The sequence below is a fragment of the Tasmannia lanceolata genome, unplaced genomic scaffold (assembly GCF_043159265.1).
Source record: "Tasmannia lanceolata isolate RefF3 unplaced genomic scaffold, GAP_Taslan_0.1 ptg000019l, whole genome shotgun sequence".
NCBI classification, from domain to species: Eukaryota; Viridiplantae; Streptophyta; class Magnoliopsida; order Canellales; family Winteraceae; genus Tasmannia; species Tasmannia lanceolata.
Genome location: NW_027518696.1, coordinates 11,139,413 through 11,211,501, shown reverse-complemented (window position 1 = coordinate 11,211,501; position 72,089 = coordinate 11,139,413). Strand labels below are relative to the sequence as shown.

Below are 72,089 nucleotides of genomic sequence, written 5' to 3'. Positions count from 1 at the left end.
TCTTTTGGTACTGATTTTGCTCCAACCAACTTTACTGACGAATTCAAACATTTTTTGACGGGTAAGCTGGGGTTAGGGCGGACCCCTACAAGTAAGTTAGATAAAGAAAGATGATACAATAGTAGGAACAAGACCACTGTCCAATCCTTCAAGTGGTTTAGCTCGACGCTGCTCCTCCTGAGTAATCATGTGTTTAATCTCAGGGGGAGTTTCGTCGGCATCCTCATAAGAGGGGGAGTCTTGATCATTGTTATTAGTTTTATCAATTTCAGAAGCAGAAACAGAGACAGAGACAGGAAGATACTGAAACGAGTCTTTCATTTCATTCATAGAATCAAAATTTACATCATTGATCAATTGGCCCACAGCAGGCTTTACAGTATGCTCAAAAAGAAAGTTTGTATCGTCAACTGAAATGTTGACACCTGACTGAACTGGACTATGTATGGACTTTGCAGTATATTCTATGACGGACTCATCTTCATAGACAGCATCTATACCGGAGGACTCGCCACCCACACCAGGAATGTCTAAGCTTCCTAAGGTACCTGCATCCAAAGAATTGTTAGAAATAACAGACTTTATATTTGACTCGGAAACAGACACATACTCAGAAACTTTAGACTCTTTTGGAGAAACATGACCACACTGAAGAACTAATTGAGGAATGACCTGAGAAGTCCAGTTATCGAGGGGTACCTCAGCTGGGGTAATTCGGCCCTTAGGGTTCAGGAAGCGCGCATCTTCTCCGATCATAGCAATGACCGGCGCCTCAACTTCGAAGTGGGAGTCTAGAAGCTGCGGCTCTAAGTTCTCAGCCCAATCAGATTCCTGCTTTTCGACAGCTACAATCTGTCCATGGAAGTACTCATCTGGCAATTCATCAGCGGAGAAGATTTCAAAACCTGGTAACTCTTTCCCAGACTCATCAAACCACGGCTCGGGAAAACCATAGAACGGGCAATCAGCTCCTTCTTTCCTGTACCTACCATTCATCAACAAACTGAACGGTCCCATAGGCAGCTCCAGGCCCCGACGACGCAGCTCTGCCCACTTCAGCATGTACTGCTTTCTTTCCCTGATCTCCTTCCTGGTGGGTTCATATCCTAACCCAAACAAATTGTTTGCGACCTTCAGCTCCGGCCACTCAGTTAAACCTTGCAGACTTCTCCCCAGACCAGTTCCAGGAATATACCCATATTTGCGCATTATTCGGGCTACCTGCGCATTTGCACTGGACATAAACAGAATTTCTTCGCTCATAGCCTCTTCCATAGTAATGGTCGAGACTTCAAGCGAAAACCCAGTCAGACTGACATCTATGGTGCTTGAACCGATCTGCTCTTGGGATATCTGTCCAACCTCTGGTTCTGGATCCCCTCGAAGTGTGACAATTCTGTTATCCTTGATGAACTTGAGCTTCTGATGGACAGTGGAAGGAACCACTCCGACTTTGTGAAGCCAAGGTCGGCCGAGAAGGAGAAAGAATGAGGTCTTGATATCTAGAACTTGGAATTCTATGTCAAACATTTCACCTCCGATCTCAATTTCGGTGACCAAGGTTTCGATGACGTCCCTTCTGGTCCCATCATAAGCCAATATCCCCTGCTCCGACGGAACATAATCATTCGGCCCAAACCCCAAGGCGGTAGCGGTGCTCAAAGGACACACATTCAGAGCTGACCCGTTGTCAACCAAAACCTCTGGCACCCTCTTCTTGTTGCACACGACGGTGATTCTGAGGGATTTCGTATGATTCTTACCTTCTGGAGTCAGATCTTCGTCAGAAAAGGACACGGTCATAGCTGATCTGGCCATAGATACGAGCCCAACCAGCTCATTAGGGGTTATATTCACAGACACCTGTGCTGTATTCAATTCACGAAGTATAACCTGACGATGCTTAGGTGATGACATCAACAGACCCCAGATAGAAACATTAGCTTGGGTCTTCCTAAGCTGCTTCAACAGAATGTCCTCATCTTCCTCAGGACTCAGCCTCTGATTCTGGTTTACAACTGCTCTGGCGATCTCAGCAGGATTCTCTGCTCTCAACTCAGGGGGCTTAAAGAAACGTCCACCACGGGTAACATGGCGAACCTCATCACAGGGATCATTCAACAGAAGCAAATCCTCATCCTCAAGCTTGAGGACGTATGGGACTTCGCTTTTCTCTTCTTCCCCCTCGAATCTGAGGACATAAGGACCTTCAGAGGACTCCCCAACTTCCTGCGCAGAGGACAAGACATAAGGCTCTTCGCGCTTAACTTCCTCATCATCGGATTCCCATCTCAAGATATACGGCTCATCAGAAATAACGGCACATATACGGGAATGATCCAGCACAACCTCTTCAGTAAGAATGGCAAAAACATTTGGAGGAGGCATAGTATGCGTCGGCAATGGATTCCTGGTGACATTAGGAAGAGCTTCCACCGCAATTTCTTTTGCCTCGATCTTATCCTGGATCCTATGCCTTAGTGCCATACATCTGTCAGTCAAATGCCCAACACTCTGGTGAAATTCGCAATACTGATCCCTTCTCCAATATTTCGGGAGAGGATTTGGGGCTTCTCGGGGTTCCAGTAGAGTGATCTTCTTGTCCCTCAACAGCTTTTTGAGAGCCACAGATAGGGAATAGGGTAGACGGGTGAATTGTCTGGGCTCAGTTCTTTCCGGACGAACTCCTCCGGGACCTTCTCTCCTAACTGGACGAGCAGTATTCACGTTGTTGACTTCCTTCGGAGGCGCCATAGGCCTTTTTCCCTCTCTGACATCTGAGGTGGAGGTCCTAGTTCTCAGGCCGCCCTTAGCTAATATATCTTCGATTCTTGTCCCGGTCTTGATCAGGTGATCGAAGTCATTGAAGTACTGGATTGACATGTGAGGAAAGTAAAAGGGGGAAAGATTCTTGACGGCAATCTTGATAAGATCGTCATCTGGCAACTTGTGGGTCATTTGTGCTGCCTTTCTCCTCCATCGCCGAATGAAGGAAGTAAAGGTCTCATTGGGCCCCTGCTTCAGCGATTTCAGATCCCTTTTTGTCACGTCAATCCCCTCTTCCATGGAGAATTGCTGGACAAATTTGTTGGCTACACCTTCAAGGGTCCTGCTTTCTTCTGGTTTCAGATGCAAAAACCACTTCTTCGTTGTCCCAGTCAAAGTTCTAGGGAACACCAAAGCAATCTGCTCTGGGGATAAACCGTGCTGCTGCAACAGAGGAATGACTGACTTAAGATGGCTACGAGGGCACCCCATTCCGTCGTATTTGTCAAAGTCTGGCATTTTGAACTTGGGCGGAAGTACGACCCCTGGAGCTATCATGAATTCAGACATATCCAAATTTTTGGGACCTTGGCACTTCATGGTTTCCATATCCCGAGTCAGCTTCTCAATTTGGTCGGCCAAATCCTGTGCTTTATCAGGATTTCCCAAGTCAGGGAGACAGTTCTCTGCTGCATATTGGCCCTCATCAAAGTCTTCGATTCCAGGCAATACAGCTGGCCTGGGAGAAACAAGAGGAACGGAAGGTATAACTGAAGGCTGCTGATTGGCCGGGTCTTTAGAGGTAGAAAGACGATCATTTTTCAGGAGGGCTATATCATCCTTCATGGCACTCAGCTGAAGAAGAATAGCCTTCATCATCTCATTCGTATCAGGACTGTTGTTACCGGTCCCTTCCATTGATTCAGATGCAAGTGAAATGGGTGAAATAATTTCTGGACGACCAAGGAGAAGCGGCGCAGGAGAAGTAAAGGATTCTGGGGAAAAAGAAAGTCTATTCAGCCTGGAATCTGAAGACTGACGGGACCAGGCCGATTTTGAATTGGCTTTCTTAGGAGCGATGATGTCCCGCTAAGACTCCTGAATGGAAGTTAATAAGTTAGATTGCATATTTGATAATTGAAATCAGGCAGCTTCCACAAATAGAGAGAAAGAAAAGAAACACACTTTGTATTGATCATATCGAGGCAGGTCACAATGACAACGATTGGCAACGTAAAAATTGATGAAACTTTGAATCGCCAACCGCTTATAACATGTATCAAGTAAAACTCTTTTCTCTATATTTTCATCTATAATGAGACCGGGATTACAATCTTTGACTTTGATTATGTTCAAGTAAAACAAGTGAAGACAGTAAAGAAATGATAATTTCATGCCGAAAATACTCATGGTTCACCAATCCGAGCTTTTCGGCTTGCAGGCCCTCCAGACATTCCTTCCTTCCGAAGTTTAGACACGAAAGCAGATCTCCTCTCCACGATTTTGTCTCTCCAAGCAGCTACTATGGATGTAATGAGATCAGGAGTAAGGTCTTCACAGTTAGGTGGTGTGATAACCTTCGGAGCACAAGAGCTTGCATTAATCTGGCAAGGGAAACACAAAGGTGCATAGAAAGATGATTTTTCTAAACCCATAAGATAGACGAATGAGTATGGGTAGGTGCTGGTGATAATTTTTGGACAGGATTGACTCACCCAATGAAATTGGTCTTCCCCTACATTCTTCAGCCAATGGCGCCACTCATTAAGCTGGGGTTGCTTAATCTTTGTCTTCCAAGAATGAAAACCCTTGAGGGTGTACTCAATGCTGTTTTGTGGCTGAAGGATAGTGAGTTTCTCACATAGCCACACATATAACAGCTTAGCACATCCGAAAAAATTATCCTGTACCTTTTTACTAGCAATAAGGTCTAAGCCATAAAAGGTTTCGGCTAGCATTGTAGGGACAGGATTCCTCCCCTCATTTATCTGATCTACTATTGTCAACAAAGTGAAAGGGGCGGCACTAGAGTCTCTGCGAAGGACATGGCGTGCAAAGACAGCAAAGACTAGAGCATTACGTCGACATTCCTGAAAACGGGAGTCAGTTGGGTCGACGTTTTTGGAAAACAACTCAATGAGGGTCTGAAATTGCACATCTTTCTCTGCTAAACAATGCAGGGTTTTCACAATCTTATTTTCGAATAATCTGCAAAAAAGGTCATGAGGGGAGCTTATGCTTGAAGGTCGGATCCAAAGTCCCCCAGGAGGAAGCTCTAACAAGGCACACCAATCTTCGAATATAGGACAAAGTTCAAAAGACCCAAATCGAAAGACATGGAAGACAGGGTCCCAACATCCAGCAGCTGCTTGAAGAAACTTCCAATCTATACCGCGACTGTTCAGATGAGTAAATGAACCGATGAAATGCTCAGCCGCACTCCTTTCTTCACATCTTAACGGAAAAGATTTAACAGTCACCGCTATCCATTTATCTAACAAATTATTCGCCATGATCTGACCTATCATTCAAATAGGAGAAAGAAGGCAATCAGTTTTATGAAAAGGATACCGTCTGAGATAATGAATTTTTTCATCCAAGATGAGAGGTAAACAATAGATCAGAAAAATAGACCACGGCCATAAGATGACAGAAGTAGGTCATAAACCGGATCTAAGTCTGGCGTTGAATACCAATAACTTTACGATCAAGAGGATCAGAATGGTAGACCATGGCCATAGGGACAGCGATAAGCTATCGGCTAGATCTCGAGGTGAAACAAGTATACAGACGAACATATATCACCAAAAATGGGTTCTAAGCTAAATCAAGGCTATACCTGGGAATTAGGAGAAGGAAAACTGACTCTAAAGAATAGCCGTCATGCTCAAAATGTGCTGCGAAAAATTCAACAGCATAACGGCTAGACAAGAAAGATAAGGTGAACTCATGGTTTAACTAACTCTGAAGAGTAGCGGTCATGCTCGAAACATTCTGGGTAAAATCCGGCAGCATGACGACGCTAGAAAGGATTCCCACAACTCAACCCAAGGTATATGAATAGCGGTGGTAAAAACAACTCCTAATCGGAAAACGAAATAGGGCTGTCGCAGAAAGGTGAGCAAATGAAGGACTGACCATAGGTGAGAACTCATGACAACGAGTCAAATCCCCTAATCAACAGATCAAGGACAAAGCAGGGCCAAGGTAATGGCAAGCAAAAGGCCACTGATCAGATCCAGATCTGAATAATGAATGGGTATAACTGATTGAAAAGAATGAGGGACTCTAACTAAGAGGAGAACCCTATATAATCAGTATACAAATACACACATACACATATCCTAACCAGGGGCACCAGCCCTAATCCTAATCTAGCGGAGTCAAGGAAGTCTCGACTCAAGACAGAGTGATGAGTGTACTAGGACCGTGCTGTAGCCATGTAAAATGAACTACCCTAGTCTACAAAGGGGACGGAGCTCCTAAACTCTAGGCTTGACATGTGTAAGCAACACATGTCCGACCCTTATATGAATGCAATATACTTATATAAACATAGGTACTTCCTAGTTGGGTTTCACTAAGTCAGTAAGTATATACATAATATATAAAACAAAGTAAGGCTCCGGACTCAATCTATCAGGTACTATGCGTATGAAACATACTTAGTGCGTGTTTGGGGTACCGTTTAAAACGCCGTTTGGCGTTTGAAACACCGTTTTGGGGCCAAACGGTGTTTCAAACGTGTTTGGGTGCGCAGCCGCCGTTTGAAACGCCGTTTTGAACCCTCAAAACGGCGTTTTGCAAACGGAGGGGGGGAGGTCCGTTTGCAAAACGCCGTTTTGAACGGAGTTTTTGGGTATTGGGTTTTTACATGTTTACCCTCACCTTTAATCACGAAATAAATTAAAAGGGGAGTGGGTCTTTCTCTCTCTCTCTCTCCCCAGTCTTTGTTTATTTTTATTGTTCCCACCATTTGACCGGTCTCTCTCTCTCTCTCTGTTTTAAGCTATGGCTATATGGACGGCTTGGATCATCATATAGTTTGGTCCATACAGTTTTCTTTGAAAAATAAGGGGTGATAAGGGCTTACACCGTATAAAATCTCTTCTCTTTCTTTGTTGATTTTTATTAAAATAGTAAACAAATATGAATCATTGGCTTTATTGTAAACAAACAAGTATGAAGTCTCTGGCTTTATTGAATTTTTACAATAAAATAGTAAACAAATATCTTAATGAATTAATATATTATAATATATAATATCTTACATAATATATTATAATATATAATAATACTGTAAATTTAATATATTATAATATATAATATCTTACATAATTTTTTTTCAAATTTTGATGTAGATAAATATTATGTGGTTGATGCTGGCTACCCCAATATGAAGGGATACTTGGCCCCATACAAGGGAGAAAGGTCACATGTTCCAGCTTTTCGACATGGTACTCAACCAATAAGTGGTTCAAATGAGAAATTTAATCAAGCACACGCATCTCTTAGGAACATTATAGAGCGCACATTTGGTGTATGGAAAAATAGATGGATCAGAATGACACATTTGACTATGCACATGATGATGCTTTCATGGGTTCGGTTCGGGACCGCATTCGTGATGAATTATGTGATATTTAAATTACTCATTTTGCCACTTTTTAATTTTTTTTTTTTTTAACAATAGTATAACTATTTATGGCAATGATGTTTAATTTTAATTGTGTTTGAATGAGATCCTAATAACCTTTTAATATTGGGCCTAATGAGAGAGTAGTTGAGTTACATTGAGGCCAACCAAACAATGCCCTTTTTGGTCATTTTACCACTAAAACTCCATTTTGGGGCATTTGCAACCAAACACACAATACCTCCGTTTGCCGTTTAAAACATCGTTTTGATCTGACCAACCAAACATGAAAACGCCGTTTGGCAAAACGCCGTTTTGAACCAAAACGCCGTTTTGCAAAACGGCGTTTCAAACGCCATTTCAAACGGTACGCCAAACACACCCTTAATATGTATAACAAAAGTACGCCCAATGTTATACATAGTATGCTTCATTGCCCATCGGCTGCTGTAGACAAAAGTACGCCCAATGTCTACGGCTGCAGCACCGGCGCATAGCTTGGAAATAGATTCAACAGTACCATCAGGGTGTAACAACATCCCAGTCGGGCACGCACTGAATCTATCCCGTGGAGCCAATAATGATGAAAAACAAAGAAGAAATAAACAATAAACAATATGGTAATGCATGATGTGCAGTGTGTGTATCCCTCGTTTTAATTACGCTCCTACTTGGTGCCCCTGAATTCTAATGATAAAGTTCCCGTTTAGCTTGGTTTTGACCCAAATTTCTTCAAAATTAATTAAAATGGCATTTTTACAGAGTTAGGCAATGTTTCAAGATTTCCCCAGCAGAGTCGCCAATCTGTTGACCCCGATCCGGGACAGGCGGGGGGACGTGCCCCCACGCGAGTCTCGGGATCATCCACGTGAAGGAGAGCTCCGCCAAGGAACTCTCGAAAGAGTGCCTCTCACAGCATGAGCGGCGATGTGAAGTGAGATACCTCTCGATTCGGGGACTAGCCCGGATTCGAGACGCACCTTAAACAAAGAAAGAGTCGCCATCCAAGGAAGTAGGCCCTGGATCCCATGCTGTGCTCTGTCGCAACAGATAACCAGAGATATATAAAAGGTCCGTGCCTGATGACGAATGGGGAAGGGGTTAGGCGCCCCCAATTCGCCCAAGTGCGAGCACCTGGTCTCTTATGCCATTTATTATTAATTTTGAAGAATTTTGGGCGAAAATCACGCGAAATGGGAACGAAGATCTCCGAGATAACGTCTATCTAATCATGCATGTCTCGGAGATGAATAAGAAGTACAAAAAGGAAATGAAAGATGTCACCTAAGAATAGCTAGATTATGAGTGCCATGCCTAATTAGTGTCTAAGTTCTGGTGGGCACACACATGCATGCTACATCTAAAGGTATAGGATCTGTACATGAAAGTAAGAAAACACAGCAAAACATACAGCACAACCAATGACTCGACACGACACACCCTAAACTCTAAGGTGATAATTGACTCGGACCAAGATGGCCATCCATCTTAGCTGCACTACGTATCCCGGCCTCGGGAAGAATCAGAGCCAACGTAGTTCGGCGACCTATGCTAAACTACAATGCCTAACCCTCTAGAACCGCTATCCTAGACTCGATTAACTAGACCCGACTAGTTTTTAAAGCTTCTTGCGACATTACTTAAGTTCAAGTGTATGGTGATTTTTAGGACTCCCTGTATGCCCTAACTAATGCCAGTGAACCCTACACCCTAGGTGTGACTAGGCTGTGTGTCCTAAGGAAAACCGTGGGCTATCTAAGCGCGTTCTAGTCTAGCCATCGGCTCGACTAAGTGTCTAACCGACCACGACCTGAGGCCTCCTAACTCTAGGGACACTCACACGACCGGACATGACAAAGCAACACAATCAGGACAGACTCCCCACTCTACGACACCCCCAAACGCCTAGGACTGACTCCTAACTCTATGGGAGGATCTTTTGAAAATTGTTGATAAAGTTATTTTGAAGAATTTTTGTAGTTTTGGAAGGTTTTGAAGTTGTGAAAGTTATGAAGTTGTGGGAAATATTTGCAAAATGGTGACTGAACTCAGGATGTCAGCAGCACGCCTGAGCTGCCTACGTACCCCTCAGCTAGGGATCAAGCCATCCGTAGTTCGGACCAGATTTTCCTAACTACTCTCATAAGGACTCAAGATTTTTGAGATTTTTGGTTTTTCAGATGTTTTTGAATTTTCAAGTGTTTTTGAAATGCTTTTGTTGTTTTTGAGATGTTTTTCAAGTGTTTTTGAAAAGTTTTTGACACAAGAAGACAATTCCTATCATCATGAGGGGAGGACAGACTCCTGAAATCCCGCAAAGGTCGGACAGCATCCTATATTTTGCGGGGGAAAAAGACAGAAACACGACTCTGCAAGGGTCGGACAGCATCATATACCTTGCAAGAGCGGATAGAAGAACATGATCTGATGAAAGGTTGGATGGAATCCTAACCCCTATGATGATAAGACTGACTCTTGAAAAACTGACTCTATGGCTAAGGACAACTTAAGACCAATAGCTCTATAAAAAAGAGAGAACAATGCCATTGAGACTAGGTTAGTCTCTGAAAAGAAAAATGACAACTGACGCTTATGAGACATGACATGTCTCCTATAGAAAAGAGGACAAATAAGGGTGTTAACACCATTTGCAAGAGGGTTGCACATACCAAAATGATGTGAGGGCTGTCATTATCAAATAAGAGTATGGGCTGCCAATATCAAAAGAAAGTGGGTAGCCATTATCAAATGGGTGATATTGGGCTGCCAATATCAACAGAAAGTGAGTAGCCATTATCAAATGGATGATAGCGGGCTGCCAATATCAACAGCAAGTGGGTAGCCATTATCAAATGGGTGATAGTGGGCTGCCAATATCAACAGAAAGTGGGTAGCCATTATCAAATGGGTGATAGTGGGTGTGGGACATGATCCCTCGAGAGGGGTGTGGCGCGAGCCGTCACGTCTCTCTCTTGGTCTCTCGTACCCACGCGATTGGCGTGTGCATTTTATTATTGATTCGTCTTTCCTGTGAACTTGGGATCACTAAGGCAATCCGAATTCCACACGAAAGAGACTGACAGAGTCGCCACCTAGATGTGGGATCTAGGACCCGTAATTAACCAGAAATCTAGACTCGCTACCTGGTTACAAGAATGGAAGGTATGGGGAGTTATCCACCATATGCACCATTCATGCCCGATAATCGGTCTTCAATTCCAAAAGCTAACTCTTTTAAATTTATTTTAAATGGCTCATTCAACTCTATGTTAATATGCGAACTAAGTGACATGCATCCTAAAATCTGATTTCAATGTGAATCCTAGATGTGTATCTTGATTTCTTAATTTGTCTGGATTCAATCTAAGTGACAGTTCTCCTAGAATTCTAATTTCATGAAAAGTCCTAAATGATTTGATTAAGCATTTGCAAGAAAATTAATATCCAAAACACCACAATTTGTTGTGGTGCCGACTCGCGGGTGGTATGTCGTCAGACATCCAAGCTGCCTACGTACCCAAGCCTCACTGGGATCAGAGTCGACGTAGTTCGGTGCACCTAAGCCAAGCTACTTATGCCTAACTCAACTAGGACACCGACCTAGACAGAATTGACTGTTTCAACAGTTTTGAGAGAAGTTATTTAATTCAAGTTGAGGATTTTATTATCTTAGGATTTCATCTGAGATGCTATATGATTCTTATCTAAATGCAAATTGTTCCTTAGACTAATGCAGGTTTGCCTACATCCTAGGTTACTAGGCTCGTCTTAAGGAAAGATTGGGTGACTAGTGTGACTAGACCTATGGCACGGTTGTTATACATAACAAACGTCCGTGATGAGGCTGGACTCCTAACTCTAGGACTCCCTAAAACTTAGGACACGACACAACACTAGTGTTCCTAAATTGGGCTCTAATGGTTCTTAGATTGGAAACCATAATCCAATGGTTCCGGAAGACTCGAGACAAATCAATTCAAATTCTTGAAGTTAATTAATTTCAGATTTCATGGATTTTCGATTTATGGACACTTGAGGATTACCAATGGTTCTAGGGTTCACCAATTTCGGCCCAGAATAGCATCCAAGGAAGGGAATCGTGCGTTCTTTCCTTGCGCAATTTAATATTTAGGTTATAACATCTTATTGCCTGGCATATCTCAGGATTTCCGTGGACAGTAACCTCGGAGCCAACAACATGCTATAGCTTAAGTATTCAAATTGTCAAAGATCGGTTGCAATTGGGATACGATTATGGATGCACTGACCATTTTTCCAGGGAATTCTAATGATCCTAAGATTTCTGTTTCAATGGATTAAGGAGTTAATGTGTGACAGAGATTTAAGGTTCTTTAGAAATATTCAGATGATTTTCAATTAATTTCGGATTTTCAATGAATTTTATCAATTTTAAACATATGAGTGATTTTACAAGTGAAATTGTAGCAAACGAATTCGAAATGAGTTGAAATTTCTACAGCAGCAAGATATGATGAAATGTAGCTTACGGAAAGAGTTTTACAGATTTTTACATTAAGCTCATATTTAATTTCGATTTAACAATTGATTGACCAGATTGCACAAATAACACAGAAACCACTAGAAATATGAATCTAAATTCAATGAAATTTCTACATTAACAAGATATAAGTAAAAATAACATACTGAGAAATTTTCATGAATTTTGGAAACCATTTACTATCAGTTTCAGATTTTTTAATTTTCAGACCAGATTATGAATTAACCCTACATCCCATATGAAAACAGATCCAAATCACTTGAAACTTTTACAGTAACTAGAAATGTGAGATTGAAGACTACTGTAAAAGTTTTAAGAATTTTAGTTGTGATCTGATGTCAGTAAAAATTCCTCCAAAAGCTGGTAAATTTCAAAGAAAGCATAAAATAATATACCAAACAAATTCTCAAAATTCTCAAAATTTCATGGTAGAATGTACTGGTATCATATTAGTTTCCCACGAAATTTCATTAATTTTGGAATTCATTTAGTATATATTTTATTTTCGAAACACTCATGGAGATCATGATTTTGAGCATACATATTTAATTTTCAACTAAATCCAATTAAATACTAAAAATCATGCAAATATACCAAATAATTCTAGAAAAATCTAAAAATTAAGTACCTACCTGTGATCGAAATCCTCGCCGAATCCGAGAGCCGAAAAATTCGAAAATCGCACCGCCGCTTGATCCGCTTCCGCTTTCTTTCTCTTTTTCTTTGTTTTATTTTCTTTTATATTTTTTTTTATATGGAACAAGGGAGAGAGATGGGGAGAAACAAATAAGGAGAGAAAGTAGATAATGATAGTGTGAGAGTGAGAGAGTGAGAGATATTGAGGGAGAGAAAGAGAAAACTATCCAAAAACAATGTGTTCTTTTTTTTTTTTTCCTCCTCTCATCACCTCTCTTTATATAGTGAAAAACTTAGTGGAGAGGTGGAAATAAACAATGAGAATGGTGGGTGTGGTGGAGAATAATGGAAATAAACAATGAGAATGGTGGGTGTGGTGGAGAATAATGGAATATATAATGGTAATGGTGGGAATTGTGGTGGGGAATAATGGAATATATAATGTGAATGGTGGGTGTGGTGGAGAATAATGGAAATAAACAATGGTAATTGTGGGAATGGTGGTGGGAATAATGGAATATATAATGGTAATGGTGGGAATGGTGGTGGGAATAATGGAATATATAATGGTAATGGTGGGAATGGTGGTGGGAATAATGGAATATATAATGGTAATGGTGGGAATGGTGGTGGGGATAATGGAATATATAATGGTAATGGTGGGAATGGTGGTGGGGATAATGGAATATATAATGGTAATGGAGATAATGGTGTTATTTTAAAGGGAAAAATGAAGTTAGTGGAAATGGTAGAGAAAGTTAAGTCATGCTAATGGTGAGTCCCACATCAGCGGGTTCCGCACAAGCGGGTCCCACATCAGCGGGCCCTACACAAGCGGGTCCCACATCAGCGGGTCCCACACAAACGGGTCCCACATCAGCGGGTCCCACACAAACGGGTCCCACACTAGCAGGTCCCACACTAGCAGGTCCCACACCAGCGGGTCCCACACAAACGGGTACAAATTCTCCCTAGTTTAGATTTTTCTGAATAATCCTTCTCAACATTTAGCGGGAAAATGCGAAACACGACGGAAATGACCAAAAATATTTAGAAATGTAACAAACGGATGCGGGAAAGAAAGACATTGGAAAACCGACGGAAAACAAACCCTAATTTCTTTATCGATTAAGGTAGAGCAAAATGGGGTGTCTACAGATGCCCCTCTTTGGTAGAGATGACGTAGTCATCGAATACCAAAGTCAAAATGACAGAGCCATTTTGCGTAGCTTTAATCGACAAAAGACTCTACACAAAACGGAACTTAGACGCAAACATTTACTACCTAATGCAAGGCCCTAAATGAAATCCTAGAATTAGAACATAATAAGAAATCCTGATGCGGTGCCGTTTACAAACGAGCAACGAGAGAATGAGATACCACTTTCGAATGGATTCCGAACAGAAAGAACAAAGATCGTTCTCAAGCGGTTTTTTTTTTTTTTTTTTTTTTTTTTTTTAAAGAAAATGAGACATCTTTCACAAGCGGGCTCAAGGAGGATAAGAGACCATTCACAAATGGACTCAGACAATGAGGTACCATTCACAAACGGCCTCAAGGAGGATATGAGACCATTCACAAATGGACTCAGAAAATGAGGTACCGTTCACAAACGGGCTTAAGAAGAAGATGAGACCATTCACAAATGGACTCAGAAAATGAGGTACCGTTCACAAACGGGCTTAAGGAGAGGACGAGACCATTCACAAATGGACTCAGAAAATGAGGTACTGTTCACAAACGGGCTCAAGGAGAAGATGAGACCATTCACAAATGGACTCAAGAAACGAGGCACCGTTCACAAACGTGCTCAAAGAGAACATGAGACCATTCACAAATAGACTCAGAAAATGAGGTACTGTTCACAAACGGGCTTAAGGAGAAGACGAGACCATTCAGAAATGGACTCGAGAAACGAGGCACCGTTCACAAACGGGCTCAAGGAGAATAAGAGACCATTCACAAATGGACTCAGAAAATGAGGTACCGTTCACAAACGGGCTCAAGGAGAAGACGAGACCATTCACAAATGGACTCGAGAAATGAGGCACCGTTCACAAACGGGCTCAAGGAGAATAAAAGACCATTCACAAATGGACTCAGAAAATGATGGAAAATGATGTACCGTTCACAAACGGGCTCAAGGAGAAGATGAGACCATTCACAAATGGACTCGAGAAACGAGGCACCGTTCACAAACGGGCTTAAGGAGAAGACGAGACCATTCACAAATGGACTCGAGAAATGAGGCACCGTTCACAAACGGGCTTAAGGAGAAGACGAGACCATTCACAAATGGACTCGAGAAATGAGGCACCGTTCACAAACGGGCTCAAGGAGAATAAGAGACCATTCACAAATGGACTCAGAAAATGAGGCACCGTTCACAAACGGGCTCAAGGAGAAGATGAGACCATTCACAAATGGACTCAGAGAATGAGACACCGTTCACAAACGGGTTCAAGGAGAAGACGAGACCATTCACAAATGGACTGGAGAAATGAGGCCCCGTTCACAAACGGGCTCGAAGAATTTAGATATTTTTTATGAACTTGAATTTGACGTAGGATTGGATTTTTATTTTTTTTTAATTAAGGATTTGGATTTGATAAATTTTTTTATTTTTGGAAAATGAGGTACCGTCCGCAAACGGGCTCAAGGAGAAGATGAGACCATTCACAAATGGACTCGAGAAATGAGGCACCATTCACAAACGGGCTCAAAGAGGACACGAGACCATTCACAAATGGACTCAGAAAATGAGGCACCGTTCACAAACGGGCTCAAGGAGAAGATGAGACCATTCACAAATGGACTCAGAGAATGAGACACCGTTCACAAACGGGCTCAAGGAATTTAGAGGTTTTCATGAATTTGAATTTGACGTAGAATTGGATTTGATGAATTTTGGATTTGAACTTAATGAAATCGGGGACATTATAGATCGTGCCCAGTAAAGATATTGGAAACCAAGACTTTGACGAATGATGAGACGACCAACCTTATGAACGAAGAACCATTAGTAACCAGAATGGATTAGAAACACTTTTATTAAACTTCAACAAGATTTTTCTCAAAGAGACTGCTGGTCTTGTCTTTGGGGATTTGGATAACTGAAACCTTGAACAAGACACTTAAAATTGGTAATCTAGAACAACGGCTCTCTTGGATATAATCATGGAAAAGTGGGACTTGCCTCCTGATAGGTGTTTAGATAAACATTTCTTGACCAGGATAGTATTTAACTAACTGGAAGGAAATTCTGAATTTTAACGGTTCATCTTTCTGAGAAATTGGCTCGACCATCATTGCATCTGAGGCTCTTCCAAGCTTAAGATGCCTTTTTGAGGTATGATCTTTTTACGGAAGCTGGGCTTTCTGATGTTTCCACTTCTAAATTTTTCTGAGCTGATCTTTTTTGAAATGAAGTTGTTTGACTAAATTCTCGAGCTCTTTCAGGTACAATTGAAGGGAGCTGCCTAGGCCGGGCCTCCTTCACCAAGACAGTTACATCATTTGGACATAGGAACGACGATTGACTCTTTCTAAAGAGAAAACTTAGATAAAAGACACTACTCAAAGGATTGAGGAGCTCTGAAGGAATGAACATAGAATAACAACGATTGATTAACTACACTGACAGACACAGTAATGCTTCTGACTTAGTTAACGTTTTATTTGGTAAGTCTATCCTTTCAAGGAATATTTTTTTTTTAATTGGTAAACACTGGACTTTTTCCTTAAAATAGTAATGCCTCAATGATTTAATTACAACTCCTAGGATTGCTTAGCTCCAATGCCCCCAGTTTTGAGGATGTCACTTGAATTTGTTTGAACTTCAATTGATCTTCAGTCCTGATACCGGCTGTAACCTTCTTATAAATTTGCTTGAACTTCAGTTGATCTTCAGTCTTGATACTGGCTGTAGCCTTCTTATAATGATTCTCTTACCGTGACCAAGTCACCTCTTCAGGGTTTTTAACTTGGCGGACCGTGGTAGCCTTAACTTTTGTCTGAACCGTCTTTCTAGGTTTTCGATTCAGCAGGCTATCCCCTTAGCTTTTGCCTAAGCCGCCCTTTCGGGTTTTCAACTTAACAGGGGAATGATCTTAAATTTTGCCTAAACCGCCCTTTCAGGTTTTCAGTCTAGCAGATCTTCAAACTCCATTTTTTTTTATTCATCATCATTTTTTTTTTTGTTTCGGGACCTAGATCATTAGTTCTGAACACCGGAAGGACTTTATAGGTAGGATAGGGCTTTTCAAAGAATGGCTTAAGGTTCAACAAAGATTTCGACCGAACCTGTGAATAGGTTGCCTACATATCCCAAGGTAGGAATCAGGTCGTGTATAGTTCAGGGCGAATGCCCCTAGTTTGAAGATAAATTGTTCGAAAGTTTATTGATTTTTCTTTTTTTTTTTCTTCTTTCTGGAATAATTGACTTCTCTTCTTTAGGAACTTGTCCCCTTTTTTTTTTCTGAAAGGATTGAATTTCTTTTTTTTTTTTTGGATTGATTGAATTGCTTTTCTTTTTTGAATTGACCGAACTCAGTTTAACCGAGCTGCCTACGTACCCCAGTGTAGGGATCAGGTCTCGCGTAGTTCGGGGCGAATGCCCCTAGTTTGATGGGTTTTCAAGAAAATTTCATTTAGGCTCGAAGGGTTTGCAAACCAGTATTCTTTTGACGTTGGGTTCTGATTTTGGGATTTATTCGGCCAAAGGAGGCCTTCCGATGTTCAGATTGGGAATCGATCTAGGTTACTAGAGTCCCTCTGGTACTGATTATTATTATTTTTTTATTTTTTTTTCACGGAGCTTGACGGCATTTCCAGGTAAGATAATGGATCTTCTTCTTTCAAGATTCTAATACGCGCCTTCGACTTTCATAGAGCAAAACTTGTTCTTCGACATCCTCCATCTATGGATTTGTAACTCTTGATATCTGATGATCACTTTTCAATGCTTGCTCTTGAACTTCTTATCTTGAATTTGTTAGCTTCATGTTATGAATTTGAGAACCAAGGTCATTGATTGGAAATATGAAAGTTGTTTCCACTCCATGCCCTTTGCATAGCATATGATATTCACTTCATTCTTTCTTGAACCTTCTATCTGGGTCTTTCTCTTGGCATTAATGGTAACGCTTACCGGACCATCTTTTTATCCTCAAAATGGGTTTACCAATTCTTCACACTCTTCAGAGGGTAATGTATTTTCAATCGGCATTTACTGGATCAAGGTTTCAGTGCCAGTGTTTACCACTTTAATTTCATCTTTGAAAGGCTGAGATTGGCGCTCCTCCTCTTGTTCAAGTAATCGTTGTGACTCAAGTGGAGTTTCGTCAATTTTGTCCTCATTTGAGGAGGGAGTCTTATTTTAAGATCAGAAGCACACTTAAGAAATAGACACAAGTGAACTATTGGAACTGAAATTTTATTTAAAGAAAAAAATACTACATCTCACAACCTATCCTGAACATGTTCAGGATTCACAACTCTAAAAGAAAAGCAAAAGATAACTTGCCTGGACTAGGCATTAACCTTGAACTGTAGAACCGGACTCAACAATTGTACTGACCATGATGGCTGACTCAAAATAAAATAATAAACGACTAAAACTTTAACTGCCGCAACTGTCTAGCTTCGGAGGCTCGGCGAAAGCTGGCTCATAAATGGTACTTTCAACTTCTGATTCTTTTCATTGCAACCGGACCTGTGCCCCTTTGAACCTTCAGTTATTTAAGCATTGCGAACGGCTGGCGGCAGTACTGCATGATTTGATAATGGGTTATTGGTAGCAACGGGACTTGGCTCAAACACAAGGCTTTTATTGTCGAGCAACCTCTGGATTCTGAATTTTAGGGCAATGCAATTATCAGTGAGATGGCCAGAATTTCTATGGTATTCGCAGTGTTGATCTGTTCGCCAATTTGCTGGTAAAGGATTAGGAAGAGCCCTAATGTCGGGCAGGATTATGCGACCTGAGGCTAGACACTCCTTGAGTATCACAGATGGTGGAAGAGGGAGAGGGGTAAATTCTGTCTGGGCCTGTGACCGAGGTGCGACAGCAGGTTGGGTATAATCCATCACCATGGGGTTCTGAGGTTTTGAAGGCTGAGGCTTGGAGCGGGAAAGGTTATTAATTTCAGCTGATGGAGGCTTCCTGAATTCTTTGGTATTCGGGTTACTTCGGTTGAACACACCTTGAGCCATAGCCTCCTCTATTTGGGTGCCTGCCACGATAAAGTGTTTGAAGTCCGGATAATACTGCAACGACATGTGATACTGGAGCTGGAGGGAAATATTTTTCATGATTATTTGGACCTGCTCTTCCTCAGAAGGGCGCTCCATCATCTGAGCTGCTATTCTCCTCCATCTTTTCACAAAGGTCAGAAAGGATTCCCTCAAGTCTTGCTTTGTCCTTTCCAAATCCTTTCTGGTGATTTCTGTCCCGTCATCATATTTGAATTGCCTGATGAACTGCTCGCCGATATCCTTCCATGTCCTGTAACGAGTCTTGTCCAAGACCATGAACCACCTCCTGGCAACCTTGGTTAGGGAAACCGGGAACAATTGAGCCATTTGCTCAGAAGATAAGCCTTGAGGCTGACACATGATGGTGAACATTTGCAAATGTGTGATTGGACAACCCACACCATCATATTTATCAAAGTCCGGCATTTGAAAATTGGCTGGGAGGCGGATTTCTGGGAACAGTGTGAGGTCACTTGGATTGAAACCACCCTGGTCCTGAAACTGAATGTCCTGAACCTTCCTGGTAAGACTTTCTAATTTCTCCATAACTACTTTATCAACCATGGACTGAGAAGGCCTGCTGCGATCTTCGCTGTACTGCTCTTTTTCAAAATCTTCTTCAGTTTTGTCAGGGATAGGAATGAACACTGGCTGGGCAGGTGCGGCTGAAGTAACTGTATGGTGCATGGACCCTTTATCTTTGGACAACGATGGCCCCAACTTTTCAGAAAGCTGGGCCTTGATAACTTGGTTCTCTTCTTTGAGTTCTTGAAGCTGCCGGAGAATCAAGGTGAGAGTATCGGTAATAGCAGCGGGTGGAAGACTACTGTTCTGGTTTTCTGCCATTGGGGAGGATGAGGATGGGAAAGAAGGAGATGCTGGGGTCCTCAGAGAAGGTGGCGGGGAGACAGATTTCCTCTGCAATCGAGAAGAGATCCGAACCCAAGGAATAGTAGGGTTAGCTATGGTGTTTAGTGCCCTGTCATGGAAATAATGAACACGAGGTATATGAGCTTGACATTCATGGAGTGTTTCTTCTCAATGACTGAAAAATATTACACATTTAAGCAAGTAATTGGGACAATAGAATGAATCCAAATGATGAGGGGAATGCCCTTAGTTCAAGGATTATGAGAGTAAACTCTGAAGGATTTAGCAGAAATATTCTTGAAAAAGGTAGCCCCTAGAGGAGGAAGAGATCAAGGGTACAGGCAAGATTGGATCATCAAGATTGCACGATCAAATGATTGAGACACAATTTCCGCCAATGAAGACACAATCGAATCCCACAAGAGACGAATGATAGACACATGATCAAAATGTGAGATTGCATAGGATTACTTTCAACGGGTAGATCAAGAATAACTAATCCTATGAGATCTTTGGAAATGATGGGATTTATATCCTAACCCCAAAGGAAAAGTTTTTAGTCTTCGCACATTTTAACAGTGTTACCTGAAGGCATTAACCCTAATCCTAATCTAGCGGAGTGGAGAGAGGATCTCGACTCATGACTTTGTTTGTGTACCTAGGACCGATCGTAGCCATTGGAAGATGGACTACGGCCTAATCTAGACACAAATGGGTAAGATATCCTAAACTAGGCTCACACATGCGGTGCACATGTGTTCGTATACTGCATGCATGTGTGGGTTAATCTAGGGGTAAGGCCAAGAGTCCCCTTAGCGCGAATCCATGTTCGATATACTGTACCAGTGTCCGGCGTATCAGTACGTGAACAAGAGATCCGTTTACGCACCATAAAGGTACTAGGCTAAGGGTGGAATGCTTCTCTAGCACAGAGGCACCAGGTGATGAAATCCCAGTCAACCATGCTAGATAACACTCCGGGTTCCTAAAATAGGACGTGTGTGCATGTGAAATGCAAGGGTTTAGATGCAAGTGATGTAAGTGTGTGCAATAAGTTCGCGCAATCTATGATGCCTTCAGGTTTTGTTAAATTAAGTTCGAGTAAAATATGATGAGAAAATAAAACGAGACAAACTAATCTAACAAGTATAGAGTTTTTATGAGCCAGTTAAATTAAATTCAAATGAATTATCTTTTGAAATTTTAATGAAGTTAGGTGATCCCCAGCAGAGTCGCCAGACTGTGGGACATGATCCCTCGAGAGGGGTGTGGCGCGAGCCGTCACGTCTCTCTCTTGGTCTCTCGTACCCACGCGATTGGCGTGTGCATTTTATTATTGATTCGTCTTTCCTGTGAACTTGGGATCACTAAGGCAATCCGAATTCCACACGAAAGAGACTGACAGAGTCGCCACCTAGATGTGGGATCTAGGACCCGTAATTAACCAGAAATCTAGACTCGCTACCTGGTTACAAGAATGGAAGGTATGGGGAGTTATCCACCATATGCACCATTCATGCCCGATAATCGGTCTTCAATTCCAAAAGCTAACTCTTTTAAATTTATTTTAAATGGCTCATTCAACTCTATGTTAATATGCGAACTAAGTGACATGCATCCTAAAATCTGATTTCAATGTGAATCCTAGATGTGTATCTTGATTTCTTAATTTGTCTGGATTCAATCTAAGTGACAGTTCTCCTAGAATTCTAATTTCATGAAAAGTCCTAAATGATTTGATTAAGCATTTGCAAGAAAATTAATATCCAAAACACCACAATTTGTTGTGGTGCCGACTCGCGGGTGGTATGTCGTCAGACATCCAAGCTGCCTACGTACCCAAGCCTCACTGGGATCAGAGTCGACGTAGTTCGGTGCACCTAAGCCAAGCTACTTATGCCTAACTCAACTAGGACACCGACCTAGACAGAATTGACTGTTTCAACAGTTTTGAGAGAAGTTATTTAATTCAAGTTGAGGATTTTATTATCTTAGGATTTCATCTGAGATGCTATATGATTCTTATCTAAATGCAAATTGTTCCTTAGACTAATGCAGGTTTGCCTACATCCTAGGTTACTAGGCTCGTCTTAAGGAAAGATTGGGTGACTAGTGTGACTAGACCTATGGCACGGTTGTTATACATAACAAACGTCCGTGATGAGGCTGGACTCCTAACTCTAGGACTCCCTAAAACTTAGGACACGACACAACACTAGTGTTCCTAAATTGGGCTCTAATGGTTCTTAGATTGGAAACCATAATCCAATGGTTCCGGAAGACTCGAGACAAATCAATTCAAATTCTTGAAGTTAATTAATTTCAGATTTCATGGATTTTCGATTTATGGACACTTGAGGATTACCAATGGTTCTAGGGTTCACCAATTTCGGCCCAGAATAGCATCCAAGGAAGGGAATCGTGCGTTCTTTCCTTGCGCAATTTAATATTTAGGTTATAACATCTTATTGCCTGGCATATCTCAGGATTTCCGTGGACAGTAACCTCGGAGCCAACAACATGCTATAGCTTAAGTATTCAAATTGTCAAAGATCGGTTGCAATTGGGATACGATTATGGATGCACTGACCATTTTTCCAGGGAATTCTAATGATCCTAAGATTTCTGTTTCAATGGATTAAGGAGTTAATGTGTGACAGAGATTTAAGGTTCTTTAGAAATATTCAGATGATTTTCAATTAATTTCGGATTTTCAATGAATTTTATCAATTTTAAACATATGAGTGATTTTACAAGTGAAATTGTAGCAAACGAATTCGAAATGAGTTGAAATTTCTACAGCAGCAAGATATGATGAAATGTAGCTTACGGAAAGAGTTTTACAGATTTTTACATTAAGCTCATATTTAATTTCGATTTAACAATTGATTGACCAGATTGCACAAATAACACAGAAACCACTAGAAATATGAATCTAAATTCAATGAAATTTCTACATTAACAAGATATAAGTAAAAATAACATACTGAGAAATTTTCATGAATTTTGGAAACCATTTACTATCAGTTTCAGATTTTTTAATTTTCAGACCAGATTATGAATTAACCCTACATCCCATATGAAAACAGATCCAAATCACTTGAAACTTTTACAGTAACTAGAAATGTGAGATTGAAGACTACTGTAAAAGTTTTAAGAATTTTAGTTGTGATCTGATGTCAGTAAAAATTCCTCCAAAAGCTGGTAAATTTCAAAGAAAGCATAAAATAATATACCAAACAAATTCTCAAAATTCTCAAAATTTCATGGTAGAATGTACTGGTATCATATTAGTTTCCCACGAAATTTCATTAATTTTGGAATTCATTTAGTATATATTTTATTTTCGAAACACTCATGGAGATCATGATTTTGAGCATACATATTTAATTTTCAACTAAATCCAATTAAATACTAAAAATCATGCAAATATACCAAATAATTCTAGAAAAATCTAAAAATTAAGTACCTACCTGTGATCGAAATCCTCGCCGAATCCGAGAGCCGAAAAATTCGAAAATCGCACCGCCGCTTGATCCGCTTCCGCTTTCTTTCTCTTTTTCTTTGTTTTATTTTCTTTTATATTTTTTTTTATATGGAACAAGGGAGAGAGATGGGGAGAAACAAATAAGGAGAGAAAGTAGATAATGATAGTGTGAGAGTGAGAGAGTGAGAGATATTGAGGGAGAGAAAGAGAAAACTATCCAAAAACAATGTGTTCTTTTTTTTTTTTTCCTCCTCTCATCACCTCTCTTTATATAGTGAAAAACTTAGTGGAGAGGTGGAAATAAACAATGAGAATGGTGGGTGTGGTGGAGAATAATGGAAATAAACAATGAGAATGGTGGGTGTGGTGGAGAATAATGGAATATATAATGGTAATGGTGGGAATTGTGGTGGGGAATAATGGAATATATAATGTGAATGGTGGGTGTGGTGGAGAATAATGGAAATAAACAATGGTAATTGTGGGAATGGTGGTGGGAATAATGGAATATATAATGGTAATGGTGGGAATGGTGGTGGGAATAATGGAATATATAATGGTAATGGTGGGAATGGTGGTGGGAATAATGGAATATATAATGGTAATGGTGGGAATGGTGGTGGGGATAATGGAATATATAATGGTAATGGTGGGAATGGTGGTGGGGATAATGGAATATATAATGGTAATGGAGATAATGGTGTTATTTTAAAGGGAAAAATGAAGTTAGTGGAAATGGTAGAGAAAGTTAAGTCATGCTAATGGTGAGTCCCACATCAGCGGGTTCCGCACAAGCGGGTCCCACATCAGCGGGCCCTACACAAGCGGGTCCCACATCAGCGGGTCCCACACAAACGGGTCCCACATCAGCGGGTCCCACACAAACGGGTCCCACACTAGCAGGTCCCACACTAGCAGGTCCCACACCAGCGGGTCCCACACAAACGGGTACAAATTCTCCCTAGTTTAGATTTTTCTGAATAATCCTTCTCAACATTTAGCGGGAAAATGCGAAACACGACGGAAATGACCAAAAATATTTAGAAATGTAACAAACGGATGCGGGAAAGAAAGACATTGGAAAACCGACGGAAAACAAACCCTAATTTCTTTATCGATTAAGGTAGAGCAAAATGGGGTGTCTACAGTGGGCTGCCAATATCAACAGAAAGTGGGCTACCATTATTAAATGAGAGATAGTGGGCTGCCAATATCAACAGAAAGTGGGCAGCCATTATCAAATGAGTGATAGTGGGCTGCCAATATCAACAGAGAGTGGGCTACCGTTATCAAATGAGTGATAGTGGGCTGCCAATATCAAGAGAGAATAACCCAACAGATTTGGCTCACAACTGAAATCCGATGAAACTAATTAACAAAGATAACTAACTAGTCTTTAGCACTTATTAAACCCAAAGGAAGTTGTCAATATGGACGAACAATTAGCCTTGATGATTGCACCCGAACTACTTGGTTTTGCTTTTTAATTGGTTCTCAAATGCCTTTTGAGAAATACAGTACCTTATTGACAACTTTTTAATAATCAAAGGAACAATAGATGGGTGAAATTGAAAGAGGAAATGGTATTAAAACTACTGTATTTTAATACATCCACACGAATACCTCGTCTTTTGATGACTAAAGGGCTATCAAAATGCTATCACAGTTCTCAAAAAACTCATAAACCGATTGAAGAGAAGATACAAGCTTTGATAATATAAGCACTAAAATATGAGTGTGCTGATAGTATTATCCACAAGGAACAGAAAAGGAGCTGGGCTCTAATTATTCAAGCATGAATTTTAGAACTTGGATCAAGGATATGATCCAACCCTCCAAATTTCCATGGAAAAATAGTAAATGGTGAAAATAATTTAGAGCTCTGAACTAGCATAGATGACAATAGTAAGCCACAACATGATTCAAGCCTTGGCCTAACATGATATGTATAATTCTGTTCAATCTCTAAATCGAAGAGGGGCATCCAATTACCTGAGTTGCTTGCAATGGGGAATATTTTTGAATTATAGAACAGCATACGAAGTGGCTGAACAGAGATGATGCTCTGATGATGGTGCTCTCACTCCTTCTTTGGATCTCCTTACTCTTTGCCTTTTGCAGCCCTCCCCTCAATGAATTTCTCCCCTGATTTTTCTAAAATGAGAAGAAAACTCCTCTCTGCTGGAACAAATGAGAAAACCCTCTCTGATTCTAATGCTTTGATGGATAGGGGTTTGAGGGTTGTTGAGATGGGTTTCGGAGGTATTGAGAATAGGGGAAGAAGAAGAAAGTGGGGGTGCGAAGCGGCTTGCCGGAGAAGATGGCGTCGGTTTTATATTTTTTTTTTTTTGAAATGGGTTTGGGTGGTTTTGATGGAAAAGGGTTTGGGGTTGGCTGATGGTGGAGAGAAAAATGGTGGCTGGCCGGAGTGGGAGAGGTGGAGTTCGGTGGTGGTGGCTTGGGGGAGAAAGGGAGCGGCTGTGGATGGGATTCGGTGGAAACCGAATGGGTTTTTGGGTTTTCCTCGAAAATGGGTTTCGATGGTTTGATGGTGGTGGTAGAAAAGAATGGAGGAGGAAGAAGGGGTTGTAGGCTTGCCGGATTCCGGCAAGCTCGCCGGAGAAGAAGGTGGCGGCTGTGAAGTGGTCGGCGGTGGGAGGAAGAACAGAAAAGAAAAAATAAAAATAAAAATGGGGAGAATGAGGGAGGTGGCTGAGGTGGGTTTTTGGGAGTGAAGAAGAGGTCGATGGTGATGAAGAGGAAGGTGGAGGTGCTTGGGCTGGCCGGTGGGAAGGTGGTGGCCGGCGGCTCCTTCTTCTCCCTCTCTCTGCTTCTTGATTTTTTTTTGCAAAGAAAAATGAGCCTCTCCCCCTCACGAACCCTAAACCGACAATATATATGGGAAAATGCCAAATTTTCTCCCCCCCTATCCTCCTTGGACAACCGCCCCAAGTGTATTTTTTTGACAATTTTTAACCCCAAAAGGGGGTGGCTGATTGGAAAACAAGGGTAGAAATTTTCTTCTCTTCAAACGATCCTGACCATTTGATTTGATCCAAGGGCCATTAGGGTTTGCTTACACCCTAAGTATTGTTGGAATTCCAAAATTGCCCCTCCAAGGATGGCAAATCACCATTTTGCCAAACAAAATATCTTGTCTTTTTTTGGAAAAAGGAGGGTGATATCCACACAACCATGCTTTGATAATTCACCCTACCACAACCCGATTTTGATTATCGCACATACTTCGCCTGTCTTATTCTCCATTTTTCGCCCGATTGCCCTGAAATTTTGCAAGGGGATTCTCGAGAATACTAACAACCTCTTGGGGGATTTGTACCCACAAATGTGCACAACCAGATACTCAAAGACTCGGGCCTTCTCCTCATTCTGGGCCCAGGCTTTTAGAAATTTGGGAATTTCGTTGGATTTTGAAGTTCTTATTTAATTTTTTTTGGGAATTTAGGGCCTTGTCAAAATGGGGTGTCTACACACATCTTTCATTTTATTTTATATGTGTTTATTATCTTTATCCTCAGAAAATGCATGCTTAGGTAGACGATTCTTGAGGATTGTTTCCATTTCAGATGATTTTTACCCAAACTTCTTTGGAGTTAATAATAAATGGCATAAGAGACCAAGTGCTTGCACTCGGACGAATCGGGGGTGCTCTCAGACCTTCCCCATTCGTAACCAGGCACGAACCCATATATATTTCTGGTTATCCATTGTACAGAGGATTTGATTTTAGGGTTCCATGGCATATCCATGGATGGCGACTCTGAGTTTATTTCAGGTATGTCTCGGTTTCGAGCCTCGGTTCCGGATCGAGACATATCTCTTTCTTTTATATCGCCACTCGTGCTATGCTATGAGGGTGGCATCCGTTTTGAGAGTTCCTTGGTAGAGCTCTCCTTCACACGTGGATGATCCGGATGGTGTTAGGGACCCGTTCCCTCGCCGCCTATCTCGGATCGGGTTCCACACCTACACCCTATGTGCGACTAGGCTGTGCGTCCTAAGGAAAACCATGGGCTATCTAAGCGCATTCTAATCTAGTCATCGGCTCGACTAAGTGTCTAACCGACCACGACCTGAGGCCTCCTAACTCTAGGGACACTCACACGACCAGGCATGACAAATCCACAAGATCAGGACAGACTCCTAACTCTAAGACACCCCAAACGCCTAGGACAGACTCCTAACTCTATGGAAAGATCTTTTAAAAATTGTTTGCAAGGTTATTTTGAAGAATTTTTGTATTTTGGGAAGATTTTGAAGTTGTGAAAATTGTGAAAGTTGTGAGAAATATTTACAAAAATGGTGACTGAACTCAGGATGCCAGCTGCATGCCTGAGCTGCCTACGTACCCCTCAGCTAGGGATCAAGCCATCCGTAGTTCGGACTAGATTTTCCTAACTACACTATAATGACTCGAGATTTTTGAGATTTTTGATTTTTGTAGATGTTTTTTTAATTTTTTCGACACAAGAGGACAGAATCCTATCATCACAATGGGAGGACAGACTCCTGATATCCCGCAAAGGTTGGACATCATCTTATGCTTTACGGGGGAATTGAACAGAATCACGACTCTGCAAGGGTTGGACAGCATCTTATACCTTGCAAGAGCGGATAAAATCACATGACTTGATGAGGGGATGGACAGAATCCTAACCCCTATGATGATAGGACAGACTCCTGAAAGACTGAAGGACTGACTCCTATGCTGAAGACTGGCTCACATACGAAAGGACAGACTCCTAAACTCTCTAGGACAGACTCTAAAGAGGAAGAAATCCCTAAACCTGCGAAAACTCTAAGGCAGGAAGGGAAGGGGTTGGCTCAAGATACATTCCGTCATAGCCTGAGCCCTATGGAAATATGATAATAAAGGGGAACCAGAAACACAAAAGAACCCCGAACTCTATAAGGATCCTAGAAGGGGAAAGAGACAAGAAATAACACCTGGCACATGCAAATACAAGAATAGAAGCATCTTTTACTATTCCCGCCTCTCCTGACTAAAGTCAATATGCTGGAAGTTCAACTAAGCAAATGAAATTGGGTTAGCTAGCATGCAAACAGGATTGAGCACATGTTTAAGATAACTTGCTCTAACATTAACCCACGGAGCTCTCATAGCTCCCACGAGACATTCAAATCTCATTCAAACACGGAAAATACATCTTTTAGGATAAATCATCTCAACATGTATTTGGGCAAACCTCTACTTTTCATGCATTGGCCAACTTAGCACGGTTCTCATTTCCAAATTGAAAAACACAAGGAATCTCAAACCTCATCTATAATGATTTCAGTCATAGATTCAAACACTAAAACTTTTAACAGACCAAAAGAATTAATCACAAGACAAAATTCATGAACCTTTTACATCCTTAGGATAATAACCAATAGGAAAACCCAAGATGAGATCGAACTATAGGGGTGTAGATATACCATGCTTTCAAGGACCAGAAATACTCCAGGAGTTAAAACAAGGCTAGCAATGCTCAGGTAAATTGAATTTCCACGATAATCAAACCACTCACATTATAAACAACTAGTAAAAGAAAGAGAATAGCAATTACCTCAGATTGAAGATGATCGGCAGGGCTCGAATAATTTGCTGGAGTCGGTTGCGCTTGGGATTTGACGGATCGAAGCTTGGGGATGGCGAAAACGAAAAAGGGATCAGTTTGGGTTCTCAAGTGAGGATGAGGTGGGTTTGGGCATGGCAATGGTGGTGCTAATCGGCAGCGATGGGGAAGCCGCGGATCGAGGGTGGAGCTCGAGTCCACCTCTGTAATTTCTTCCCCTCACTCTAATTTTTCTAACAAAAAAAATAAAAATAAAAATAAATAAATATATAAATAATCGAGATACCCCTCCTGTGTTCACGAAAATGGGGTTTCTCTTCTCTGCTTCAACTCTCTCTCTCTCTCTCTCTCTCTCTCTCTCTCTCTCTCTCTCTCTCTCTTTTGCGACAAATATCGCAAAAAACAGAGAGGGAGGTGCGGTGGTGTTTTTTTTTTAAAAAAAAGGGTTTGGAGAGGTGATCGAAGGAGGTGGTGGTGGCTGGCGGTGGAGAGAGGTTTGGGTGCGGTCGTGGCTTGGAGGTGGGTGATTTGGGTGGCAGAGGGGGTGGAAGAAGGTGGATGGATGGGCGGCTGTGTTGGGTTTGAAGAGGGTGGTGGTTCGGTGATGGGTTTTTTGGGTTTTTTTTCCGAAATGGGTTTTGGTTTTTTGGGGTGTAGAAAAGGGGGTTTCGGTTTTGGGTTTGGAGGGAGGTGAGGGTGGAGATGGAGGAGGATTTTCGAAGGGTTGGGTGGTGGTGGTGCTGGAGGTGGAGAGAGGTTTGGGTGCGGTCGCGGCTTGGAGGTGGGTGGTTTGGGTGGCAGAGGGGGTGGAAGAAGGTGGATGGATGGGCGGCTGTGTTGGGTTTGAAGAGGGTGGTGGTTCGGTGATGGGTTTTTTGGGTTTTTTTCCGAAATGGGTTTTGGTTTTTTGGGGTGGAGGAGTTGCAGAGGTATGGGGGTTTGGGTGGGTTGTGGCGGAGTTCGCGGCCGATGGAGGTGGCTGGCAATGGTGAGGATGGTGGGTGGCTGACGGTGGAGGTGGGGTTGCAGATGCAGAGGTGGATGATGGTGGTGGTGGTGATTGGGTGGAAGACGAAGAGGGTTTGGGTTGGGGAAGATGGAGATGATGGTGGCCTCTCCCTTGGTGGCTGCTGTTGGTGGAGGTGGAGGTGGAGGTGAAGAAGGGAGGTGGCGATGAGGGTTGCCGGTGCCGAGATGATGGTGGTGTGGACGGGGGCTTGCCGACGGCAAGGGAGATTGCCGGAGGAGATGGTGGAATGGAGGCGATGGTGGGCGGCGGCTCCTCCCTCTCTCTGTTTTTTTCTTTTCTTTTCTTTTTTTGAAACCCTAGCCCGACGGCTTATTTAAAGAGAAATGGCGAATTTGTTCCCACTCTTCTTTACCTGGACAGCCCCCTTTTGGATTTTTCACTGGCTTTTCTCTGCCCAGGGTACCCCCGACTTGACTAATTCGACCCTCTTCTGCACTATTTTTCGAAATAAACCCCATTACCCAGGCAAAATTCTGTCGAATCTCGACGAAACTTCAGGGGGCCCACTTACGGTCTCGAACTATTCAAGATTTAACCCCAGAGCCCTGAGTTGCTAATTTTTTTTATTTTTATTTATTTACATACATATATATATATATATATATATATATATATATATATATGTATGTATTTGCACTCGAGGACTGATCCGGGCCCAGCTGCCCAGAGATTTTCCAATTTTTGTTTTTTTACTTTTTTTGTTTTTATTTTAGTTTTAGGGCTTGGTCAAAATGGGGTGTCTACAACGCCCTAGCTCTGATACCACTTGTAGGGACTCTTAACAGGATAGAACTCGCCCCTAAAAGCTAGCCGTTAGAGGGAGGGTGCCCATCCCTTATAAGCAAATCCACATCCATTGACTTTTCCGATGTGGGACTATTTTTGCTTTCACGTGGAACCCCCAACAATTCCTAGGTTGCAAGGAAAGAGTGTGGATGAAGGAAGAACCATGTCGCTAGAGGTATGGGATGGTGGACAAAAGCTATCTAGGAATTAATGCTCTCTAATATCATATATAAATTGTAGCCATCAACAATATTAATTATTAGAGCCCCAAGTGTACTGAATTATCTTTACATCACTTCTTGGACTCTTGATTCCCTCTTGTAAGATTCAACGAAATCACTGTGAGGAACTCCTCATGGTTGGGAACCTAAAAGCCTTCGTACAATAGAAGGTTATTTCTACACCCAATGGCCCAATGGGGTCTAAAAACTTCATAAATTTATTTAGGGAAATGTTATCGGCACTACTGTATTTTGATGAGGGCACTCCTCACTTTATTCAAAGTACGGTATGGCCCACCCCATAGGATGATCCAAACCATCCATTAGATGGGCCACAGTCTAAATAAGTTGTGCCCCAAAAATTATTTCGATAGGTTGACCCTAACCCTCCGATCTATGGAGGGTTAGGATCAACCCTCTAACATTCAGATCGGAGGGTTAGGATCAACCTGTGGAAATGATTTTTGGGGCACAACCTATTTAGGCTGTGGCCCATCTAATGGACGGTTTGGATCAACCTATGGTGCGGGCCATACCGTACATTTCCCTTTATTTATTTTTGGTTGGTAAGCTTAGATAGAACCTCGGACCTCTAGGTTGAAGAACAAAGCCTTGACCATTGAGCTAGAGGACTATTGAAATTTTGTAGAAAAGGGATGGAGAAATGATGGCTTCCACCGTGATTGAGAGCCCTCATACCTATTGATTATATCCACAGACATTTACTTCTTTGCCTACATATAGTAGTTGTTCAAAGGCTGATGCAAAAAATTTTGGGCTGCTGGTCAAAGCAAAGGCCTAAGCAGCAGTGATGAAGAGTCAGCTTTCTCTTGCAGAGGAGCAGTTTTTAGATTAATTGTTCTTCAACTACCCACACAAGATCCTTCGATTCTAGGAGTTCTGACCCCTTTCAACTCATTCACCTTCTATGTCAGAAGAAGAAGGAACAGGTCGCACAGGCAATGGTCCAGGGCTCCCTATCAGGAAAGGCACCCTAGATTTGGTTGAGAGTTAGATACATTATGCAGTTATGGCCAATTTCATTCTTGGCATTTTGTATTTATTATTGCTGCCATTGATGATGATTTGGAGTTTTAATTTGATGACAGTATCTTCTCCTTGCAATGCATGTTTTATTATTTTTTTGCAAACTATGTAGTTTAGAAATTTGTGAAGATGATTCATCATTTATGCCAAAAAACGAGTATTCCTTTGCTAAATGAACATCATGATGTAGCATTTGGGTCTTCATAGGCATGTTTATGAAAGAACTTTAGCATACGCTCAACTCGAATGGAATGGCGATCTATAATCTAACTTAATCCTTGCACACTGACTTGCATCTGTAATCTTTCTCTTTTAATTTAGTTTTCTCTCTCAAAAGAGAATATAGTTGCCTGATTCTCTCCATAACAAGACACTGAAGATCACATCCTACCAAATCATCATACAAACAATTTTTGCTTGTGCTTATGCTCATTTCGTAACCTCTTTTGGTACTGATTTTGCTCCAACCAACTTTACTGACGAATTCAAACATTTTTTGACGGGTAAGCTGGGGTTAGGGCGGACCCCTACAAGTAAGTTAGATAAAGAAAGATGATACAATAGTAGGAACAAGACCACTGTCCAATCCTTAGAACAATGTCTCGGGCGCGTTGGAGACTTAGTTCCCACAATCTCGGCAAAATCTCCCAACGGATTGGACTATGTAATGTTCATCCAAGGAGGTTCTCTTTTAAGGTATCCAACCGCTATATACATTGACATTTTAATCTTTTCTTTCCTGCTTTTTGGGTCACTTTGATGCCAATTCTGTCGATAAATAAACCTTTATGTCGACCAACATTTCTTTGAATCAATCAACAGTGTAACCTATCGATCGCACAATCATAAGGTGACCGGGTCCCATTTTATTAGGGTGCAACTCATGTCGATTTTTTTACTGTGAAATTGGTCGGGTTTGGGTTGATTCCAATTCATATTTTAACAAAAGCAACCTATCCGGCCCAAATTGCACCCCTAATTTTTGTGGGTATGGCTTTCTAACCTTCGCTAGATAATAGAAATTGCTCAAAATTTCCCTCATTCATGGCAGCATTTATATTTTCACCCCCTAGATCAATTGCTTGAAATCATATACATAGATAAGGGAGAAGACTTGCCCTGGAGAACCCTCTAGACATATTACTAGAACATTGATAGACTTGGGATTAATTGGAAGCAGAATTAGACTCTACAAAGGATGATCTTGCCATTTTGCACGGAAATTTGGCTCTATATAGAATAGTACTTCTTTTCATTTTCTTTTCTTTTCTACCTAGGAACATTATTAATAAGGGATTTGCTAGCGTCCATCGCGGATGGTCTGTTGCATGTCAGACCACACAGGCTCACTTTACAGCAGCTTTTGTCTTCATTCATGAGGTGGCTCATCTAACATGCAACAGACCATCCGCGATGGACACTACCAAATCCCTATTAATATTATGGAATTTTCTATGCTAATTAGTGGAAAGCCATTTCGCCGGCTTTTGCATGTGAGAGTAGCCACCTCAGATGAATTAAATGAATAAGGCAAACTCTGCCAGAAAAGGCAACATGTGTAGCTGTTCTCACATGCAAAAGTTAGACACGAAATGTCTTCCCGCAAAATTTACTTTAATATATTAGCTTAGGGAGAACGCTGCAACGACCTGGGAGTACCACCGAGCAGGGGACCGAACAAATGGCTTCTCGCCAAAAAAAATAACAAGTGATGTGAGCATGCCTTAGGTTTAAGAAAATTAACAAAAAACTAATTTTTGATTGCACACATGGCGCATTCTCATTGTTGGTCTCGCCATCGGTGGTACTCTCGTCTCCATATCATTTCCCTAGTTAAGATGCTTATTTACTATTCACATATTAGCCCTTGATAGAAATTTAGCATGTTGGGCTTTCGCATTTTTTAATTATAAGATCGTCAACATTTCTACTTTTGGTTTGATAGGATTTGATGCATGTACTTAAAAAAAATTCCATGAAAATGCGGTGAAAAGAGGATCATCTCTCTCTCTCTCAAAGGACACCTAGGAGTCCAACGAAGCAATAAAGTCTAAGATTCATTTGCTTGCAAATAGGACTTCATTGATCGCTTTTCTCATCAATCCATGGCATTGGGAAGCACATGGAATTAAGTCTTACCTTTGCTTCATCTTGTCTAATACCTACGCATTGGGAAATGTAGAAAATAAGATTGATTTTCAACGAAGTGCTCAAAGATCAAGGAGATACATTGCTTTGGAAAGTAACATTCTTTTCTCTTTGCTTTCTTCTTGTAGAAAGGAATTGATATTCACACTCACTTTCGAAGTATAGTCATATAGATTGTTTGCTTCATCTCAGATGATCTGTCTCATGTCAGACCGGCCACCTCATGAGTGAGACAAAATCTGCTGAAAAGAGAGCCTCTGTGGCAGATCTGACATGCGACCAAGGTTTTAAATTTCTACCGAAATCTGAAATTTCAGGTTTCGGTGGAGACCGAAATCGAAATCCATAATATTCGAAATGTTACTTTATTTCGAGCGAAAATTTTGAATTTCCCCAAAATTTCGGTCCAAAAGTTAAGGGATATCACAAAAAAATCTATATTTTATTGATTATATAATACTTTCCAAGTCAAAATTCCGTACAAGATAAAATATTACTAAATTTGATTTCGTTGGATTTCATCCAAAATTCCGAAATTTCGGTTTCGGTGAGGACCGAAACGCATTCCAAAACCGAAATTTTAAACCTTGCATGCAAAATACCATTTGCAAAATGCCTTTTGCAATGGACGCTAGCAAATCCCGATGTCATGTCTCCATTCCTAGTTACGAACAATCTAAATGTCTAAGGAATCGGAATACCGTGTCCCCTTCTAGAGGCCCTCTATTCTTAGGCACAGCGTTCTTACAAAATTATCTAAGGAACTTAAGTCACCCTCAACATGCCCTTAAACTTCTGAAAGCGATACTAATATTATGAAGTTCTATTTAAGGTAGTAACCATTCAAAATCCACTTATTTCATATACTAATATTATGAAGTTCTATTTAAGGTAGTAACCATTCAAAATTCACCTATTTTCACCACATTAAGGGTGTGTTTGGCGTACCGTTTGAAAGTGTTTAAGCAAAACGGCGTTTTAGTTCAAAATGGCGGTTTGCCAAACGGCATTTTCATGTTTGGTTGGCCAAATCAAAACGGCAAATGGAGGTATTGTGTGTTTGGTTGCAAATGCCCTAAAACGGAGTTTTAGTGGTAAAATGACCAAAAAGGGCATTGTTTGGTTGGCCTCAATGTAACTCAACTACTCTCTCATTAGGCCCAATATTGAAAGGTCATTAGGATCTCATTCAAACACTATTAAAATTAAACATCATTGCCACACAAAAAAAATGGCTATACCTTTGGGGTTCTTCTCCTTCTTCTTCTTAACGGCCAGATTTGCTAGATTTGACGGACGAGTGAAGGCGCTGAGGCAGTGAGGCGTGAGAGGGTTTGCAACTTTGCAAAGTAGATGAAGAAAGTAAGAAACTAGGGTTTCTTTTAATTCTTTTGTCTTTAAAAAATCAAAATTAAGAGATCATATAATGATATCAGCAGCCCCTTGTTTTGAATTAAATATTAACAATTTAACAAATTTGTGTCCTCAAGAATGATATTAACACCTCCACTTTTTTGGTATTTGACACATAAAATCGCACTCATATATGTAAAAATGAGTTTTGGTGAGGGCAAACACGTAAAAACCCACAGCCCAAAAACTCCGTTCAAAACGGCGTTTTGCAAACAGACCTCCCCCCTCCGTTTGCAAAACACTGTTTTGAGGGTTCAAAACGGTGTTTCAAACGGTGGCTGCGCACCCAAACACTCCCAAACGGCCGTTTGGCCCCAAAATGGTGTTTCAAACGCCAAACTGTGTTTTAAACGGTACGCCAAACTTGCACTAAGGCAGTAGCTATTCAAAATCAAAACTTTTCTAATCTTCTCGTGCCACTGCTTGGTTGATTCACTATTGTTAGAATATGTGAGATCTTAGTCCTTTGGATTGTGTTGAGATCTCACCATTGGAAGTCTTGGTGTTAGATAAAAAGACGTAACTTAGAGTGATTGGAAAGTAGGTTAGATTAGAAAGATTCTATCTTTATTTCTTTTTACAATTTTTCTTTATCTTTTTATGTTTATCTTTTGAGTGTTCTATCTAGAAACTCATTTAGGCTCTCTGTAAGTCAATTAAGTTTATTGATAATCTCCCTAATTTTATCATGGTATTAGTGCAGCCCAATTTCCATCATTGTCATTGCAACAGTCGTAGCCTTCTTACTCGAACCCTAAAGCCCACCCATCTCCAATCTTCAGCATGTCGAGGTCCGAACCGTTGTTGCACCCTTATCACCACCCCTCGAATGACATGCATCATGGTCTTCTTTTATCTTGCCACTTACACTGCTCATATACTCTAGTACGATTTGGGCCTTCTTCTTTAGATCTGTTGATGAAGGAAGAAGTCTCACCCTCCATTCACAAGGAAGGTATCTCCACAAATTGAATGCCTCTGTCCCAACTTGGGAAAAGAGTGCTTTGGGAAGTGAATACTTTTTTTCACCTACCCCTTACCATTTCTTTTCAAATCCCAGTAAGTCTAGTCAATATGTTGCATGGATAGTAATGAGTGCTTTAAATAGCAACTCTTAATCTACTCCAAACTTTATTTTCCTCTTTTATTGTAGAGGGGAGAGACAAGACTTGGTCACTTGCCCTCTCTTTCCTTCGTCGTACATTAATCAGCACCAACTCAACTCAACTCAACTAAGCCTTTGTCCCAAACTAGTTGGGGTCCGCTAATGAATTCTTTAGAAAATTTTCATGAAGAAGGTGAAAGGATCTACCCGGCTCAAACTAACTAAGTTGATCTAATCGTGACACTAGTTGGGTTCATCCACATGAATCAATTTCTTCCATTCTATCATATCCAAGGGCATGTTCTTTGTTATATTCCTAGTCCTCAAGTCTTTCCTAACTGTTCCTACCCAAGTTGTTTTCGGTCTGCTCCTAACTCTTTTTACTCCATCAACTTGGCACGAGTCACCACTTTTCACTGGAGCATCCAAAAGCCTACGTTGGATAGCCCAAACCATCTTAAGTGGTGCTCTCTCATCCCAAAACAGATAGTAGAACTCACTTGCATTCTTCTTTTCCAAATATTCCCAATAATGAGAGGAATGAGTTAATTAGTATCTGCCCATTTTACTCGTCAAACACCTTTGTTCGATCTTTCGCAATAAAACACTTCTCAAATTTGATATGTGCATCATCTTTTGTTTGGATTATCTAAATAATTAGAGTTGTCACTTGTTCTACAGCATCAAGGGGGCTAGGCACCCCCAAACATTATGTAATTAGCGTTACGATTTCTCTCTTTCATAGTTCATACGAAGTAATCTCAAGTATTTTGTAAGGAACACAAATAACAGTATGACACGATTTCACCTTCAGCCTCGCAAGCTTTAAATTTTGTCAAGAACTTTATCCTCAGTTTTCCAGAGAAACGTGTAAGTTAATATCTTAAGACATCATGAATGAAGGTTATGAAGTTTTCTTTTCCATCTCGAGTCAGTGTATTTTTTTCATCCAACAGCTACCCATAAGTATTATTCTCTTTCCACATTTTTAAATAGTTTGTCATTTTACTATAAACTTAACATTTATCTGTAACTAGATTCCCATTATTTAGAATTAACGTAAGGTTAATGTGTCCAGATCTACCATGCCAAAATTAAGAGAATAAACAACAATATAAGAAAAAGAACTTTCATTAGAAGTATTAATTTTAAGGATGTTGATTAATCATGGCTAAAGATCGAAGAAAACACTAATCAGTGATAGCAATAGATCTATGAAAATGATCAAATTAAACACCTTTCAGTGAGGTCAATAGATGTAAAAGAACAAGAAAAGTACTCCTGATGCTAGCTTGATAAATACAAACACCGTAAGTAGTGAGGTCAATAGATCGAAGCAATCAGGTGAAAGACACCACAGTAAGCAGTGGGGTCTATTGTATTTGAGGGATTAGATCAAAGTCAACATTCTTAGGAATGAGGTCTATTGTATCTAATCACACTAATATATCTCCCCAAGTAGTCCGACCCTTGCTCAATGTCATTGGGATTTGGTTTGTTTGTACTTGGCTTAGTGCTCTGGCTTTCTTACTTAGATATGGGCTTAACTTAGTCTTATACAACTACACCTTCTGCATCATGCACATGGTCCAAACCACATGTAGGGGGACTGATGCAGGAGCTTCCCCTTGATTCACATAAGCCTCTACATGGCTCCTAACTGTAGTTGTCGTTTCTCATTAGTTGCATGCGTATTCTATATCTATTTTAGTCATCTTGCAGTTTCATATGCCCTTAATGGTCATTTTGCTTTATGCTATATAAACCCATTTCATAATGGGCTAGTCTATATAAATTCCCATGGTCTTTCATTTTTCAATTTTAGATGATTTGAGATTAGTAGAGATCATCCTCTTCAGAGAAAGAGTTTGGCTCTTCACATGTATTTCTTTTTTTTCCCTTGTGATATGGGATTAGGAAGATAGTGGTTTTAGCTTGTTTTTCATTTCTCCTGTCTACTCTTGTTGAATGTAAGAATGTCTTTTCGCTGATTTTGCACTTGATCCGATCTTTTGCGCCCCCACGTGCAAAGGAAGATCAAAACCCTTATCTTCTACAAAATTCAAAAAATTAATTTACATATCTAATTCACTTTTCGATCGAGCTTTCCGTCAAATTCCTTATCTTCTACAAAAAAAAAAAAAATTACAGAATCAAATTGCTTCCCCCTATCGACCTCTACATCACAATCCTATCCTTCGTGTCTTCCTTTGGCTTCCTCACTAGTCATATCATTTTTTTTTCAAAGTTTTAGCGTCTAAAAAAAGTTTTTACATATAATCTTATATGCAAACTGGTTCTGAAGTTAAATATAAGTATTTGCAAATAAAGGTAGGAGTAGTCTTAGAAATAAAGTAGTCAGTGGCTTCTAAAAATGTACCAATAAAATAAAATTTAATTTAAAATGAAGTTATTTGTTAATAAGGATCAACTTTGGTGGCATCTTTGCCATTGTATTTCTTTTCAATTTCCTCAACGATATCAAGGTTTAAAATTTCGGTTTCGGTACCGGTTTCGGACCTTGAAATTTAGGTCGAAATCTGATACAAAACGAAAAAACAATATTTTATTCATTATTAAATTTCGGTCGAAATTTTGATAATTTTGGTGAAATATTAAATTAATATTTAAAAAAACAGATTTTTTGTGTCAAATTTCGGAAAAACCAAAATTTCGACCGAAATTTCGGCCAAAATAAATGACCATTTCGGTTTTGTGTAGTTTCGGTGTCGGTCTCCACCGAAATTTCGGATTTCAGTCGAAATTTAAAATCATGAACGATACAAGTAGAGAACAACCACCCTATAGAAAAGGAATACAGCCTCGTATTAGATTATGTCTTCTTGGTTTAATTCATCTGAAGTGGCCAAAAAAGAGTTGGGAAATGGCTTTTTGCGAAATTAGCTAAATAATCCCTGTATCTATTTATTTATTTGGGTTACTAGAAAGGTGTTACACAGAGTAAGAGTGACGCATGCAACCATACGTCTATCATTTTGAAACATAATACTAGCTAGCCTCCTAATTGCCAAAAGTCTTTTAACAGTTTCCATAGATTACATTAATCAAAATCTTATAAAAGTAAAAGAAACTACTTTTTCATTTACCAATATACTATTATCCAAACGTGCAAGGCAAGTAATCTTTTCAAGCCCTTTAGTTAGTGACCTAGTCCAATAATTATTCATTTGTAACAACTTTTAATTATGAACATGGGATTGCAACCACTAGTCTTGTTACTTCCACCCAACTTTTTATTTAGAAAACTTTAAGTATCATTGCCCATGAACTAAAAATCATGTAGACAGATGATCATAACCAGCTAATGTGTCACATTTAAGTGGATATTTAGAGAATTAAGAGACAAGATATGATTCATAATAGGAGGATGGGTATACCACCTACCATAATTTTATTTTCCTTTTCAAATGAATACCAACCCACTCTATCCTTTGAACCAGTTAGCTACCAAAAGTCTGCCAGGAACCGGGTCTATTCCTTTCAAAATTGCCGTGACAATTAGTCCATTAGGCCAGCTGATGAACTTGTCAATTTAAGGTCTAAATTCCCATCCCCCCCACCATGACTACCCTTTGCCCCCTTCAATTTTCCAATTATTATGAAGGGGGGCTGTTGTCCTTACTGGAATTACCCCCTTTTTTTTTATGACATAGGGTATCCCCACCACATTTAGGGCAGGAGTAACCCCTACGAACGCACGCAATTATTATAAAGGGGGGCAAATGCCCTTACCCTTTTTCCTCGGGAACACATTTCATTTCTTTCCAAAACAACAGCAATCTAAATTTTTAGGGGTGCAACTCGGGTCGGGTTGGATTGGATCAGGTTGAAGCCAACCCTAGCCCAACCCGAGATAGCATTCCCTCAACCCTAACCAACTGGGTTAGGGGTTTATTTCAGTCCCTATTGGGAGCACTCATCTTATATTGTATTTAAACGAGTTGGTGTCCTAAGAGACCTAACAACTTGTGGTTGATCGATCTAGACAGTCCACCAGTTAATCCCTGGTGGGGTCTCGTCTAGTAACCCAATCCATAGGCTCTTAATCGGACGATCAAGATCACTCCCAGGTTTTTAATCAAAGTAGGGACCACCAGATAAGGTAGGGCCAAGTCGTTCATCTCTCGTGGACAGCTCTGTTTCCTTCTCGGACAGCTTACTCTGAATATAACAACCGAATAGACAGAAGATTGAATCAGACCCGTGTCAATATCAAAAACACAAGACACTGCCGATTATTTTATTTCCAAAACTGGCAGACAGTGTAACGCAAAGCAACGACAACTTAAAATGACAAACACTGTCCTTCATTCATAAGCCAACAGGGTGAAGCTACGGTGGGCAGATTAGTAATTTTAAAGTAGAAGGACTTAAGTGTCATTTGTGAAAAAGATAGGACTGAAAAAGACAGGACAGCTGGCCCATCATTTCACTCTCCTTCTCTGTGTCGCTTGGGCCTTTCAGGATATTTATTCCTTTCTAATAAAACGACTCTTTCTAATAACAGCACAATCCATATTAAATTTTAAAATAAAATAATACCAAATATTTAATCTATTTCTTTATTTTTCCCCGTAGATTTCTAAGTTTCAAAAGGGAAAAAAACACAGAAGAAGAGCTGTACAGCGCTCCTTGTGCCGTTGCTTCGAGAGAGAGAAGAAGAACAGCGGCGCACGTTAGCGAACACCAGTCTCTCTCTCTCTCTCTGGTATGGATTCTATTCGTCTTGATTTCGATTCTCTGGATTTTAATCTCAATGATCGCTTTTTATCTAAGCAATCTTGAAAAAGGAGAGAGCGAGAATCGATTTTTTTTTTTTTTTTTTGATTTGTAATACTGGCAGACTTCAAAGAAACCCTAGCCTTTCTTTTCTTGTCTCTCCCTTCACGATTTACAGATCTTCTTGATTTTAAAAGGAATAGAAGAAAGAGGAAGGGATCGATCTACAGAGGAAAGAAAATGCTCTGGATTATGAGAGTTTCAGGCTTTTTTTCTGCGGCAATGTTGATGATAATCCTTTCTCCATCTCTACAATCTTTTCCCCCTGCAGAAGCGATTAGATCTTCTCATTTTGACGGATATCTCCGATTTCCCGGCCAGATTCCGACCGCCGGAGATTCGAATCGATTTTCCTTCAGAAAATCTCCGGCATTTCGCAATGGCGATGAATGCAGCTCCGGTGATCGGAAATCCACGGTCTGCGATCCTTCTCTCGTACACATCGCGATCACTCTCGATTTAGATTACTTGCGTGGATCAATCGCAGCCGTTCATTCGATTTTGCAACATTCGATCTGTCCTGAAAACATCTTCTTCCATTTCTTAGTCTCCGAAACTGACCTAGAAACCCTAGTTCGATCTACTTTCCCGTATCTGAAATTCAAGGTTTATTATTTCGATCCAGAGATTGTCAAAAACCTAATCTCAACATCTGTTAGACAAGCTCTAGAACAGCCTCTGAATTACGCTAGAAATTACCTCGGCGATCTACTCGAGCCGTGCGTTAGGCGAGTAATCTATCTAGACTCGGATCTAGTCGTGGTTGATGACGTGGCGAAGCTATGGACAACGAATCTCAACTCTAGAACGATCGGAGCACCAGAATACTGCCACGCGAATTTCACGAAATATTTCACGGCGAGATTCTGGTCCTCCGATGAGTTTTCCGACACGTTTTCAGGCCGGAGACCGTGTTACTTCAACACAGGGGTGATGGTGATAGATCTGGTGAAATGGAGGAGGTTTGGATATACTCAGAAGATCGAACGGTGGATGGAGATTCAGAAGATCGGACGGATCTACGAGCTCGGATCATTACCACCGTTCCTTCTAGTTTTTGCAGGACACGTGGCGCGGATCGAGCATAGGTGGAATCAGCATGGGTTGGGTGGGGATAATGTTAAGGGCAGCTGTAGGGCTCTTCATCCAGGTCCGGTCAGTCTATTGCATTGGAGCGGGAGTGGTAAGCCCTGGGTGAGGCTTGATACGAACCATCCTTGCCCGATGGACCGCGTTTGGGCTGCTTATGACTTGTACGGTCCATCCCCTTGACTGCTTCCAGCCGGTAAATTTCTCAAATTTTTTTTTTTTTAAGCTTTTTGTTAACATTTGGATACCCATTTTTCTACTCGATAATCCTTCCTTTTATTTTTCCTGGCGATTTGTATTCTATTCTAATTTTCTTGCCTTCGGAAATAAAGAGGAATAGAGAAAAAAAATATATATATTCAATTTCTTTGTTACTGGATCCTCTTCTGGCAGGTGCTAAACAACTTGGAAATTGACGAAATTACCCTTCTGGTGAGGATCAGGTAGGGATTAAAATTGTAGGACATTTTGGTCAAATAATGTTTGTCCTTGAAATGGCAAATAGTTACAGGTGTGGCAGGTGGTTCTTGGATTCCCTCGTCAGTGTCACCTCATTGTCAGGAGTTTTTATACGGTGTAAGTCCTTATTGTAACGTATTTTTAAAAAAAAATTATTGTACGGGATGATCTAAACCGTCCATGTGATAAAATCTCCATTTTCATTCCCTTGACATCATGAATGGGAAATGATTTCAGCACAACTATGTTTTGATAAACGACGCTCATGTATCTTGTCTTTTAGCATTTAACGGTCACTGAGTGTTTTTTGGGGACCATAAAAACCCTTTTATACAGCTCTTTAAATATAAAAGACAAGAAACACGAGCGTCATGGATCAAAACATGTTTGTGGGGAAATCATTTCCCTTATTATTTAGGGAACAACCTACTTCCGTTATGGCCCATCACATGGACGTCTTGGATCATCCCGTACAGTTCTTTTGTGGAATATAAGGGCTTACACCCTATAAACTCTCGATTTTCAGTCCCCTTTCTTTCTTAGTTCTTAGTATATATTCTTCAGAAAAAAGAAAAGGAGTCTCAATATCAATTGGTAGTGATCAAAATTACCCTAGCGGGTGTAAGGGGTTTGTGATTGGAGGCAGAATGCAACAGACTGAAATTCTGTTTACCTTGGCCGCAACGGTGGCCATGTGAACTACCTCCCTCTTAGTTTAGGTGGGCCATTCACATATGGGTTTGCAAGAAATTCTTGTGGGGCCAATAGGGGTAGGGCCGGGAAATTGCTGCTGTGGTGGGGCCTTGACCACATCGCTAAAAATTTGTGCCTTTTATAGCTGGCAGGTTTATGTTTATGTATGTTGGCCTTTCTAATATCTGCACCAAATGTTTTTTGTTTCCTTTTAGAAGTTTGATTTTGAACAAAAATAAACTTTCTAATTTTCTGTACCCCTGATTTATGGCCTTGTCTCTTCTGTCTCTATCATTAACTACTCATTTTAAGCCGAAAATTACTAGATGTTTCTTATTGTTTGAGGAGTCAATGAAATTATCTAAAGAAAAAGCTTTCTTCATAAAATAAAATAAATTTCTTGGTCAGGCTTCATTCCCCGTGCCCATACTACTATCAAGCGTCAACCATAATAATTTAATGAGGGGAGATGATATTTTCCCCCCTCTAACGGATAAAATCCCCCCCTTTAACGTTATCCGTTAAGTTTTAAAGGAAAAGAAACCGGGATTTTATCCATTTAGGGGGGGGGGGGGGGGGGGGGGCGAGGGAGAGGAATATCAGTTCCTCGGATTCTCCTATCTATTTCAGTAAAACAAGGATTAATTTTTGGCATTGGCAACATCCCAATGACAGATGAACTGCCACAATTTCTATTGGGAAGTGATATTTACCCACCTCTGATGGATAAAATCAACGTTGTCCCTATGAAGTTTTAAAGGAAAAGGAAACCGTTAAAGGGGGTGAATTTATCCTCAAGCAGTGAACAATTCTCACAGAAACCGTTAAAGGGGGGGATTTTATCCATTTAGGTGGGGGAGGGGAGAATATCATTTCCCTTTCTATTTTCTATTGGCAATTGATAATTTACTTATAACCTCTGTTCACCACGTCGAAGAGATTCGACTTGGAATTATGATTTAAAATGTCAGTGATGGAAGTGAAACTTCATCTAACTTTTACATACTTGGACGCTGATTTGTAATAGTCCCACACCATTCGATCTTGATCTAATTTCATCTGATCTTGATCTGGGTCCTTCTTCTCTGCTATCTAACTATCTATCTACAATATATTGCCAAGCATGTTTCTTTCCAAGAAAATTCTTTATTGGAAAACCTTCTCTTTGTAGTTCATGTTTTGTTTTGAGAGGTTGCTGCCTAACATTATACCCAAGCACAGCATGGGTGGAGGCCACCATTTTACCTATACATGTAGCAGGGGCGATGCCACATGAGAGGAAAGGGGGGCAATTGCCCCCCTTATTTTTTTGGAAAAAAAAATATGCCTTTATTTTTTAATAATTTTTTAATACTTACCCCCTTTTTAAAAAAATATGCCCCCCTTTCCAATCATCCTTAAGATAGAAAATAAGTTTAAAATTTTAATTTTACCATTTTTATCTCCCTTTTTTGTGCAAAATTTACTATAATTTTTGCCCCCTGTGCAAAATTTCAGATAGAAATTTTTTCTATCTTAATTTCAAGATAGATAAAAATTTACTATAATTTTTGCCCCCCTTGTGCAAAATTTCTGGCATCGCCCCTGCATGTAGTGGGGCCTACCCTTTTACATCTCATGCTCCTTGATGGGATGAGGCCAATGTTTTACACCTCATGTTTTTTTATGCTATGGGGCTTGCCAATTTACACCTCGGGTTTTGGTGGGTAGGACCATCATCTCTATGCAAAAACCTATGTATATGGTGGAGACCACCGTTTTACCCTTAATGTTATTGACGATGTGGGGTCCTCGTTTCTATCCAAACCCGTGCATTAGAGTGGTACCCACTATTGTACACCTCATGTTTTGATGGTGTGGGGTCTATCATTTACTAGTTCATTTATATATGATGAAGCTGTTGTGCCCTCTCAACCTTTTAGGTGAACTGTAGAACAGCATGCCTCAGATGAAAGGTCCATATTCCTTTCACAAGGGACTAAACCCTTTTTTGAAAATAGCACATGCAAAGAGCAAAAAGAGTGGCAGACTCCACTCTTTACAGCAAGAAAGAGGAGGGTTTCACATGAGCCGGGACCATGTATTTTGCCAACCATTTCCTTAGCAATTTGTCCCAAGAAAAATGTCAGTGGAAAAAACATGGACGCACAAAAATAAGAAACAACAAGTGGTGGAAGACAACAAGTGAGAACGATGGAGACAAAGCCTGTGGGAAAGAGGACGACCTTATTGTCCTTACGAAAAAGATTAGGTGGGTCACAGTTGAGACACTTTGCCTGTATGAGTTCGACTTTAAACTAGTGTATGATAGGCTTAAAAGATGGGTCCGTCCCGTTAAAACAGCCTTAATAAGAAGGATCCACAAGAAATACTAAACCTTAAATAGACTGTATCTTTTGGGAAATGATATCACCACTACGGTATTTTGATGATCACACTCCTCACATTATTAAAAAGTAGGTATGGCTCGCACCATATGATGATCCAAACCCTCCATTAGATTAAATAGGTTGTGCCCCAAAAAATCATTTCCATAGGTTGATCCTAACGGAACCCTCTATATATAGGAGGGTTAGGATTAACCTATGGAAAAGATTCCTGGGGCACAACTTATTTAGGCTGTGGCTTGGATCATCCTATATTGAAGAAAATATCGTACGTGTCAGTGAGATCTTCAAAATACGGTAGTGGTGATATCATTTCCCTATCTGTTTTTATGGGGTGAATCAGAAATTTTCAGGAAACAATAGATATGCAGAGGTTTAACTTCATTTGCATCCAACTTTCCAAGCTCTTTTAGGCGTGATTCTCGAGATGCTTGTCACCCACTTGTTCCATTAGATGCCTCTGCTAGGTTGAAATTTTGGGTCCTTGTTCTCTCCCATTAGATGCCTCTGCTACTTTGAAATTTGGTCTCTCTCTCTCTCTCTCCTCATTTCCCACGTGTTGTACCTCCCTTTTGAACAGCAATTTTCACTCTTCCAGTCCCAGATACGTACATGTACCGGCTCCTTGCTTTATTGATATATATACAGTAGACATCCCATATGCAATTGTATGTGAATACAATGAGGGAAAATGGGTAATCAATGTGGCTAAGTTGTGGTGGGCTCCAATTGACTAGTAAAAAGGGGGCCAGTGCAGAGGCTCTCGCGGTTGCAGGGTCTGCGAGGCCTAGATGTACGCAGCCTTACCCCTGTTCTGCGGAGAGGCTGTTTTCGTGACTCGAATCTGTGACCACTAACCACCAAGTCACAATAGAGCAACCTTACCGTTGCGCCAAGGTCCAAATGACTATTGAAGTTAAGAAAATGAATTGGAGACGCCCTGGGAGGGTGAGCCAGACAACACTACCCCCTACGTAGGAATGCGATACTAACATACCGAGTTTTTATATGGTCCCAAAAAAAAATGATATATACCCATAGGTTGATCCTAACACTCAAATCTAATCTGAAGAGGTTTAAAATGGATGACATGTTACTAGAAGCCTCTACAAATATAAAGAGATTTTTTACCCTTTCCATTGTTGTTGCTTTTGTTCTTCAGCTCCCAACATGCTTAAGATTGCTTCTTTAGTCTTCTCTCCCCTTGCACTAGCTCAGACGATGGAATTCCTCTCTCTTAGATGTGGAAATGGTAGTTTATGGGACCCATAATACTTAGTGAGGGAAGAGGGACCTAGGGACTAATTTTATTGATGGAATGAGATTTCATCAAACCTATTCGTATCACATAATAGCCATTGCTATTCTTTTATATATCTCTACCTTTGAGCTTAGCAAACATGCTAAGAACATTTAAACCATTAAATGACAAGTTGTTCGATGGATTGGATCTCGCTGCACTTGCTAATTGAGGTTGGAGGCCTATACAAGCTAGCCCACAACACTCTCCCACTTGAATCAAATAGGTCTTAAATCTCAATCCTATATGACATCATACATTATGTCCCTAATTGTTGTTAAATTGACTTGGGTATGTAGAGGAGATGAGTTTTTTATGTCAGTTGTTCTAAATCCAACTGCCCGCGTTCTTGAATCCTTCATTCTACATCCAATAGACAACATTCTTGATTTATTGGGGAAGATGGGCTATGATGTTATTTCTATATTATAGATTAGTTTTTCAACAGCTACATCCTTGAGTTCTCTATTCTAAATCCAATGCCCCACATTTTTTAATCACCTTCGAGAAGTTGTGATGTCAGACCACATTTAAGCCTGAATTCTTGAATCCATCACTCTAAATCCTACAGATCACATTCTTAAATCATCGTTCTGAAGTAATTCATCTTAAGTTGTTAAGTCTCAATGTGATTTCCTTTCATTCTTTTTACATTGCTGACAAAAGTAAATTATCGAATTTCTACTACCAAAGAAGACAACTATCCACTCCTCTGCCACATTTTCAAGTATGTTTTTGGAAGCTATTTTTGTTTCAGTTTCATTTTATTTTATTTTTGAGAGATGTAGTGAGGAGAAAAATGTAATTTTATTACCAAGGACATTTTGGTCATTTTGTTGGCTTAGCATGCTCATGACATGTTTGCTTCTTTCCCACTATTATCAATTGCCTCATGTGTCGAATTCAAACTCTAACCCACCACCCCATTTCCCTAAGAAATGAACTCCCCAGTTTTCCAAACCCATCACACTTCCCTAAGCCACTAACTCTCTATTTTCCATTGACCAAGCCAATCTCCGTTTACTTCTATTAGTTAAGATTTTGCAGAGATTCTCAACTAGAGAGATCTCCATAGAAGCTCCATTGTGTGCAAGCTTGTGATTTGAAGCAAAGTACCAACTTGCCACATTTTCTCTATGTTTTGAAAGATTCATTTTCTATTTTTCCTATCATGTAATCGTGGTGTGCCTAGTATAAGAGGGGCATAGAGGCCAAAGAGATAGAGAGATTAGAGGGGTGGTGAGTGAGGAGAACATGGGATGGAGTTAGGAAATAGGGAAAACAAAAATTCTATTTTGAACAAGAATTTTTTTTATTTGTTGGAACCTCATTAGACACTCTCCCACCTTGGGTGAACGAATATTCCATGAATTTTTATTTCATAGTTGCCAAACATTCCCTAAGTGTCCTTTTTGTTCATCTCAATATATGATCAAGAAGTTTCAATGAGTAGAAATAATATATTTGCTATGTTATGTTCAGATGCACTAGAAAGCCATTGATCATGCTTAAAGCACATTGTATAATGGATTGGGTAAGCCTTGGAACTTGCGGGCAAACAGTTTAATCCTTCAAGACCAACTCTCCTAAAATAAGAACTGTAAATAAGATAAAGAGCTTCTTCTCTGTTAGAGATTATCTTTCAGCTTGCATTACATTGTGATTTTATATTGATTCAGGTCAGGTGAACTGGCCAATGCTTTTCATCTGGATTTGATGCTCCTTCAGATATGCAATAAAACAGATTCAACACTACTAAAGTAATGGATAAATAAAGTTAAATGAAATGAATGGGTATTCATATTGAGAGAATAAGTAAGTTTTTAAAGACTAGCCTGATCAATCATGAACTCAGCCATCTCGACTGGGGGTTTGTCCTGAGTGGATTAATAGAAAGCTCAAAAAACTCGGTTTGGTCAATAAAAAACTAGGCTTGGTAAATTCTTTATGGGATAAAAAAAAGGTAGATATTTAGCTTTTGGAGACTCATATCAATTGCTGGGAGACTGATCTGGCCTTATTTTGAAGAGAGGTTCATTGGTTTATATTTGATTAAATTAGTGAGCGAGAAGAAAAGATTGTCTGACTGGCCATGATTTCATCACATGTTATAGTGCTTTCTTCACATGTTATAGTATTTGTGGAGGCTTTCATACAAAATTTCCTATCAAAAACTTGTTCTTGGCAAAACTTCTCAGGACATTGCATCCATTGACCCAATATTTTAGAAACCCACTTGATATTTGAAACTCTTACGAAAACACATTTCGATATCTCTTTTTCCACACATTTAACAGCTTCTACTACATCAATTCGTATACACGTGTTGCATACAAAGTTCGTACACACGTTCATACGAAGTTCGTACACAAGTTCATCCTTTTAAGAAAAGCAGTCCGAGAAAGAGGTATCTGTCCAAAACCAACAACTGGGGATCCTCTTAGGGCCCCCTCTCACCTGGCGACTGCTCATCTGGTACATTCCTGTTCTAGATGGTTGTTGTGGTCTTTCTCAATTAGAGCTTTTCAATCTAGAGCTTCAACAGTCACATGAAATGCAAAAAAATTAAGAAAGAAATACGTTTACACACCTTCCAATTGCCATTGCTAAAGCTGATTTATGGGAAGCAAGTTCAAAAAAGAAAAGAAAAAAAAAAGACTTGCTCCAATTTCCTACCACAGAGAGAGAGAGAGAGAGAGAGAGAGAGAGAGAGAGAGAACACACAGCTTCAATCTTTAGATAAGTTGCAGTTACAAGTGACCTACTAAACATTCCAAATTAACAGAAGATAGATACAAATTAAAGTACTACAGTAAGAAAACAATAATCATTACAGATCAAAAAACAAGTACATTCCCAATTGAAAACAGGAGTTACATGAACTAGGACTTCATGTATGGCACGTGCGGATCATCAGTTCAGGGGAGCTGGAACTTCAATCTTTAGATAAGTTGGCAGTTACAAGTGACCTACTAACATTCCAAATTAACAGAAGATACAAATTAAAGTACTACAGTAAGAAAACAATCAATCAATTACAGAGCAAAAAACAAGTACATTCCCCAATTGAAAACAGGAGTTACATGAACTAGGACTTCATGTATGGCGCACGTGCGGATCATCAGTTCAGGGGAACTGGAACTTCATGTAATCAACCCCTCTCCCCCCAGAAGGAGGACTTATGTACACCCCCCCAAAGCAAAAGCAAGGAAATGATAATAGAGAGCAAACCTGACCACACAAAAACGGGAGTTACATGAACTAGGACTTCATGTATGGCACGTGCGGATCATCAGTTCAGGGGAACTGGAACTTCATGTAATCAACCCCTCTCCCAGAAGGAGGACTTATGTACACCCAAAGCAAGGAAATGATAATAGAGAGCAAACCTGACCACACAAAAACTATCGTCGGAACCTTTCCCCGCCTCCCCATCAACCCCTTTGCAAATGGATACAGATGACACAACACCCAAAAACTGAAGAATACCCCTCCAAGTAGCTTGCTCCACTGTGGAAACTCACTGTATATAGTCCTTGCCATCCCCACAGCTATGGCTATCATGTTTACCATCATGATGGTGATTGGAGGCACCATCAAGAAGCTCCACTTCACCACATAGAGCTCTGCAAATACATCCTCATTGTCATCGGCCGCAGATTTTGATGTCAATGTGAAGGAAATATCAACACCTGCGATCACCTTCAACAGTCCTTGCAACACTGCAGCTGGATGAGCACTAGTCCCACCAATCAACCAGAATTGCTCATTTCGCCACCAATCATGTAACGTAATTCCAGACCATCTTATCTCAAGGATGGCGAGCAAACATAAAGTAATTGTAATTATCAGCAGGAAGGTGAGAAAAGTTACACTGAGGGATTGCACTATGAACTGCCCTGTGAAGAGAGAGATTGCAGGTAAAATACAGTAAACCAGTAGAAACATCGACGTGAATGGGTACATCCCCACGCTGAAGTAAGCCACCCTCTGCAAGAATTTCATCCTTCGGCTCGCGAATATTGCATTGTTTCGTGAGAAAAATATTTCAACAGAACCAGTCGCCCATCGGAGGACTTGGTGCAATCTATCTGTTAAATTGATGGGTGCAGTCCCTCTAAATGCATCTCTCTTAGTGACACAGTACACTGATCTCCAGCCTCTGTTGTGCATCCGATAGCCGGTAACAACGTCCTCTGTTACAGAACCATAGATCCAACCAACCCTTTGACCCCATTCGGTTTTATCCTCATAAAAACAAGAGATAACACTGATTGCCTCTGCGACTGTGGCAGCATCTAATGGCTCTCTAGGAACTGCGAGGGACCCAGCGGGGCGCCCCTGTATAACCCCTTGAAGATCTTGAAGTAGTCTGCCTTGGTATTCTGCGATAGGGATCGATGCCACAAGAGTAGTCGAACTTCCAAATCTCTTCGGAAGAAGTAGAGATTCGATATCTGAATCATGGTCTAAATTAGTATTCTCTGGTATTACAATGTCATCCAAATCTCCCTTAGCTATCTTTGGCTTTCTAAGAAACAGCTTAATTTTCCTTCTACCAAACCACCCGCTATGTTCCGTGGCCCTCGGAGGACTAAACCCATACAATGCGATTCTCCTAAAAATGCAACCTGTTCCAACATACATAGGACCTTGCAAGCCATCAAGTGCCCGCATGTTCACATCGAAAAAGACTGTGTTGTGATTAGCATATCTATCACTTGGGTCGATGCCTTCGAATCTCTGAGGGAATTGCACATAACAGATTCTGTCTCCACCTCTGTCGAGCATGAAGCACATTCCTTCTCTAATAGCTAAGGAGTTGTAAACATAGTGATCACAGTCAAGATTCAGAATAAATGGCCCATTTGACATGATGGCACTAGTTCGAACTAGAGCATTCATAGCTCCCGCTTTCTTATTGTGATCATAGCCAGGTCTTTTCTCCCTTGACACATAAACAAGCATTGGTAGTCTAACATCCACTTCTGATGTGTCAATGAGATTCACATCATCTGATAGGGTACCCATTACAGGTTCTGAATTTGGAGGAGCTAGCATTGCCTAATTAATTCAAAGGAAATGAGTAAGCAATAGACATCCCTAAATCAAACAATAAGATATTAGCTATGACGTGTCGAGATTGACACGAGTGTCACGTGTCGACACCCGACACAGTGTGTGGGACGCGGGTAAACCCCTAAAATTTACAAGCGGGGACACGACTAAAAATATAAAGTATATATAATCATAATTTATCGATACAGATTCGTGTATCGAGTTTCGACACGGATACGAAAATCTAGAAATGGTGACACATACATACACATCAAATTATTGATTATTACACAAATATTTGTCCACACTACCACATTAACTCTAACACTCCTAGCAATGCCTTTAAAAGTGTCCAAAGGAGGAGTGTGTAGTGTTGACATGTGTGGACAAACATGTCGTGTCGGACATGGCAGGACGGACACGTGTCGGAAATAAATTCAAAGTATCAGCTAAATCATAGGATATTAGTAACTAGTTACCTGAATTATACCGGCATGGTCGCCTCTCGAATGGTCTGTTTCAGCAGATAACCATGTTCCCGGCCAGTGTGCCCCATCGGACATCCATGTAGCCTTCGGAACTTTGATCGAATCAGAAAGGTTTCCTCCCATTTCCATCTGTTTCTTCTTTGTTTGCAGCTCTTCGCGTGCATTATATGCATCAGATCGTCTCCTGATTGAGTCAGGCAAGGAATTAACTCTCACTTTAAACTCATCATATTCTCTTTTCACCCTCCGCCTCTCTCGTACAAAATCAAGCCTAACTTTGTTCTTGAGAAAGTCACGTTTCTGGCCAAAATATGCCTCTGGATTCCTTGGTTCTATGTCATGTTTCCTACAGAATGGAACCCAAATCCTCGCAAAGCTTGCAGTTTCAGCTAGAGCTTCAAATGTGAGTAGCGACCCTCCGTCGTCAGATAAATAACAGGCAAGTTTTTCAACTGGATAATCAACGGCAAGGATCGAGAGAATAGTATTTGCGGTGACCAGAGGTGGTTCTTTATCTGGGTCTGCCGTGGAAACAAAGACGTCAATCCCTGGAAGATCAGACCTTCCTTTGGGATTTCGAATGCTTGGAGACTCAAATCGCTCTTTTAGGACTGAGAGGTTGGTTATTCTGTTAACTGGACACATCTTAGGAAGCTGATCTAGAAGCCATGAAATGGCAAACCAAAGTTCACATGTAACTGACATTCCCCATAGCCACATGGCCTCGTGGTTGGGATGTAGAATTCTCCATGAGAGAAAGAAACCGAGGGCGATAAGACGGATCACCATCAACAATCTGAAGAATCAAATGCAAAGAACAGTTTCAAGATAACTGAACAGTAACTTTAAGAAGAGATTAAAACATTGTCACCTCTACTTCATTTGTAATCACTTATACTCAGTGAAATGAAAATTTTGATGTATTGCTCTTATTTAAAAATGAAGCAAAGAACAAAAGTTTCAGTAACAGAATAAATTAGCAAGGTTTACCAGTCAAAAAAAAAAGAATAGATTAGCAACTTTGAGTAATGAAAAATTGTCAATTCTACTTCATTTGTGATTATTCAGTAAGCTTTCAACAGTGAAAGTTGATAGTTTGCTCTTACCTAATTTGTGATATTCAGTGAACTGAAAATTTTGACGTAATGCTCTTACTTAAAAATGAAGCAAAAAACAAAAGTTTCAATAACAAAATAGATTAGCAACTTTAAGAGCATTAAAACATTGTCAATTCTACATAAGCTTTCAACAATGAAAAACAAGTTTTGATAGGTTGCTCTTACCGATATGGGCTGAGAATCGCCGCAGAGATCCCCACCTTCCTGGTCAGCGGCCGCCTACTTTTTTCTTGAAATTCAGGTGGCTCTTCAAACTCATTAATCCCCAATCCGCCACCGTAGCCATCTTTCGGCCAAACAGCATTTCCATATCCGTAAGTCCCCTTCGTCTCATACAGCCAACGTGTGTGGTCGAAATCATGTGGATGGTTAGGAGCTTTAAATGATTTGACCAAGGAAAGACACTTATCAGGTCTTAATTCCGCCATTGAAGGCAATGGAAGAGCCTTATCCTCCGCTTCAGACCCCGCTTCATCTTCCTCACCCTCATCATCCCCATACAGCTCTTTACAACCCGGACATCGTCCCCCATTTCCCAAACACTCTAAATAACATTCTCTACAAATCTTAAAACCACACTCACATGGCGGTCCAGATTTCCCTTGAAACGCCTTCCCATCACAACCCTTCATCCCACAAACCATTCCCATTGATTTCTCGGTTTGGGGACAATCATTAGAACAGTCAATGACATGTCCGCGAGTGACTGAATTAAACCCTCCAGTGAAAATTGTGCCTGAGATATAACTTCTGTCGGGTTTTCCATTGATTTGGGGGAGACTATTCTGAGAAGCAGATGTGGGTTGGTGATCGGGAGTTTGCGGTATATGAACGGTGTAAGTGACGAATTCGGAGCTCACTTCAGTCTCTTCTTTTGATGTAGAGCAATATCTTCCCCCACTAGAAGCTCTATTCCTACTGAGAGGGGAATTGGGGTTATTTGATAATGAAGAACGCTGAACGGGGCTCGTTAAGCCGAGGCTTCTAGCACCGCCTTTTCCACCTGAAGAAATTGTGATGGTTACAGGCGAAGGAGGAGAAGAGGCCGCAGTCTGAACCATTTTTTTCCCTCTTTTTTCTTCTAATTTCTTGCCTTTTTCCCTCAAAATAAGTGGATTCAAACACAATTTTAGATCACTAAAGGAAGAGAAACTCCAATATCAAAGAAGATGAACAAAACCCCAGAACAGAAATCAGGGTAGCTCTCAAATTTCAACAGAAGATTTTAAACTGAGACCCAGATGAGAGGAAAAGGCTAGAAAAAACAGAACCCAAAGGCCAAAACGATTCAAAGAAATGAAGAGTATCTAAAGAGAAATTTGACCTGAATGAAGATGGGAAAATTGAAGCTTAAAATCAAGCTGGAAATTTTATAAATTCTGGAGGTGTCGATGATTTAAGCAGAAAAGGGAAAGAGAATGAAGGAGGGTTTTTTTCCAACGGTCAGATTTTTAATTTGAGTGTAAAGAAAGGGGGACTTTTTTTTTATCAACGGTCGACTAATCCGAACGCTACATAAGATAATATCTAACGGTTATGATTTGACTTTAACGGTCATTTTGAGTTTGGTTTCTTCACAACGGTTGCTTTAAATTTGAATTGAATAAAGAGGAGAAAGCCGTTAGGGATTTGAATTACGATTTACGTTGTGATGTTGAAGGGTCTAAGTTGTCTTCATGTGGCATATACTAGTTATGGTGATCGGGGCCATTGATTTGGTGGACCCACGAGGTGTAGGGCCCACAGCAAATGCCACTGGAATTTGTGCTATTCGGAACGCTCGATCACAATGGAATTGTTGGGCAAGTGATTGATGATTAGCATTCTTCGTCAATGATATGCTTGGTTGTGAAATAATGGGCCCCACCCGGAGGATGTGATATATTCTCCCCCTTTTTTTTTACCAAGGACAGCCCCCATAGTGCATTTATGACTGCTCTTTTACAGTAGAGTAGGCCCAAGTTAAAAAAAGGGGATAAAATATTTCATGGGAAAAACGTTTCTAGTCGTTCCGACTAATATTTATCTAGTCCTACGACCAGAAACACAAAGTGCCCTCACATATCTATCCATTTTGAGCCTCCACAAATCAATGGTTAGGATGATCCTACCGAGATGATTTTTTTGGGCACACCCTATATACGCCAGAGCCTATCAAATGAATGTTCTGGATCACCCAACAACGTGGACCCTACCCTATTTCTTGTTGCCAGCTAGATAATTTATCTAGTACGACAAACCAGAAAATGTGAGCCCATATATCATGGGCAGTGATAAATTGACCCCCATATATCTTAAATCGACCTCCTATTTGTCTCTCTCTAACCATATATCTTAAATCGACCCCCTATTAGGGGTGAACATGGTTCGGTTCGGTTCGGTTTTGGGGTATACCCAGAACCGAACCATATATAATCGGTTCCATGAAATTGGAACAGAACCAAACCATATATGTTTAGAACCGAACCGAACCAAAACCATATATAATCAGTTCGTTTCGGTTTTGGAGTTACCCGATAATCGGTTCGGTCCTGTTTATATATGAACTACAAAGACTAACATGCACGAATTTGGAATAATCAGGCACAAATTTGCACAAATTTGGGCAATGCAAAAAGTATATATGACCTACAAACATGCACAAATTTGGAATAATCAAGCACAAATTTGGGGGGTGAGTTAAAATTTTAGAGGCAAAGCAACACGTTAAAGAGGGTGAATTAAAAGGGAGTGGGGTGATTTTATCAAGCGATGAGGCATTGGGTTTTAAGGTGAGGGTCGGTTCTCGGTTCGGTTTTGGGATCCCAAACCAACCGAATTTCCATCGGATCCAGGATATCAGAACCGGAACCATCATCCATCTGCAATCATTGATCTAATTTAATAGTCAAGATGCCGTGATGGACATGGCCCATCATAGTGCGGCCAATTGATGTATAATTTAGATATTCAGAAGGCTGTAGTTCTTCAAACCCGGAAGGGTGTGGCTCTTTGGCGTAAAGTCATGGGTTTGCTCCCCAGTGACGAGCGTTCAAATCCCCCCTTGCTTACCCGATGCGCGTGGTTTCCGGGTGATTGCGCGCATCCGTAGGGAAATAGTCCTACCCCCGATGGGGGTGGGGACACCCTTCGTTACCACAAAAAAAAAAAAAAAAAGGCCTGTACTCTCATCAACCAATTAAGAAGGAAGTCAAGAACGCATTGTTTGAGTACTCACAGGTAAACTCACATTCAAGAATCAATTTTTCTGATTTTTTTTAGCAGAATGACATTCTGTTACACCGAAAACATAACTCCATTAAATGATTGAAGCAATAGTTCACAAATAAACCAATACAGCAACAAAAAATATGCAAAATCCAACAATCCTCGCTCCCTAAGAATAGTCAGCAAAGCCTAAGAAACAAGGGATAAGTCCTTTCAGAACTGTAAATACATGCAAATGAACCATAACCAAAGACCCAAAATTTGGTCTTGAGCAATCAAATTAGATTAGTAAGCAAAACCAAAGAAACAAGGGCTAAGCCCTATCAAATGAACCATGATCAAAGACCCAAATTTCTGTCTTGAGCAATAAAATGAGATCTGTACAAGACTGACTATTCATGAACAACTGGATACATTATTAAAGATAGAAAGACTGTACTCTGTTCTACCAAAAACATAATTCCATTCAATGATTGAAGCCTAAGAAAAAAATATACGAAATCCAACAATCCCCACTCCCTGCAAAACAGCAAAGCCAAAGAAACGTGGGCTAAACCCTATCTGAAGTACACATGCAAATGAACCATCATCAAAGACCCAAACTTCTACCTTGAGAAATCAAATGAGATCTGTACAAGCCTAGCTATTCATGAACAACTAAATACATTATTAAAGTTAGAAAGACTTCCATTTATGTTTGCAGAGGAGACTAGGAATCTGATTCCAACATCTCTAAACAAATCACGCCCCACAATTGCACGCCTTCATACTTGCTTCATTCTTGTTAGCATTTGCTCTAAAGCCAGTTAAACAATCTTGCCAATTGGGTTCTAGTTGTTAACTCTATGTAGCCTCTTCTCAGTCATAACTCACAAATTAAACAATGATATCAATGTGCAACAAAGATAACATGCCCAAGGGATGCAAAGTGACAGATTCCTGAAAATATGAACTGGGAATATGCAACAAAGATGACATGCCCAAGTGATACAAAGTGACTTGATTCTGAGAATGTGGAATTGGAATCTTAATCTCCTCACCCACTGTAAGAGGACCCATGCAGATCAGACGTTGCCTCCATGGAGAAGATCAGATACTAGACTGAAATGTTATCCATTGGATATCCATCAAAGTTGAAATCTGTATCAACTAGCCCGGCCCCTTCTTGTTGCTGAAAAAATAAACCAGACCATGAATTTTCATTTTTTTTTGTTTTTGAACACGTAAAATTTTATCAATTAAGAAAGAACAGAGAGATTATCATTACGGACACACACACACACACACTGACTCACGCATGTAAGGACTTGTTAAAGCCACAGGTAATATAACTAATAACATTAGAAAATTTAACTGATCCATTTAGAAAATTTAACATTAGAGCTCCAGAGGACTAGCACCACTGTTTCTCCGAAGTTGGGGATAAGTCATCAACTTGGGAACTAATTGTGTAGTCTATTTCGAAAGTTATAAGTAAAAACTAACAACAGAAAACTGATCTGTCTTGTTCAATATTTTAAACTAAAGGTGTTCAACCAGATGTGTACACTTCGAGGCTTAATGTTTTACAACCAGAAGGTTAGCACGCTATGGCAGCAGGTTCTCAATTAGAGATTGAAGAAAAGGCTTTGTGCTGGACATGCATCCATAACATGACAAAAGTCCGTAAATGCATTGTATAACCTACTTTCTAAAATGGAACTGGGCATGCCTAAATATAAGGAACCTGGATTCTTCAAAATAGGTGGATTAGTTACTCAGATTCTTCTGAATGGGATAAGTATCTGTGTCGGACATGTCTCAGATTCCAATAATTCAGGGTTGGAATCTTCTAGCGTAGGTCTCTTTTATTTGTTTTTGCTAAATATTACAACCAAAACTTTATTACAACCAAAACTTTATAATTGTTGCATGTTTTGAATTTTATTCATCCTAATATTAAGTTGTATATGAAAAATAGAATAACCAATTACAATTTTCAATGTATTACTTACTACTAGCATTCCAAACCCATGCTACGCAAGGGTGTAATATGGTGGGCCCCGCCCCATCAAAACATGAGTGACAAAATTGTGGGTCCAACCCAAGAATGATAGCAACATTTGGGTGATGAAAGAATACGTGTCACATAACCTTCAATGTAAAGACATTCCCATGCGACAATCTATAAATAAAAGGGATTTGCTATGGTCGATCGCAAAAGGCATTTCGCAGCTGTCAGACCAGCCACCTCCTGAATGAATGAAGGCAACAACTTTTGTCGAATGAAGGCAACAACTTTTGTCTCCATTCACGAGGTGGGTGGTCTGACATGCGACAAACCACCCGCGAAATTTGGGCTGGCAATTTCACCCAAGAAAGCAGGGATCCGCCCCGCCCCGCCCCGCTTGGGGGCGAGGATTCCCCGATTTGAACGGGGATGGGGAAGGGGACGAAGGTTTAAAAAATTCCCCGGTGCAGGGACGGATAGGGGAAGGGGATGTAGTTGTCCCCGCCCCGACCCGGCCCGGCCCCATTAATCAATATTATTTATTTTAGTATTTTTTAAGTGTTTTTTTTTTTTTGCTTTTTTGGTGAGAACTTTCTTGGGAATATAATATTAAACATTTCATTTTCACATTTGCATTTCTTTCTTTTAGGTAAGTGATTTTGGAACCACCATATTTTGATAATTGCACAAATAAAGTCTGATTAAAAATTAAAACTTAACAGACAATAAGACAAGATGAGTTAGGGGAAGATATCAAAATATGGGAGTGCCAACATCATCTTAGTGCTTTTTAACTTTTCCTTTTAAGTTTTATAGCTAACAAATAACAAGGGATTGGGTTTTTACATTTTAGCTCTTGAGAGTCAATACTTTGTGCTATAGAATGTTAGCTTGGTCACTTGTTTAATATGCAGCATTGCATTATTTTCTTAACTTTTTTGCTGTATTGGAAACTCTCCTTTTGTGTCATTGGTGTTCATGCATCTCATGGTTATGTTTTCACTTAAATTTCATGTGTTGGATTAGGCAGAGAAACATCCATAGATTAGGGACACCCAGCAGCAGTGTCTAAGGGAAGTGATATATCCCCCCTTTTGATTAGGGACACCCAGCAATAGTGTATCAGTGACTAAAGAGGGGCTGATGTTGGGCCAGAGGAGGGGCGGGAAGGGGAGGGGAGGGGGATTCCTCACCATCCCCGAAGTGGGGAGGGGGGGAATTCCCCGCAGCGGGGAAGGGGTCGGGGACCCCAACATCCAGCCCCGACCCTCCCCGTTGCCAGCCCTACACGAAATGCCTTTTGCGATGGACGCTAGCAATTCCCTAAATAAAAAGAATTTATGGCATGTTATTAACAACACTGCCTGATTGAGTGACTGCTCAATTCTGACAAATTTTGTTTCCCGTTTAAGCATTTCATCTGCATTTACAATAGGTGAAATTACTTAAGTTAATTTATCATAGAAGTGAAACCAAAAACTGCAAACTGACTTCTTGAAAAAAACATAAATTTCTAAAAGAAGGATCGATCAGAAAGATGTGAAAAAAATGACAACGAGAGAGGAAAAAAAGAAAAAAGAAAAAAGGATAAAAAAGAACTTACAAATTGTAGGTTGGGGAATGTGAGATGAAATAGCTAAATACTAAAGGAAAAAAATGGCAGTATCTTCTCTACTCTTCAAATCATGTGGAAAAGTGAAACTCTATTCAGAGACTGGATTACTCTGCTACTGTTCATCATCGCAATTGGGTGCTTTGATCTCATCTACCCAATCATCCTAAAATACAAACGGCAATGATTTTATAGTCCGCAACTCATAGATAAAAAATATACAAATCGGAGCATAAGAAAGTCACAAGGAAAAAAACAACAGTAGAGAAATCGGGAGATGAAAATGGCTAAAAGGAAAAAATAAAATTAAAGGAATAGAAGGAAACATAGTTTCTGACTGGTTTGCCAATACCAGAGCTTCCTTTGCTACTGGTTTGATTCTTTACCTAGTTTCTTAACCCATTGCAGGTATGACTGGTCTAATAGCCGAAGATGGTAATGGCATGTTGAGCTTCCTTAGGCCCTGTTTGTTTTGGATTTTGAGAACTGATTGGTTTTCTAATTGGTTTCTGGATGATGGATGGATGGATGGGAACAATGTCCCTGGTCAACTGTAAATTGAACCGAGGAGAGAGACAGAGAGAGAGAGAGAAGTGAAATTCCATTAGCCACAACTATTTTGATTTGAGATGTTTGTGAGAGACGTTATTTTCCCAAAGAAAGATGGGATTTTCCCACATCACACGCAACTATTTTTATTTGAGAGAGGGAGAGAGATGAAAAAACCGAATTACTAGGCAGCAATTAATTCCTTCCTCATGAATTAGTAGGCTAAAGAAAATTTTGACTTTGCCGCATATTAAAACATGGTAGTGTTATTAATTAGACACGAAATTTTCTCCTCCCTGGTGCCACACGAATTTGACCTTCCCTCGATAGTGTTGCATTTTAAAGGGTTTTCTAAGCCGCTTATTTTCTCACGATCTGATTGGGATATATTCATCCCTTGCTCTTCCATGTTCTTCTCATTTTCATTATGTCCCGTTTCCTTAAAGAAATCCATATTCTCCTCCTTGCTGCCACACGAATTTGACTTTCCTTCAATAGTGTTGTATCTTAAAAGGTTTCCTAAGTTACTTGTTTTTTCATGATTTAATTGGCTGATTTTGTAGGGGAGCAAAACAAGACTACTGACTTCAATAGTGTTGTATCTTAAGGTTTCCTAAGTTGCTTGTTCTGGGAAAACGGATTTAGTAGTGGGAAAATTGAAGGTTAGCTGGAAATTACTAGGGGCAGCAAAACCCAATTAACAGTGGGAAAACCAATTTAGCAGGAAAAAATATTTTCCAATAAAACATTTTCTTGAAAAAAAAAAAAGAATGACAATGGAGAGAAACATGGTTAGTATATACTATATATAATTAAAATTTGAGAATTGATTAAAATATTTTGGCAAATCTACGAATCTTTCTTGTTGAGGTTCACCGAATCCAACAATTGATACCAATGTCAGATTTTGACACTCGTATCTGTACTAATGCAACACAGCCTGACTCAATACTATACGATAAGGCTGAGGATACATTTCGGAAATGGCTGATCCATATCATCATTTGTGGCTTTCTTTTTTCCCGCTAATGGTTAAGTGCCCGATCTTTCATATATAGACAAAAGAAAGATGATCAGAGAATAAACATTCCTTATTCTTTTTATATTTCTCAATTCTCATCATAGAGGAAATAGAATCACACATGTTTCTTTATTCTTTTTATATTGTCCATCATAAAGGAAGTGAGGGAATCATGAGCTAGAGAGAGATCTCTAGCAAAGGAGTTGTTGATTTTTTTTAAAAGAGATGTGCGTGTGCTTTCCAAATTCAAACAATTTTTTGAATTAAATTAATGTAACATTTTCTTAAGGCTGTGTTCACTTGCTTTCTCGGCGTGTGAAAAGAAAGGAAAATGCCGTTTTTTTCCCGAGAAAGCGATTTTGCGATGTTCGCTTGGTTTCACTTGAAACCCAAAATATCAGACGTGGAAATTAAAAAAATGACGTGGAAAGTCATACTTTCTCGCAAACGAGGGATTTCATTTCCTACGGAATAGGTGAGAATTAAAAAAGTCGGGCTTCTTTTTTTCTTCACCCACGCAAGGACAAAACCCTAGCCTCTCACTGCCTGGATCTTCACCTTCTCCGCCAACAATTTGTCTTCTCCAGCGAGAATACTCCTCCGGCGACACTACGCCAAGTGAGGTACCTCTCTCTCTCTCTCTCTCTCTCTCTCTCTCTCTCTCTCTCTCTATGTTGGATTTTCATCATTTTTTGTTTTCTACAACATGGGGTTTCGGAAATGGGTCTCCATCTTCTGATTTTTGGGTTTCTAGTCACTGCATCTTCTAATGGGGTTTAAGAAATGGGCCTCCATCTTCGGAAATGGGTTTGCAGAAAAGAGTTTGAGAAATGGGTTTGCAAAAATGGTTTGAGATATGGGTTTCAGAAATGGGTTTCCGAGAAATAATCTTAGATCTTCTGGGTCAGATTTTTATGGCTCTGTTTTTTATCTCCATTTTATCTCCCATTCTGCTATTTGCAAAATAGTGAAGAATATGCTGCTGATATTTGGGTTTTAGCTCTCTTCTGCTACTGATATTTGGATTTAAGGTCACTTTGTTGGGTTTTTTGTAGTTCTTTTTTCTTACAATAGGGTTTGAGATCTAGTTTTATTTTATTTTTATAAGTAACATTCATGGATCTATGTTCTGAGATTTATTTCCTAGGATTTGTATGGAGATTTTGCCAAGCTAGGTCTATCGAATCTGCTACTGATGTTGGGTTTTTTTTAGTTTTTTTTTCTTACATTAGGGTTTGAGATCTAGTTTATTTTTTTTATAAGCAATATTCATTGATCTATGTTCTGAGATTTATTTCCTGGGATTTATATGGAGATTTTGCCAATCTAGGTGTACATTTATATGCCTCTTTTATTTATGCTGTGAACAGGTGCAGGAAACTTTTTCTATGGATTTCTCAGGTTTTCCTGCGCAAGTGAACAGCCGCAAGATTCCTTTTCCAGCACAATTTCTTTTCCTTTCCTTTCCTTTTTGCCACGTCAAATTCCTTTCCTTTCTTTTCCTTTCCTTTCCCGAGAAAACAAGTGAACGGGACCCTAAAGGAACCTTACCTATATGCCACTCACATATCGGATCCTTGACCCATCTGTATCTAAGATTTTGGTATTTTGAGGATCTATGTACCAGATCCTCGCCGTATCTGATACCTGCAACCTTATCTTGGTAGCATAGGCCTAAATTATTCTCTACTTTTTCTGTTACACGATCCAAACATGGTTTCACAAAGAGAACCCACCAGGCTATGTTAAAATAAGAAATGTGATAAACTAAAGATGATCATGCCATAGAAAACTGACCTGTTTGTAGAGTGCACTCATGATATCTTCTTGAGCAAAGTGTTCATTGAGTAGAATGTTCTCACAACCCAAATGGGGCATACTCTCAGTCTTTACTCTGGATGAATTGTCAACCACAACATTGTTATGGCATTCAGCAATGCTCTCCTGGTTCCCATGTACGTCTTCCCTTCTCATTGAGACCATCCCTTTGTCAACAATGAATGTGTTCTTATTATGCCCATTCTTATGGGCAGCAACGAAACCATGATGACCGAAAGCTGGAGTGAAATCAGAACTTCTCTGTACGGAGTTCACATGTTGAGTTGCATCATAAGTGATATTCGTATTAAAGGGATCATAACTTTGAGCAAGGCCAATGTGTCCTTTCAGGTTGGGGTCCAATCCTTCCATGCTTCCTATTGTTTGAATCATCCCTGTTGATGCAAGATTAGATAATCTCGTATAACTTGTAACAGGAAAACCATTTCCAGGAAATTGTGATCCATGGATGACCGGAAAATCAACAGGAGGTCGGGAAACTGCTATATATGAAGGAATATCCGTACAGGCTCCAACTGATGATGTGCCTTTAACATTCAGAACAGCTTCATTTCTTCCATAGACCCCACTTGCAATCTCATTGGAAAGAACTGGCTGCCCTATAGGAGCTGGAAGCCCCCCTCCTGCAATTTCATTCAGTAATTGTCCCCTCAATCGTGGTTGCTGTGACATATCTACTTGCATTTGACTTTGGTTCTGACAGACGGGAAGATGTTGTCTTTGAAGATGTTGTCTTTGTTGAGTCATCTGCAACATTAAAGAGCTGTTCTGGTGGCCATTAACACTGTCTCCGTGAGATGATGGACCCGTTCTTATTGCGGCTGATAAGTTTATAAAACCCGAGCTTCCCTCACTGAGTTGCAGACTCATATTTCCAAATGAGTGGACGGGTTGATGCAAATGTGCCAACTGCTTTGGTTCCATAGTCGTCGGAAGTCCATGAAGTAAACTCACTTGTTTATTGGTTAGTTGTTTCCCTGGCCCATATCTTATTTTTGAAGAGCTAGAAATCTGTGTGTCGGAATTGAAAAGGTTCATTTGATCAACAAGAGACATGTCCATTCCGGTGTTCACAGTTCTTCCGATTCCTCCTTGCAGCGTCACAAGATTCTGAGGTGGAAGTTGACCTGAGACAGCAAGAGCTTGGAGATCAAGCCCATCAAGTGAAGAAATTGACCCAAAAGATGTTTCTGGACCACCAACGAAAGGCGTATTGAGACCACCATGATTCTGTGATACTACACTCACCCTCTTAAGATACAGGCGGTATTTCTGTACCATATAATCAGTATTGGTGAGTCCTTCCAAAAAATAATGGAAATTGCAAAACAATAAAAAGGATTATGAGATACGATAATAAGGAATAGTGAGTCCTTCCAAAAAAGAATGACAATAGCAGCATCAAAAGAAAATGATTACGAGATCTGATATAGAATATGAATGCAAATTTTGTAGAATCTCAAGGTTTTTGGGGAAAAAAAAAAGTTCCGCGCCATAAATGTAGGAGAACATCATTGTACTACTAGTACTACTCTGGGGTAGTATGGCATGTAGTAATGCTTTTGTAGGTGACGTAAGGATTTTGAACTGTTGTTATTAACCAAAGAGTTGAAGAGTTGAGCCGTCAAGAAGACCCAACTTCTATAAGATATTGAGTCTTTTCTCATAGCCAAAAAGTCTAAAAGTGATCAGAAGATTGCTATTAAAAAAAGTGGTCGGAAGATTTAGATCAAAGAGACCATTTCAAGACAAATGGCAAAGGAAATGAATGCCACTAGCAAGTTCAATTCTCTTTCCTACTAAAACAACAATACTTGGCTCAATTTTCTGAAGAGACTTCTCGATAGAGCTCTAATTTTTGCATTTTCAAGGCTTATTATAATCACATGGCAAACAATAAACAATGATTCTGGATTCTTCCTAAGGTAGCACTTTAAACATCTGAAAGTTCTATCACACCGTTGATAGCTCAGGATTCTTAATTTCAAATGACTGCTGCCACATTCCAAGTTGTTTTCTCTCTCTTTTTTCTTTGGCTACTGAGAGAGGGAACTCATAACTTCTAGGCAATCTCTCTAAAATTTACATGCAGTCTCAAATTCCTTTCCATCGGATCTTCAGTTTTCTAAGGCATTCACTGTTCTACATTGTTTAAAGGAAGCTACGGCAAAACAGTTCAAGCCTTTAGTTTTGAGTCCCTTATCTGACCATCTGTATACGCTTAAAAAATTCTCAGACTGATCAATGTTCTGCTATTATTTTTCAGCATAACAAATTCCGAACTATGACCATTGCGAATCCACTTGTTGTCTACAGTTGTGTTCGTGGCTCCATTTGCTATATATATCAGCAGAATTTATTCAGGTTTTCCATTCAAGACCTTACTGCACAAATCTAATCATATATTTTGCATGGTATAATACACTGGTTACCTCACTAATATTAAATGGAAAAATTATAAAATTGAAGATTCTTATCAAAATAATTTCTCTTGGGAAAGATAACAGAGGCAGGACCAGACAAGCCATTCTGGTTGCAATGCCACTTATGAAAACAAGAACACGAAAAGCACCACAATCACCACTGGAAGGCCAGATCCACTCAACAAAAAATATGGACTGTCCACTTATTCTATGGACGACAACCATTTTGTCCATAGAAGAATTGCAGGGCAATTAGTTGATCTTTCAAGTAATTAGAAACCATACCTGCAAGTGACTGGCAACATTTTCTCTAGTGAGCCCTTGAACGTTCATCAGCTCCAGAATTTTCTTAGGAACAGCCTCTGCATTGACACAAAACGTATCAAGTGACAACGCCTCACATTTGAAACTAGACATATTGACGAAGAAAATGTAACAACCAGATCAACAAAGTGATAGAAAGGAAATCTTACTATCGATGCTTAATTGGTTAACAGCAGCAACAAACTGTTGATGGAGCTCAACTGACCAGACCACCCGTGGCTTCTTCAGTGTTGAAGAATCCTCACGATCCTCACATTCTTCTTCCTCATCCTTCACATCTTTCCTCCTCTTTGGATGTCTACAAGCCACTTCATTTCCCGAAGATGTATAATCAGTATCATCCGATGGTTTCCTGTATCTATCACTGTCCTCCAAACTCCCAGAATGCTCTAATTCCTTCAACTCATTGTTCTTCTTCCTAACCACATGCTGCCATATGTTCTTTATTGCCTCAATCCGCACGGGTTTTATAAGGTAATCACATGCACCATGTGTGACACCTTTCATAACAACATCCTTTCCATCATCTGCTGACATCACTACATTATTAAAAAAAAAATTGAATTAGCAAATAATTTTTTGAGTCTTTGGTGAATTGACCTCCTCCTAAGACCCTGTTCGTTTAATTTTGAGTCCAATAATTGGTTTTGAACTCACAATCGGTTGGCGTAATCTTAAACGAACAAGGTATAAGAAACATATATATACTCACTGATAACAGGTAGATCCATCTCCAGTCCAATGTATTCAAGGAGCTTGAATCCATCCATGTCAGGCATGTACACATCGCTTAGAACAAGATCAAATCCATCTTTTCTCTCTCTAAGTATAGTCAATGCAACAGCTGCCCGTGAACACGTCTTCACTGAAGATATTCCAACATAATCAACAAATTAGTCAACCATTCAAATACCTCACTAATCTCCATCCTCACATTAGATGTATTTATTTGAATCCTTATCCAGTTATTCAGCAGTACAGTTTTGTCAAAAAAAAATGGAAAAAAATGATGTACAGTTACAAAGGGGGAAACAAAAACACAAACAGATATATAAATAGAGACAGATAAATTTCAAGAGACTGAACTAGAAAAGCATAAAACTATCAAAAATAGCAAACACAGTAGTTCAACTCATAACTAAATCAAACTAATCTAACTCATAGAACTTCAAAATCAAGATTCCACTTGAATTATTCTGTTATTTGTTTGTTAATCACCAAACTGCGATGATCTAAATAAAGGATTGGATAACCTGAATCAGATCATGAATATGAGAATTTCAACTGTCGAGATCAGAGACTGATAATTAAACAAGATTAATTACTATAATTGCAGAAAAGATCGAGATTTCAAAACAAAAAAAAAAAACTACAAACATTAAAAAAATATAAATAGGCGTTTTTGAACAAAATAAATAAAAAATACCTTCATACAAACAGGTCTGGAGCATTCTCTCAACAATCTTTAGACACGTGGCATCATCATCAACGACAAGAACTCGGAGACCGGCCGGAAACTGATCGGAAACTATACCGTCGCCGGATCTCCGGCTATCTGCCGAGCTTTCTCTGTTATTCATATTCGATCTATAGAGAAATCGATCCAAACTCCAAATTACATAACCTTAAAAATCAAAATTCACAAATCAAAAAATCTTTACAATTCGAAGCACTATCAAACTTTGATTTCAAAATCAAAAAAGGATAAAAGAACATTACAGTCTTTCATTTAGTTCAGAGAAGAAAAGAAGATTCATAGAAGATTAAAAAAAAAAAAAAAAAAAAGAGAGATTCTTGTGGAGATTCAAGAATCCTTACTGTTAGATCTAAGAGGAGAAGATTTTGGAGTGAAGACTATTTTTCGACTTATTCTTCCTCCTCTCTTTCATTTTATTTTCTTTTCTTTTCTTTTCTTTTCTCGTCTTTGAATTTTATTCCTTTTTTTTCCTTTCTTTGGTGTTCTTCTTCTTCTTCTCTCCGATAAGAGTGGATCCAGCTCACACAAACTGGCTAACAAACCACGCCAGCCTTCCAAATTCACGAATCTAACGCCGTTAACTTATGTTAACGTTATTCCTTGCCAGATTTCATTTGCCTTGGAAAACTTCTTAATTTACTAAACTTGCCATATTATGGGGTGATGATTTTTTCACCCCTCTGTAGGATAATGCGCCCGCTCGTAATGTGATTTTACGTCAAAAAAAAAAAAAGCGTTACAGGGGGGAGAAAATATCATATGCCAATTGATATTCCTTTCCTTTTATTTTTTTGCATTGTAGAGGTGGGCTCCACCTTGATCAATTCATGCTTATTTTTTTATTGGATAAATTGTATGGTGGCTGGACGTGCATGCACGGGCAGCCCATAACACAGTGGGGCATAGTGGGGCTCACATATTTTGGATGATCCAAACAATTCATTTGTTCGGCCCCGATGTAGGTAGTGTGAATTCTTTGATTTGTGGAGGTTTAAAACGGACAGCATATATAGAAACATCCATGAATCAGAGGGTTAGGATCTTTCTATGAAGACGATTTCCTGGGCACACTTTACCTACATCAGGGCCCAAGGAATGAAGGCCCCCCCCCCCCCACTACGCATTCGCCCCTCTTTTAGTGTGATTTGACGTAAAAAAGCATTAGAGTTAGGGGTGTAAACAGATCGAATTCGAAGCGGATATGGTTGTATCCAAATTCGATTACAGTTTACACTATCCGAATCCGGATTCGACGGATATTTAATTTCTATTACCAAATTCGATTCCAGCTGATATTGTTCGAATTCGGATATTATCCGTTTCTGTTTATCCGGTAAATTTGAATATTTTACTGCAGCACTTTATCTTTCTTCTCCTTATTATTCCATTTCCTATCCAAAATACTTTTTTTTTTGTTTTTTTTGTTTTTTCTAAAAAGAAAATTCACTTCTCTTTTAGAAACAAAAGATATTGTGTCGTTACTTAAAATAAATATTAATGATACTATTAATAATAAATACAAATGGTGTACTTCTCTGATTCGGATGTTAAACGGATCGGATATACCATTTTTCAAAGTCGCATCCGCTAAAAGCTGGATATCTCATAAACGGATTTGGATAATATTCGCTTTAAATGGATTCGAATGCGGACAGTCATCGAAATTTTGAATATCCATTTACACCCCTGATTAGAGTTGCCAACTGTTCACGTTATATGGGGGTGAATGCGTACGGCATAGTGGGTGAAAATATCATTGCCCTAAATCAATGGTTTAGATCTCCCAAACAATGTGGGCCCTATTGTATTTTGGGAGCATGCACGTGCAGCCCAAAAATAGTGGGGCCCACATTTTTTTTTATGATGATCCAAACCATTCATTTGTTGCCCCGAGATGTAGTTAGGATTTCCCAGAAAAAAATTTCCATCATAATCCTTTGATTTGTAGAGGTTTAAAATGGGGATCGAATTATATCTTTCTTTTTTTTCAAATAATTACAAGGCGACCATGGTCATTTAAAATCGGGTGGTTAGTGCATGTTTGGCGTACTGTTTAAAACACTGTTTGGCGTTTGAAACACCGTTTTGGGGCCAAACGGCCGTCTGGGAGTGTTTTGGTGCGCAGCCACCGTTTGAAACGCTGTTTGAAACACCGTTTTGAACCCTCAAAACGACATTTTGCAAACGGAGGTGGGAAGGTCCGTTTGCAAAAATACCGTTTTGAACGGAGTTTTTGGGTTGTGCGTTTTTACGTGTTTGCCCTCACCAAAACCCATTTTTACATGATGATGCTTTCATGGGTTCGGTTCGGGACCGCATTCGTGATGAATTATGTGCTGTTTAAATTACTCATTGTGCCACTTTTTAAATTTATTTTTTTATGAACAATAGTATAACTATTTATGGCAATGATGTTTAATTTTAATTGTGTTTGAATGAGATCCTAATGACCTTTTAATATTGGGCAATTGAGTTACATTGAGGCCAACCAAACAATGCCCTTTTTGGTCATTTTACCACTAAAATTCCGTTTTGGGGCATTTGCAACCAAACACACAATACCTCCGTTTGCCGTTTAAAATGCGGTTTTGATCTGATTAACCAAATATGAAAACGCCGTTTGGCAAAACGTCGTTTTGAACCAGAACACCATTTTGCAAAACGGCATTTCAAACGCTATTTCAAACGGTACGCCAAACACACCCTTAGTGCGTGTTTGGGGTACCCTTTAAAACATCATTTGGCGTTTGGAACACCGTTTTGGGGCCAAACGGCCGTTTGGGAGTGTTTGGGTGCGCAGCCACCTTTTGAAAGGCCGTTTGAAACACCGTTTTGAGGGTGTTTTGCAAATGGAGGGGGGAGGTCCGTTTGCAAAACATCGTTTTGAGCGGAGTTTTTGGGCTGTGGGTTTTTACGTGTTTGCCCTCACCAAAACCCTTTTTTACACATTTTTTTCCCTAACCCCCCTCCCCCCCTGCAATTTCCCTAACCCCCCTCCCCCCTGCAACTTCCCTAACAATGCCATTTTTTGTCATTGCTAACACACAATACGTCCGTTTGCCGTTTAAAACGCCGTTTTGATCTGGCCAACCAAACATGAAAACGCCGTTTTGTAAAACCGCGTTTCAAACGGTACGCCAAACACACCCTTAGTTGAGAACCGGGCAGAAGTGCAGAAGTCCACAAAATGCGTAAACAAGAAAAAAAAAATTAATAAGCTTTTTTTAAGATTATATATTCTTAAAAAAGCGACCGATATTTTGCTTTCTTTACTCTCTCAAAAAGTAAAACAAGAGACTCGCCCCGATTCCCGTGAGTCCGGTCCCCAACAAACGGAACTGAAACGATATCCGTCAAAGATACTATTTCTTTCCTTTTAACGAGGACGGAAAATTCACCGTCCCAGTCCACTACCGTCAAGTCCCCCCTTCCGCCACGTCAAACCCCCCAAAAACTCGACACGTGTCCGCTCCAGGTCATATAACATTCACTCGCGGTATATTCTCCCCCATTTTAGAGTTTCTATCTCTCGAGGTTTGAGAAAAGAGTCCTGCTTTACACGTGTCATCATCTGCCCACGTCATCTGACATAGTCAGAACGTCGAATAAAACCTCTTAACGGTTTCCGTCTGGCATAATTTTAGACTTTTTTGGGCGATGATAAAATCGCATCCCCTGTAGGATAATTCGCACCACTGTAAATGCCAAATAGCGTTAAAGTCTGCTACATGATTC

The 72,089-nt window shown here is 40.1% G+C and overlaps 3 protein-coding genes across 5 annotated transcripts; 1 reads left to right on the top strand and 2 right to left on the bottom strand.

The window, feature by feature from the left end:
- Positions 1–41,046: 41,046 nt before the first annotated feature.
- Positions 41,047–42,788, top strand: LOC143853158 (putative galacturonosyltransferase-like 7). Its single transcript, XM_077362893.1, has one exon. The coding sequence runs from the start codon at positions 41,501–41,503 to the stop codon at positions 42,590–42,592; it is 1,092 nt and encodes a 363-aa protein (XP_077219008.1). The 5' UTR covers positions 41,047–41,500; the 3' UTR covers positions 42,593–42,788.
- Positions 42,789–50,078: 7,290 nt separating this feature from the next.
- Positions 50,079–55,337, bottom strand: CSLD5 (cellulose synthase-like D5). Its single transcript, XM_077362370.1, has 3 exons — positions 54,078–55,337; positions 52,786–53,590; positions 50,079–52,312 (listed from the first exon to the last, which is right to left on the bottom strand). Exons 1-3 carry the CDS (start codon positions 54,971–54,973, stop codon positions 50,546–50,548), a joined length of 3,468 nt encoding a protein of 1,155 aa, XP_077218485.1. The 5' UTR covers positions 54,974–55,337; the 3' UTR covers positions 50,079–50,545.
- A 2,018-nt stretch (positions 55,338–57,355) lies between these two features.
- LOC143852256 (two-component response regulator ARR2-like) lies at positions 57,356–68,897 on the bottom strand. Of its 3 annotated transcripts, XR_013236763.1 has the most exons (8): positions 68,696–68,897; positions 68,304–68,501; positions 67,590–67,742; positions 67,027–67,416; positions 66,839–66,915; positions 64,089–65,402; positions 60,713–60,887; positions 57,356–58,290 (listed from the first exon to the last, which is right to left on the bottom strand). XR_013236763.1 is itself a non-coding variant. In XM_077361661.1 (7 exons), exons 2-7 carry the CDS (start codon positions 68,455–68,457, stop codon positions 58,216–58,218), a joined length of 2,163 nt encoding a protein of 720 aa, XP_077217776.1. In that variant the 5' UTR covers positions 68,458–68,501; positions 68,696–68,896; the 3' UTR covers positions 57,356–58,215. The 3 variants fall into 3 exon arrangements, 2 of the variants coding, with proteins under 2 accessions (XP_077217776.1, XP_077217777.1); XM_077361661.1 differs by lacking the exon at positions 60,713–60,887 and having other exon boundaries at positions 68,696–68,896; XM_077361662.1 differs by lacking the exon at positions 60,713–60,887 and having other exon boundaries at positions 68,304–68,464; positions 68,696–68,896.
- Positions 68,898–72,089: the final 3,192 nt, after the last annotated feature.

Coding starts and splice junctions, on each gene's coding strand:
- LOC143852256 (XM_077361661.1), bottom strand. CDS start 68,457: ATGAATAACAGAGAAAGCTCGGCAGATAGCCGGAGATCCGGCGACGGT. Junction 65,403..66,838: donor ATGTTGCCAGTCACTTGCAG/GTATGGTTTCTA, acceptor TATATGGTACAG/AAATACCGCCTGTATCTTAA. Junction 58,291..64,088: donor TGAGTGCACTCTACAAACAG/GTCAGTTTTCTA, acceptor TTATTTTTTCAG/CAACAAGAAGGGGCCGGGCT.
- LOC143853158 (XM_077362893.1), top strand. CDS start 41,501: ATGCTCTGGATTATGAGAGTTTCAGGCTTTTTTTCTGCGGCAATGTTG.
- CSLD5 (XM_077362370.1), bottom strand. CDS start 54,973: ATGGTTCAGACTGCGGCCTCTTCTCCTCCTTCGCCTGTAACCATCACA. Junction 53,591..54,077: donor GCGATTCTCAGCCCATATCG/GTAAGAGCAACC, acceptor TTGATTCTTCAG/ATTGTTGATGGTGATCCGTC. Junction 52,313..52,785: donor ACCATGCCGGTATAATTCAG/GTAACTAGTTAC, acceptor TGAATTAATTAG/GCAATGCTAGCTCCTCCAAA.